Source organism: Neofelis nebulosa, chromosome 2 (assembly GCF_028018385.1).
Source record: "Neofelis nebulosa isolate mNeoNeb1 chromosome 2, mNeoNeb1.pri, whole genome shotgun sequence".
NCBI classification, from domain to species: Eukaryota; Metazoa; Chordata; class Mammalia; order Carnivora; family Felidae; genus Neofelis; species Neofelis nebulosa.
The window spans coordinates 149096473-149154264 of NC_080783.1; the positions used below are offsets into that span (position 1 = coordinate 149096473).

The 57792-nt window shown below is 36.8% G+C and overlaps 1 protein-coding gene across 1 annotated transcript; it reads right to left on the reverse strand.

Moving 5' to 3' along the window:
- Positions 1–21844: 21844 nt before the first annotated feature.
- Positions 21845–45677, reverse strand: LOC131504436 (calcium-activated chloride channel regulator 4-like). Its single transcript, XM_058716713.1, has 14 exons — positions 45459–45677; positions 41316–41456; positions 41028–41175; positions 38145–38253; positions 36422–36599; positions 35875–36093; positions 33594–33821; positions 31336–31513; positions 29923–30029; positions 27259–27474; positions 26398–26665; positions 24390–24560; positions 23211–23444; positions 21845–22859 (listed from the first exon to the last, which is right to left on the reverse strand). Exons 1-14 carry the CDS (start codon positions 45612–45614, stop codon positions 22417–22419), a joined length of 2796 nt encoding a protein of 931 aa, XP_058572696.1. The 5' UTR covers positions 45615–45677; the 3' UTR covers positions 21845–22416.
- Between the last annotated feature and the right edge of the window lie 12115 nt (positions 45678–57792).

The following is a 57792-nucleotide window of genomic DNA, read 5'->3' on the forward strand; positions in this document are numbered from 1 at the left end:
TGATATTAGCTGTGGGCTTTTCATAAATGGCTTTTATGATGTTTAAGTATGTTCCTTCTATCCCGACTTTCTCGAGGGTTTTTATTAAGAAAGGATGCTGAATTTTATCAAATGCTTTTTCTGCATCGATTGACAGGATCATATGGTTCTTATCTTTTCTTTTATTAATGTGATGTATCACATGGATTGATTTGCGAATGTTGAACCAGCCCTGCAGCCCAGGAATGAATCCCACTTGATCATGGTGTATAAATCTTTGTATGTGCTGTTGAATTCAATTTGCTAGAATCTTATTGAGAATTTTTGCCTCCATATTCATCAGGGATATTGGCCTGTAGTTCTCTTTTTTTACTGGGTCTCTGTCTGGTTTAGGAATCAAAGTAATACTGGCTTCATAGAATGAGTCTGGAAGTTTTCCTTCCCTTTCTATTTTTTGGAATAGCTTGAGAAGGATAGGTATTATTTCTGCTTTAATTGTCTGGTAGAATTCCCCTGGGAAGCCATCTGGTCCTGGACTCTTATTTGTTGGGAGATTTTTGATGACTGATTCAATTTCTTCGCTGGTTATGGGTCTGTTCAAGTTTTCTAGGTCTTCCTGTTTGAGTTTTGGAAGTGTGTGGGTGCTTAGGAATTTGTCCATTTCTTCCAGGTTGTCCAGTTTGTTGGCATATAATTTTTCATAGTGTTCCCTGGTAATTGCTTGTATTTCTGAGGGATTGGTTGTAATAATTCCATTTTCATTCATGATTTTATCTATTTGGGTCATCTCCCTTTTCTTTTTGAGAAGTCTGGCTAGAGGTTTATCAATTTTGTTTATTTTTTCAAAAAACCAACTGTTGGTTTCGTTGTTCTGCTCTACAGTTTTTTTAGATTCTATATTGTTTATTTCTGCTCTGATCTTTATGATTTCTCTTCTGCTGGGTTTGGGGTGTCTTTGCTGTTCTGCTTCTGTTTCCTTTAGGTGTGCTGTTAGATTTTGTATTTGGGATTTTTCTTGTTTCTGGAGATAGGCCTGGATTGCAGTGTATTTTCCTCTCAGGACTGCCTTCGCTGCATCCCTAAGCATTTGGATTGTAGTATTTTCATTTTCATTTGTTTCCATATATTTTTTAATTTCTTCTCAAATTGCCTGGTTGACGCATTCATTCTTTGGTAGGGTGTTCTTTAACCTCCATGCTTTTGGAGGTTTTCCAGACTTTTTCCTGTGGTTGATTTCAAGCTTCATAGCATTGTGGTCTGAAAGTATGCATGGTATGATTTTAATTCTTGTATACTTATGAAGGGCTGTTTTGTGACCCAGTATGTGATCTATCTTGGAGAATGTTCCATGTGCACTCGAGAAGAAAGTATATTCTGTTGCTTTGGGATGCAGAGTTCTAAATATATCTGTCAAGTCCATCTGATCCAATGTATCATTCAGGGCCCTTGTTTCTTTATTGATCCTGTGTCTAGATGATCTATCCATTGTTGTAAGTGGAGTATTAAAGTCCCCTGCAATTACCACATTCTTATCAATAAGGTTGCTTATGTTTGTGATTAATTGTTTTATATATTTGGGGGCTCCCGTGTTTGGCGTATAGACATTTATAATTGTTAGCTCTTCCTGATGGATAGACCCTGTAATTATTATATAATGCCCTTCTTCATCTCTTGTTACAGCTTTTAATTTAGAGTCTAGTTTATCTGATATAAGTATGGCTACTCCAGCTTTCTTTTGAGTTCCAGTGGCATGATACACAGTTCTCCATCCCCTCACTTTCAATCTGAAGGTGTCCTCAGGTCTAAAATGAGTCTCTTGTAGACAGCAAATAGATGGGTCTTGTTTTTTATCCATTCTGATGCCCTATGTCTTTTGGTTGGAGCATTTAGTCCATTTGCATTCAGTGTTATTATAGAAATATGGGTTTAGAGTCATTGTGATGTCTGTAGGTTTCATGCTTGTAGTGATGTCTCTGGTACTTTGTGGTCCTTGAAACATTTCACTCATAGAATCCCCCTTTGGATCTCTTTTAGGGCTGGTTTAGTGTGATGAATTCCTTCAGTTTTTGTTTGTTTGGGAAGACCTTTATCTCTCCTTCTATTCTAAACGACAGACTTGCTGGATAAAGGATTCTTGCCTGCATATTTTTTCTCTTCATCACATTGAAGATTTCCTGCCATTCCTTTCTGGACTGCCAAGTTTCAGTAGATAGATCCATCACTAGTCTTATTGGTCTCCCTTTACATGTTAGAGTGCGTTTATCCCTTGCTACTTTCAGAATTTTCTCTTTATCCTTGTATTTTGCCAGTTTCACTATGATATATCATGCAGAAGATCAATTCAAGGTACATCTGAAAGGAGTTCTCTGTGCCTCTTGGATTTCAATGCCTGTTTCCTTCCCCAGATCAGGGAAGTTCTCATCTATGATTTGTTCAAGTACATCTTCAGCACCTTTCTCTCTCTCTTCCTCCTCTGGAATCCCTATTATACGGATATTGTTCTGTTTGATTGCATCACTTAGTTCTCTAATTCTCCCCTCATACTCCTGGATTTTTTTCTCTCTCTTTTTCTCAGCTTCCTCTTTTTCCATAATTTTATCTTCTAATTCACCTATTCTCTTCTTTGCCTCTTCAATCCGAGCTGTGGTCACCTCTATTTTATTTTGCATCTCATTTATAACATTTTTTAGCTCCTCCTGACTGTTTCTTAGTCCCTTGATCTCTGTAGCAATAGATTCTCTGTTGTCCTCTATACTTTTTTTCAAGCCCAGCGATTAGTTTTATGACTATTATTTTAAATTCATGTTCTGTTATATTGCTTAAATAGTTTTTGATCAATTCGTTAGCTGTCGCTACTTCCTGGAGTTTCTTTTGAGGAGAATTCTTCCGTTTCATCATTTTGGATAGTCCTTGGAGTGGCGCGGAACTGCAGGGCACTTCCGCTGTGCTCTCTGGAGTAACTTGTGTTGGTGGGTGGGGCCACAGTCAGACCCGATGTCTGTCCCCAGCCCACTGCTGGGGCCACATTCAGACTGGTGTGTACCTTATCTTCCCCTTTCCCAGGCGGAGGACTCACTGTGGAGTGGTGTGGGCCCTGTCTGGGCTACTTGCACACTGCCAGGCTTGTGGTACTGCTTCTATGGGATCTGGTGTATTAGCTAGGGTGGATCTGCAAAGTGCACAGGGGCAGGAGGGGCAGTCTTAGCTCCCTTTGCCGTCGGTGGTCCCCTGTGGGAGGGGCCCTGCAGCACTGGGAGGGGGGCAGGCAGACCCATCTTATGAATGGATCCACAGAAGCACAGCGTTGGGTGTTTGCATGGTGCAAGCAAGTTTGGTGACAGAAACTGGTTCCCTTTGTGGTTTTGGCTGGGGGTTGGGTGAGGGAGATGGCGCTGGTCAGCGCCTTTGTTCCCTGTGGAGCTGAGCTCTGTCTTCCAGGGCTCAACACCTCTCCCTCCTGGTGTCCTCTTGCCCTCCTGCTCTCCAAGCAGAGCTGTTCACTTTTTCACATTCCAGATGTTAAGTCCCGCTGGCTGTCAGAACTCATGCAGTCTGGCCCCTCCGCTTTTGCAAGCCAGACTTGGGGGCTCTGCCTTGCCGGGCTGGCTGCCCCTCCACTGTCCTGGCTCCCTCCCACCAGTCAGTGTAGCACGCACTACCTCTCCACCCTTCCTACCCTCTTCCGTGGGCCTCTTGGCTCTGGAGAGTCCATCCTGCTAGTCTTCTGGTGGTTTTCTGGGTTGTTTAGGCAGGTGTGGGTGGAATCTAAGTGATCAGCCAGACCGGTGAGCCCAGCATCTTCCTACACCACCATCTTGTCTCAGAAAATATAACTTTCAGGAAACAATGGCTTTGAATGACACATTAGACTGGATGGACTTAACAGATATATACAGAACATTTAACTCAAAAGCAAGATAATGCACCTTCTTTTCAAGTGCACATGGAACATTCTCTAGGATATATCATTTGTTTTGGCCACAAAATTTAAGAAGATTGAATACCAAGCATCCTTTCCACCACAATGATATGAAACTAGAAATCAGCCACAAGAAAAAAAATTGAAAAGCAAACAACCCACAAGCAGGTGGAGGCTGAACAACATGCTATTAAACAACCAATGAGTGAATGAAGAAATAAAAGAGGAAATTTGAAAATACCTTTAGAGAAATGAAAATAGAAATGCAAAGTTTCAAAATCTTTGGGACTCCCAAAAAGCAGTTTTAAGAATGAAGTTTATAGCTGTACATGCCCATCTCAAGAAACAAGAAAAATCTCAATCTACCTTACACCTAAAGGAACTAGAAAAAGAAAAACACACAAAGCTCAATGTTATGGGAAGGAAGATAATAATAAAAATCAGAATGGAAATAAATGAAATAGAGACAAAAATAGAAAAAAAACAATGAATCTAAAAAGTATTTTTTGAAAATATTAAAAAAGATAACTTTTAGCCAAATTCATCAAGAAAAAAAATGGAGAACCCAAATAAATAAAATCAGAAATGCAAAAGAAGTAAGCAAACACCACAGACATCCAAAAGATTATAAGAAACTACTATTAAAAAGTATATACCAAAAAATTATATCCCCCCAAATTGGACAACCTAGAAGAAATAAATTCCTAAAAATGTGTAGTCTTCTAAGACTGAATCAGTAAGAAATAGAAAATTTGAACAGACCAATTGCTAGTAATGAAATTGAATCAGTAATCAAAACACTTTCAACAAAGATGCAGGACCAGATGGGTTCACAGGTGAATTCGACCAAACATTTAAAGAAGTGTTAATACCTATTCTTCTCAAACTATTTCAAAAAATAGGAGAGGAGTGGGTGCTTCCAAATTCATTCCATGAGGCCAACATAACCCCGATACCAAAACCAGTTGAAGACACTACCAAAAAATTATGTCAATATCCTTGATATACATAGATGTAAAAACTTTAACAAAATATTAGCAGCAAATTCAAAAATACATTAAAAATATCATTCATCATGATCAAGTGGGATTTATTCTAAGAATGCAAAGATGGTTCAATATTCACAAATCCTGGAAGATAGAGGGAGAAGTGCTAATACACAATTAAACCCTTCCAAAAGGAAGGTAGAGGGAGATGAAGCAGAAACAAATGGGAAAAAAAATAATAGATGCTAAATTTTAGAACTGATTAAATAATCAATCCAAATATTAATCCAACTCCAAAAATCCCAGGCAAGATAAATAAAAAAAGCCAAATCCTAATTACATCACAGTGAAAGTGGCAGAACACTGAAGGTATAATAGACAGAATGCTTTCAAAAATAACAATTAGAGTGACAGATGACTTCTCACTAGCAGCAATGGAAACCAGAATATAGCTGAACACTGTTTTAAATGTACCAAGAGATTTTAAGATATTTTTAAGAATGAGTAAAAAGGATATTTTGGGAGGTAAGACTTGAGAGAAAGATAATTATTAAGAATACAACTTGGGGCAAGGAAATAGCTATAGTTAGAATATCTGAGAGATAAAAAGGAATGAAGAGCAAAGTTATCCAAGAATGTGAGTAAATAAAAACAAACACTGATTATTTGTAAACAAAAATAAAGTCTTGTGGTTTTAAATATGTGGACTTAGGATATATGAAAATGGTAACATAAATTGGGAGCGTGATTGAAATTCAAGTTTTCTAGGGTCTTTGTTTAATTGGAACAAAAGATAATTTTATTAACTTTAGAGCTTGTTAAGACAAACATGCATGTTACAATTTCTAGAACAAATATAAATAGAGCATATAGCTTCCAAATTGCTAGAGGAGAAAAAATGGCAAGGGAACTGGCTGATGGTCTTGAGCCCAGCCAGTTAGCTTAACTGGTTAAGGCCCACCACAAGAAAGACTGCTTCTGTGAGTTTTATTGTATATAGAACAGTTGACTTACCGAGAGAACATTTTGTTTTATGGCTGGACAATATGGGCCCTAAACTAAGGTAAAATACCTGTTAAGCAGGTATAATTAAATTATTATTTGAGTAGATATAAAAAAAAATAATGTGTTACTTCCAGCACAAATGTATCACTACTACTTCAAAAAGTACTCAGACCACATGACCTTTTCAACAGTGAGGTCTCTTTACAGACCAAGAGCTATCCCTGATTCTTAGACCTATTGTATGGTATATACAATTCTTGGGACTCCCATTATCCTAAATAACCACACTTCCTATTTCAATGGCATTTTGTATACACAAATAGTACTTATGTGATCTCATTCAATTTCCATGGAAACTCTTAGAGGCAGATGTTAATTGATGTTATAAATGAGGAAATAGAGGCTATACAAGTTGAAATAATTTGTACAAAGTAAACTAGTAGTATATATAGACTTCAAACACTATTCTTCTGGCTGCCTATTAAACCCTCTAAAATATTCCCAAGTTGCCACTTGACTTAAATTTCCCCAAAAGAAGTTTAATCATAATGTCTTATAAAATATTTAATTTTCAAGATGCTTATTTTCCTATGCCATAAATTGTCTTTCTAACCCATCATGCCTATGATATATATAAACTGTATGTGTTTACATGTATATGTGTATACATTTCAAACTTCCAAACAGTTCATTTCAGGGAGGTAGCAAATATCGATTCTTGATAAATAACTATGAAGAAGTGATTCAATAGTTCAATACTGTATATCCTTCCCTTAGTTTTCTTCTTTCAAAATTTTTAAACTGCTCCTCATTTCATCTACAAACATGTTCATATATATAACAACAACAACAAAAAATTGTTTCCTGGCTGTTAAGGTATGAATTGTTAAAATTCAAGCCAAGTATGGCTTCTTAGAAACTGTTTACTGTTTATTAATAGTTTTTTGAGTATTTTAATGAAAAGATAGTACAAATAAAATATTTATTAATTGGTAATTAAATTTTAAGTGATACCAGTTTTGCTGAAATTTTAGAAATAAGTATTTTTAAACATCCACTGATTTACAAATCAGATCACAATTCAAATAAATGAAATTGATTCTCTGCTAAATAAATAGCAGTTGGTGTATCTTATATTTTGAATAGATCTTTTAGCCTTGCACAATTTGTTAATATCATGCATTGGTAATTTGGAAAATATTGGTTCACTAAGATATGTAGAACTTCCAATGTTGATATATTTTGCTATACAACATCAAAAACTCACAATAATTAATACCACCACCAACTTTATCAGATAAATCTTTAAGTATTAGAAAGTGGTCAAGAATGCAATAATGCAAGTTTTCCAAAATACTAATTTTTGAAAACTCAAATTTTATCATTGGCAACAAATACTGTTGGTTGTCTTCCTCCTCATTGAAATTTTTGAAAAAAAAATCTGCAAAATATCTAAGTCTGAAAAAACCGCAGTTTGTCAGTAGTTTTTTTCAAGTAAAAAGGTGCTTATGAAACTGCATTTACTTGTACATAAAACTCTTATGAAAAGTGACTTTGTCAGTTTTATCCTAAACAAAAATAACTTGAAGATTGTTTTTCACTTGAAAAATAAAAATTTGTACGTGAAATTCTCTTTTAAAAATGACTTCAGCTTCTTATTTTTTTCATTTTTTAATTATGAATTTTTAAAAATTTACATCCAAGTTAGTTAACATGTAGTGCAATAATGATTTCAGGAGTAGAATCCAGTGATTCATTACCTATATATAACACCCAATGCTCACCCAACAAGTGTCCTCCTTAATGCCCCTTGTCCAATTAGCCCATCCCCCACCCCAAACCCCTTAGCAACCCTCAGTTTTTTCTCTGTATTTAAGAATCTCTTATGGTTTGTCTCCCTCCCTGTTTTTATATTATTTTTGCTTCCCTTCCCTTATGTTCATCTGTTTTGTATCTTCAATTCCACATGAGTGAAGTCATATGATATTTGTGTTTCTATAATTTCACTTAGCATAATACCCTCTAGTTCCATCCATGTTGTTGCAAATGGTAAGATTTCATTCTTTTTGATTGCCAAGTAATATTTCATTGTATATATTTACTACATCTTTATCCGATCATCCATGGATGGACATTTGGGCTCTTTCCATATTTTGACTATTGTTGATAGTGCTGCTATAAACATTGGGGTGCATGTGCCCCTTCAAAACAGCACTCCTGTATCCTTTGGATAAATACCTAGTAGTGCAGTTGCTGGGTTGTAGGGTAGTTCATTTTTAATTTTTTGAGGAACCTCCATACTGTTTTCCAGAGTGGCTTCACCAGTTTGCATTCTCAGCAGCAGGGCAAAGGAGATCCTCTTTCTCCACATCCTTGTTAGCATGTGTTGTGCCTGAATTGTTAATTTTAGCCATTCTGACAGGTATGACTTGGTATCTTATTGTGGTTTTGATTTGTATTTCCCTGATGATGAGTGATGTTGAGCAGTTTTTCATGTCTGTTAGCCACCTGGATGTCTTCTTTTTTTTTTTTTTCAACGTTTTTTATTTATTTTTGGGACAGAGAGAGACAGAGCATGAACGGGGGAGGGGCAGAGAGAGAGGGAGACACAGAATCGGAAGCAGGCTCCAGGCTCCGAGCCATCGGCCCAGAGCCTGACGCGGGGCTCGAACTCACGGACCGCGAGATCGTGACCTGGCTGAAGTCGGACGCTTAACCGACTGCGCCACCCAGGCGCCCCAGCCACCTGGATGTCTTCTTTGGAAATGTGTCCATTCATGTCCTTTGCCCATTTCTTCACTGGATAATTTGTTTTTTGGGTATTGAGTTTGATAAGTTCTTTATAGATTTTGGATACTAATCCTTTATTTGATATGTCATTTGCAAATATCTTCTCCCATTCCATCAGTTGCCTTTTAGTTTTGCTGATTGTTTCCTTTGCTCTGCAGAAGCTTTTACTCTTGATGATGTCCCAATAGTTCATTTTTGCTTTTGTTTCCCTTGCCTCAGGGGATATGTTAAATAAGAAGTTGCTGTGGCCAATGTCAAAGAGGTTTTGTCTGTTTTCTCCTCTAGGATTTTGATGGCTTCTTGTTTTACATTTAGGTCTTTCATCCATTTTGAATTTATTTTTCTGTATCGTGTAAGAAAGTGGTCCAGTTTCATTCTTCTGCATGTCACTGTCCAGTTTTCCCCAAACCATTTGCTGAAGAGACTGTCTTTATTCCATTGGATATTCTTTCCTGCTTCATCGAAGATTAGTTGGCCATATGTTTGTGAGTCCATTTCTGGGTTCTGTATTCCGTTCCATTGATCTATGTGTCTGGCTTTGTGCCAGTACCATACTGTCTTGATGATTACAGCTTTGTAATACAGCTTGAAGTCTGGAATTGTGATGCCTCCAGCTTTAGTTTTCTTTTTCAGGATTGCTTAGGCTATTAGGGGTCTTTTCTGGTTCTATACAAATTTTAGGATTATTTGTTCTACTTCTGTGAAGAATGCTGGTGTTATTTGGACAGGGATTACATTGAATATGTAGATTGCTTTGGAAGGGACTTCAGCTTCTACGTAAACTTGTATAACATTTAAGTCACCTCTGACATAATTTTTCAATTGCAGCCCAAGAAAATTCTTCATAAGATATTAAAGTAATACATTTCAGAACTTAATAAGCCTCATTTTTGGTAAATATATTCTCACTGAAACCCACTTTCTCTCCTTTTTTAAATGTAAAATGTAATGATCATAGACATTAAAAACTTATCCTTTACTTTGCTGACTAGAATCCTGCCTCTATGTTCATTATTCTATAAATCTGGATTTTTAAAGACTAATTTAAAAAGGAAATAATACTATTTGTAACATTCTTTCTCTTTTCTTGGCCCTAGAAAATATTCTAATAATTTAAATCTCTGAAATTATACACCCTTCCATTTCCCAGACCTATGCTCTAAAGCCTTCCTCATTTTTTGTTTATCCTACCAGATAGCTTCCTTTACTGACATTACTGACACCTCATTTCTTTTCCTACCATAGTCCTCTATTAGATCTTATTTTTCAATGGAATTCAGTTTTGGAAATGGCCACAAAATGTTTGTTAGCATGGCCCTTTGGATGAGCTTGATTTAGGGCAATGAAAATAACACATTTTGAAACCAGAATGCTCTCTAATACATATTTGTTTTTCTACTTTCTGCATGAAAATTTGAAAGATAAAATCTGGTTATAGAATGTATTTCTTATATGTGCAAACAAAGCATTTATAATTATATAGATAAGATCTTAATAAATATCAGGAATTAATGTCAGATTCAGAGAAGAATTTGAAAATATTGCTGTTCCATTTTAAAATGTTAATGAATTAGTCATTAAGGGAGTGCAAATTAAAACCACAAGGTTCCACTAACCCATTAAAACCTCTCAATAAAATGGAAAATTTTACTAGATAAATAGAATCAGTCATAGGAAACTTGAAGAGACCAAGGATTAACTTTTGTTCAACTAATAAACAAGGAAAAGATACTACACTTGTAAAAATAAGTTAATGACATATATTTTTGTAACATTGACAAGAATTTTAAAAAGACAGTCTATCTATTTTTGGTGAGTGTTTAGAAGGCAAATAACTTCCATAGATAGTTGATACAAAAAAAAAAAAAAGGTCGCTAATATTTTCTTGTGAATAAATTGCCAGTGCCAATTAAAAACCTGAAAAAAGTTCTTGTCTCTGAAAATGCTCTTTTAGAAATTCTTCCTAACAAATTAGTTAAAGATATAAATTAAGATTTTGTTATTAGAATGTTCGAGGGGTGCCTGGGTGACTCAGTCAGCTGAGCGACCGACTTCAGCTTAGGTCATGATCTCAGTTTGTGGGTCTCAGCCCCGCTTGGGGCTCTGTGCTGACAGGTCAGAGCCTGGAGCCTGCTTCAGATTCTGTGTCTCCCTCTCTCTCTGCCCCTTCCCCGCTCATGCTCTGTCTCTCTCTGTCTCTCAAAAATAAATTTAAAAAAATGTTAAAAAAAAAAAGGATGTTTTAAAAGTGAAAAATAAGGGCGCTTGGGTGGCTTAGTTAACTGGTTAAGCATCCGACTTTGGCTCAGGTCATGGTCTCACGGTTTGTGGGTTTGAGCCCCGCATCAGGCTCTGTGCTGACATTCAGAGCCTGGAGCCTAGTTCAGATTTTGTGTCTTACTGTCTTTCTCTGCCCCTGCTCATGCTTGTCTGTCTCTCTCTCTCTTAAAAATAAACTTAAAAAAAATAAAAGAGTGAAAAATAGGAACGATTCTAGATTTCCTTGTATAAATTTTATTATATGTATATATGATCATTTAAAATTAATTTAAGATTCAATATGTTAATGATACAGTGTTGAATTTTAAAAGCTAGTATTATATTGCAATGGGATCGGCAAAACACAACTGTACACAGCAATATGGGTGAATCTCACACAAATGTTTCAATAAAAGAAGTCAGTCATAAAAAATACAACTCAGATATCAACTCACGCCAGTCAGAGTGGCCAAAATGAACAAATCAGGAGATTATAGATGCTGGAGAGGATGTGGAGAAACGGGAACCCTCTTGCACTGTTGGTGGGAATGCAAATTGGTGCAGCCACTCTGGAAAACAGTGTCGAGGTTCCTCAAAAAATTAAAAATAGATCTACCCTATGACCCAGCAATAGCACGGCTAGGAATTTACCCAAGGGATACAGGAGTACTGATGCATAGGGGCACTTGTACCCCAATGTTTATAGCAGCACTCTCAACAATAGCCAAATTATGGAAAGAGCCTAAATGTCCATCAACTGATGAATGGATAAAGAAACCGTGGTTTATATACACAATGGAGTACTAGGTGGCAATGAGAAAGAATGAAATATGGCCCTTTGTAGCAACGTGGATGGAACTGGAGAGTGTTATGCTAAGTGAAATAAGCCATACAGAGAAAGACAGATACCATATGTTTTCACTCTTATGTGGATCCTGAGAAACTTAACAAAAGACCATGGGGGAGAGGAAGGAAAAAAAAAAAGAGGTTAGAGTGGGAGAGAGCCAAAGCATAAGAGACTCTTAAAAACTGAGAACAAACTGAGGGTTGGTGGGGGGTGGGAGGGAGGGGAGGGTGGGTGATGGGTATTGAGGAGGGCACCTTTTGGGATGAGCACTGGGTGTTGTATGGAAACCAATTTGACAATAAATTTCATATATTGAAAAAAAATAAAAAATAAAAAAAATATTCTATTTACTTAAAGTGCGTATGTCAACTACACTTTGAAAAAACTGTAAACAGATAAAAACAATTTATGTGGTTAGAAGTTAAGATAATGTTTACCTTTTGGGGAGATAATGTAGGGAACAGGGGGCATCTGGTAAGGTCTTGATACTGATTTTGATTAATGGATATGTTTATGAAAATTCATCCTTCAAATAACAAAAGCCAAGGTTTGCTTGTACTATGCTCTAGAAAGGAGTGGGAAATGATATAGACAAGTTATTATATAACATAAATATTTACAATAAACCTCCTTGGCCTGATTTTGTGTCCTCATACAAGAGAAGATACCTACAATAACCAGGTTATTCTCCCCTTATCTCTTCATTCATTCAATGAAGTTAAATTTTGAGAATTTATTATGCACCAGGTCCAGTTGTAGTTCATGATGTGAACAAAACCAACAGGTCACTGCTCTAACGGAACTTTTATCCCAGTGGGGAATTTTAACGATAAACATTCTAACATTCCATTGAACATTAAAATATATCAGCCAGTGTTAAAAGCTATACAGAGAATTTTATAATGAAAGATAATGGTGATTATATTGCTGCTTAAGACTAAGTTGAAAGAGAAGGCCTAATTGTAAGAGATATTTAAACAGAGAAGTGAAAAGAAGGAATCAGCAATGAAAAATTGAGATTTTCAAAGAAAAAAATGACTTCTGGGTTTGAATTCAGGCAGCTGGGTGGATCAGTGTTACTGTGTATACAGAAGTAACAGGAAGAGCAACAGGCTGACACAGCAGGGTAAGGAAGGACTGCTTTTCTCAAGTGTGAAATAAGTCTTTAGCTGCTTTTGAATGAGTCTGGCCTTGATATCTTTAAAATGGATTTGAAGGATTGAAGTCCTGAAAAAGCTAAACACAGTTACAGAAGGGATTAGGATTAGAGAATTAGGCAGAAGCAAATTCATATAAAATTTGAATCAACCTAAATAAATAGAGACTGAAAGCTAGTTGGGAGATTACTTAAGAGGAAATGTTAAACCAAAATTTGTTATTTCAGTAGCAATGAAGATATAGTTCAAGATACTTTTTCCTCATTAGTTGGGTGATTCGACATTCCTGTCTAAAGGTATAATATTGTCTTTCTGTGGCTTAAGGCTATTCTGTAAGGTTGTTACTGGTCTCCTTTTGTGGTCCTTTTGTTAGCTCTGGGATTGATTTATTGCAACTGGTACTCTAGAGAAGACAAATTCTATGCCTTCATGTATTGAACATGGCAATAATCACTGGGGATATAATGGTGATAAGATTGTCTCCTTCCCTCAAGAATCCCACTTTCTGGAGTGAAATAGGGACAAGTAAATTGTCAATGAAAACACAAAGGGTTGGGGCACCTGGGTGGCTCAGTTGGTTAAGTCTCCAAGTCTTGATTTTGGCTTAGGTCATGATCTCACAGTTGTGGGATCAGCCCTGTGTTGGGCTCCTCCCTGAGCATGGAGCCTGCTTGGGATTTTGTCTCTCCCTCTTTCTCTGTCTCTTCCCTGGTCTTGCTCTCTCTGTCTCTCTCTGTCTCTGTCTCTGTCTGTCTGTCTCTCTCACACACACACACACACACACACACACACACACACACACACAATAAATAAACAAACAAACATTAAAAAAAGCCACAGGTGGTTAAGTGTTACCCTGAGGATGAGAATGAGGTAATGTGAGGGAACCGAACCCAATCAGAAGGGGGACTGGAGAAGTTAGGGACTGCCTCCAGGGGAGTGACACCAAGTCAAGACTAAAAGTATGAGCGTGAGTTATCCATGTGACTGCAGGATGTGGAAGTGGAGAGAGACTTTCCAGGAGAATGAAAAGCACTTCACAGGCCAAGAATGAGAGATCCTGCATATATTGAGATAGGGTGCATGGAACCAAGTATATACAATGTGAGAAGGTATGAGACTTGAGATGGGAGTGGTAAGCGGGAGGTGGAACATGAAATACATTCAGTCATATCATGGGGCTTGAACTTCACACCAAGTGCAAAGGAGAGTGACAAGATCAGATCTGTACTTTAGAAAGACTCTGGCCACAGGCTGAAACAGGTTGGAAACAGGGCCACATTGCTATCGTGTATATCTTGTATGATGTAGAAAACAACTTGTGTGAATTAGAAGAATGTGCTCCTTCAACCTGGATCTTGAGAGCTGAGTTTTGACTGTATTTTGTCCTTGTTCTCCTTACCATCAACATGACTAGATGTCTTTGGGCAGGGCATGATGGAAAAGGATTATGTAGGAATCCAGGTGAGAGATGCTGGGGGCATGAACTAGGGATAGAGGCAGGCTTTTTGAGGTGTTCAGAATTGACAGGATTTGATGACTGATTGGATGTGAAGGGTAAGAAAAGGGAATGGGAAAGTTTGTGTATTTTTATGTGCATTTGAATATTCACCACTTTATTCTTCCCTCTCTCTTCTTTTATTCTCTCTCCCCAGGACACAGTCCTGTTCTCCAGAGAGAGCTCAGGGAGCTAAAGGAAGATTTATGTCAGATATGTAAACAGGTAAATGCATTTGGGATTTAGAATACTATATGAAGAGTAGAGAGTAGGACACAAAAGAAGGGATGGTCCATTCTTCCTGAGAGTTGGGAAGGCAGCCAGGAGAGTCAGTAGGAGTAGAATTTTAAAAGAGGGGCATATGGTCAGAAGGCACACAAGGGAAACTGAAGATGCTGAAGTTAGAAGTGGAGAAGGATGAGGGGAGTGTTGTGCTCTTGACAAAGACCCAGAGATGTAAAACAGTGTGGACTTTTGGGAAAACTGAAAGTCTGACTGATTGAAGCTGTGAGACCAATGGATACGGTGTAATAAGAGATAGGGAAGTAGAGTTAAGGGCCAAATGACTGGGGCCTAATATTCATTTGGCAAATATTTTGGTGCTTTTGTGCTAGGCACCTGGTAAAAGTGATATATAAACAGGCATAGTCTTTGCTTTCATGGCATTTAGACTTTCTTGTGAAAGCAGTATGGGGCTAGTATAGTCTTTCTCTAGTTCCTTTGGGGGTCGTGTGGTAGATGTATTGGGGAAGGTAGACTGAAGACAGACAGATCAGGTAGGAATCATCTTTATCCAGGAGATGGTGATGGGCACTGAACTGAGGCAGCCTCACTGAAGGTGAAGCAGGGAGAGAGAAAGGTTAAGGAGATGTCACTGATAGGACTGGTTGACTAATTGGATAAAAAGTGTGTGGAAATTGAAGGGTCAGGGTTGTCCTCTTGGTCTCTGATTTAAATGACTGAGTGGCAAGATATTTTTCTCTCATTGAGATAAGGCATTTAGAAGGAGGTGTGGGTGAAGGAAATGAATTCAGTTTTATAGAATTATTTTGTTTCCTGACAAAAATTGATAAATTTATATCCAAATTGTTCTCTAAACTTCTAAACTACCCATCTTCCAGGTTGGCTCAAAATTGTGTGTGTGTGTGTGTGTGTGTGTGTGTGTGATATTCATGTTGATGGCACAGAGGGTGGAGGTGGAACAGGAAACTCAATAGGACTTTTCTTAATAGTACTATCCTCTGACATTAGACTCTCTCAAATCTGGAAAGCAATGATTTACTCTGTAAAGGAAACTAGCTGGTCAAGGTACTAAATACATTTGAGACATTGTATCTACTTGGAGAAAAGCAGAAGATATTCACAGTTGTTAGTTCCCAGCTTGGCCAGACCTTCAAGTTATGAAATAAGTGATGGCTCTATGTTTATACCACCGAATTCCTAGTTTCCAGTTTCTCACATGCCTCTAAAACAGTTTTATGTAAGAGCCACTCCCTTATTTCTTGGCAACCTTGTGACAACAAATGGCAGGACACACAATGTGAGGTACTCTGCTTACATTCCCTGTGGGGCCAACCCTTCAGGAACGAATGTATTGATCATCACATAAATTATTAAAGCATGGTAGTGGGATCGTATATCATGTAACTTATTTGTAACAAATATTATTTGAATAGGTATTTTATTAAAATGTTATTATAGGTGCTAAGGTTTTAAGACAACTTCCTGGTTCATGGAGCAATATAAAGTTATTTGCAAAGAATACTTATTTTTTCATATGTTGACTTGAAAGGTAGATCTACATGAGGATATAGAGACTGTATTTTGTGAACCTGCCATTCATGTAAGGTATGATTTGAATGGATCCCTTTAGAGTTGTGTATGTGGCGGTCCTAGATAATTTTTAGGATTCTATGGGGAGAAAGGATAGAAATTAGTGGAAATGGGACCAATACTAAACATAAACCATGCTGGGCACCAGAAGTAAAGGCTGATAGTAGGAGGGAGGGCTGACTGGAGATGAAGACAAGGACTTGCCAAGAAGGCCTGCATGGAAAATGACCGGGCCTTTGCCTGCAGAATGGAGAATTGATGGTGAGGAGGTAAACACAAGTGTTTTCTACGAGAGGGAAAAAAGTGGAAAGACACTAGGAGTTTAGTGGCTAGGGAATGGGTCTGTATATTATTAGTTGGATTGTCACCATAAATTTGTACAGTGATATTGTTGAATGTGATCAATCATTATAAAATCTATTTATTGAGCAGTATTAACTCACTGGGATATAAGCATAAAAAAAATGATGTTTTCCAGTAGCTATAATGAGCTGTGTTCTATTGAGGTCCCCTATCTCTTTGGGTAGCAAAATCTCTTACTGTCTTCATAGCCCAACTCCATGAGTATTGTCAATTTTGGCTATTCAAACAGCTTTGGTTTTACAGTTAAAACTCAAATCCTGTTCATTTTTAAACTTGTATCTTATTTGAGTTGAAGTTTTCCTCTTTCTCTTCCTCTAACGCAGATTTATCTTTGGTGACTTGAAATAGTGGTAGCAGAGGGTATAAAGGCTCAATCCCAATTAGTTGCCTCTCCCTTTTCCTAGGGATATTCTATTTAAATCTTGGGTAGGAGGAATAGGAGATGCCAGTGTCTTGAGCCTCTCCTGCTGTTGTGTGGTTTCAGATGTCACTCAGAGTGGCGTGTGTTCAAAGCTGGTCTCTAGCAGTTTCTTAGGTGGGTCCTGTAAGGCTCTTCTCTCTACACAATTTCTTGGCATAGGAGATCCAACTAAGTTATACTGTCGTCTTCTGGAATTCCCCTCAGTTAGTAAGAAACCGTATTTTTTAATGCATCAGACATGCATGAAATCCTTAGTGCATGCAGGTGATTCCACTGGCAGACCTCTCTTTTTCACCTTCTCTCTCTTGCCTGTTTCTTTAGTCTTGCAACATCTAGAACTCTGCCCATCTAGTGGCTCAACAACAATGTTGGTATAAATTACCATCTCTTAATTTATGTGGCTTCCTGAGATTTACTACCAACAGACCAACCCCCTTTTCTTTCTCCTAGTTCTCTTCTTATACTGGGGAATGTTTAGGGTACTGGGGTTGGTGATAGCGTAGCTTGGCTGACCCAGTACCTCTCCCTTACTGTAAGGAGATATGGCTGGCAATATCCTGAGCTTGAAATCTGGGATACATGAGGTGCCTGGGTGGCTCAGTTGGTTGAGCTTCCGACTCCGGCTCAGGTCATGATCTCACAGTCTGTGAGCTCACGTTGGGCTCTGTGCTGACAGCTCAGAGCCTGGAGCCTGCTTCAGATTCTGTGTCTCCCTCTATGACCCTCCCCTGTTCATGTTCTGTCTCTCTCTCAGAAATAAATAAACATTAAAAAAAATTAAAAAAAAAAAGAAATCTGGGATACATAGATCACTCCATTCTTGGAATCTGGAACACTTCTCGTTCTCAGATTTGGGCCTTCATAATTGATTTCAGAAAAGTGGAATCTGGGTGGGTATGAAATTTTATCCTGTTTCAATAGCAAAGGTCCCATAATGAGGACAAAACCAGTGTGTTCCTGGGAAATCTGACTATGAATGGAGGGTCAGATGTGTGAATGGTGAGGATTTTATTTGTGATGGGCTTGATAAATCTCTGTAACTTAATGATGCTTCAGACCACTTTGAAAACATGTAGTTATTTATATCTTGTGATTTGCTTAATGTTTGGCTTTCCTGCTAGGCTGTAATCTCCATGAGGACTGAGAGAGTATGTTTCATTCACCACTTTTCCACAGCACCTTGCTGCAGAATGATGGCAATTAGTAGGGGCTTCATAAACTGACTGACTGTTGGACAGGTGGTTCTCAGTGTTAAGACCTCTGAGTTTGGGACACAGTAGTACAAAGCTTCTTAACATAAAAGCTGCCATACACCTGGGTTGCTCAGCCAGTTAAGTGACCAACTTTGGCTCAGGTCATGATCTCATGGTTTGTGAGTTTGAGCCCTACGTTGGACTGTGTTGACAGCTCAGAGCCTGGAGCCTACTTTGGATTCTGTGTGTTTCCCTCTCTCTGCCCCTCCCCTGCTTGTGCTCTGTCTCTCTCTGTCTCTAAAAAATAAATACATGTTAAAAAACTAAAAAAAAAAGGTGCCATAAATTGAGCACTAGCTATGTTCAGGAATGGGGCTAATTACCTCTCATTTTCTAATGGGATTCACACAACACTTGGAGGTGGGTACTAGTATCTGATTTTTAAAAAAGACAAAACTAAGGCTGAACCATAGTTCAGTTCTATACCAAAGTCTGTCTCCAAATACTTAAAAATTAAAAAAAAATTAAATCAGTTTGTATATATGGAGCTTAAAATATCAAATATTTCTATAGTACTTATCATAAAACATAGCAGTTCCTTGTTCTACAGATCAAACCTCTCTTAACCACACATTACTTCTCCCAATTTCTGCTCCTTCTATATGCTCTATTTCACAGTCAAGATTCTTGAAAGGATTGTGTTTACATACCTTCTCTGTTTATTTACAGCCCATTTTTCCTTTACCATAATTGGTCTCATTAAGGTCATTTGTAACTTTGTGTTATGCTTAATGGCTACCCCTGAGCTTCCATGTTCTGTATTCAATGCCACCAATGTGGAGTGAGTAATCAACCAGGTCACAGAAGCTCATAACCTCCTGCCTGTTGTCTTTTAAAACTATTTATTTTAAAATGTAAGTCATTTTATTTATTCATATATTTATAATTACTTTGTAGTTATTTATATATTATTTATAAATGATTTATTTATTACTTTATTATTTATTTTATTATTAGTCTGGGGGAGGTTCACACACCTCCATGTAAGGGATTCCTTGCTATTCCACAGCTGTCATTGTTGCATTCTTCCATGTCTGATGTGGCCTTTCTGAGGCAAGTTGGAGAAACTAGGCTACATTTCCCAGAAACTGAAGGATTTTGGGTTAGAGTTGGTCAAAAGAGACATTTGCTTGAAATCTGAAAGTCTTCTGTGTCAGTCCCCTTCACAGTATTATTCTGTTTCTTGGTCTTGCTAAGCTTCCAACATCTAACACCAAAAACCAACTCCAGTGCTTCAGGGAGGCTTGGTAGTAACTTTTTTTCTGATCCTCCAACTCCTTCAGTTCTTTACTTACACAGCTTAAATCCTTCAATAAATTCCCTGCTCTGGAATATTCATAGTGATCCTGTTTCCCTGATGGAACTCTAATACCATTGTTGTTTCAGTTCTCTATTACTGTGCACCAAACTATCCCAAAGCTTAGTGGCTTGAAACAACCATTTTATTATTTTCATGATTCTCTGGGCTGACTGGACTAAGCTAGGTGGCTCTTCTGCTGGCCTTACTTGAAGTTTGGTGACTGACTATGGATGGAATCATCTAGAGGTTTGTTCATCTAGTGCTATGGACTGAACCGTTTGAAAACTTAGTGGCTTGAAACAATAGCCATTTTATTTTCTCCATATCTTTTGGTTGACAGGGTTTAAATGGGAGTTTCATTTCCTGGTCATGCTTAGAGTCTGGTAACTGCAATGGAATCACCTTATGGTTTGACTGGGAAGTAGAGATTTTGGCCTCTTTCTTTCTCCATACACTCTCAGAACCTCTTCAGTAGTCTCCCCATCACCATAGCTGAATTTTGTATATGGAAGCTCAGGGTTCCCAAGAACAACAAATAGAAGCTTTAATCATTTCTGCTATATTCTATTAGTTAAAGCAAGTCATTGAGATAGCCAAGATCTAATGTAGGAAGTGACTACACAAGACCATGTTGTGGTGTAATAATAATGATAATGATAATGATATTGATAATGATAATAGTTGTGGATCTTTAGAAATCATTTTGGAGACGAGCTACATAATTTTCCATTTGGCCTACAGTAGGCTTGGTTCATTTCCATGTTACTTTGAGCTGTGCTCTTCCTAGACCCATTTTATGCTATGCTAGTGTCATAGTGTGTGTTCATCAGGCACTATGTTTGGGTCCCACATTTATACATGCTCTGTTAGAATACTCTAGCCTGAAACACCAGCCACTACAAATAGCATGAATAGGAGCATCAGAGGGTACTTCCCTTCGTCCTGGTTGAGCAGCTATGATTGTGAATGTATACCATTACTCAGTATAACAACTTGGATAGACCCTAGCCTGCAGGCATTTAGCTTGTGACACTGCCCACTGCCTGCCTCTAGGGGCAGCAGCCAGTTGGATGGCTGCTGGTGTGAGCTTTTTTCTATTGACAAATCCTGAAGTCATTCGATTCTCTAAGGCTGGTACAGGGGTTGTCCTCCTCCACCTAGGGTTGCCACTTTTCCTTTACTGGGACAATTTAGGTTTATTTTTTGTACCTGGATTCCCTGTCAGAGGTGTTGGTCCTGAAGTTCCTTTTCTAACCCTGATACTTTTTTTGTGATTAACTAGATCAACTGTTAGATTATGAATGATGCCATGTGACCATAATAGAAAGCCCATGTCAGAGATCCCATATTGTATATGCTATCACTAGTTTATTCTAGACTACAGCTAGAGTTGGCTTCACCGGCATGAGATCTGTGCATTTGCACAAAGAACAGGTCTGGTTCAATGCTTTGGCATTGCTATCTTGATATTCTTGTTAATTTTTGAACAGGGGTCCCTCATTTTCTCTTTTGCTCTAGGCCCTGTAAACTATATAGCCTGTACTGACCATAACAATTGTATCCAGTTATTTTTCTGATTCTTACTAATTTACAATTAGCTACTGAGGTAGATCTGGAAATAAAACTAAACTAGGGTCTGACCTTGAAGGTGAGAGCCCACTACCAAGACCTATCTGAGCATAGCTATTGTACTGGTGCATCAGGGAGGGTAATAGCCAGGTTGGTGGGCTTTGCCTTGTAAGGAGTGGTGAGGTAGGTAGAAAGGACATAGGGAATGTCTGGCTGTCATGTATTATTTCTGTTGCCAACATAGAATTTCAGGCTTTTAGTCCCCTCTTGGCAAAAGACCAGGTGTCTTATACTTACTCCTTTCCTACATTTTCTCCATAAAGCATGTTAACTATGGCTTACCACTGTGCTGAAAGAATTTCTATTCAAGAGAATAGGTACTTTATGTCCCATTTTGTTTGCATCATTAGGGTCTCAGGCTGGCCTGGCCATGGCCTACCATGTGAACCTGCTCTTCTCAACCTACATTCTCTCTTTAATTGATTTAATTTAATTGATCTCATTTATTACTATGGTTGTGAATTTTAGGCTGTAACTTTGAGTAATAATTAAAACATTATGGTTTAAAATTTTTAATTTTCTTTCTGTATCTGAAAACAAGGGCAATTCAGTAATTCTTTCCTATAATAAAAGAAAATTACACAGTAGGTAGGCATGACTTTTTAAGTGAAAAGGGAGATGACATATAGTATATATACATGTTATTATATTGAGCTGAAATTAGGAAAAACTATGATTGACAGATGGTAACTGAGTTTTTTGCTATTATCTTCCATGTCAATGATCTTGTTCATGTTGTATATAGTAATATATAAGTGGAGACTTTAGATGAAAGTAATAACATCAATTTATACTTAAAAGTACCAAGACCAAATTCATTTTTTCTCAAATATTGTTTATTTGCTCTTATATTTGTATTTTGACTACTGAAATAGATAATCTTAACTTCTTGATGGAATTTGAATTATCATTCTAGAAAACTTTTGTATCAAATAATCAATATGAATATCAGGTATCAATATGAAAAAGGATCTTTATTCATTTTTTATGAAAAATAATTTGTAAATAAAAAGTTTAACCTTTAATATTGACCTATAATTTTCCAAGTACCCCTGCATGTTTATAGTTAATCCAGGTATCCCTTCTAGAACTCTTAAAATTATTTTCATGAATTCGTAGTCACACAAAATGAATTTAAAAATTCAGAAATATCCTTAAGTTTTGCTGTTGATGTTTTTTAAAATCCTATTCTGGGTCTTCTTGAATTTTTTTTCTTTTTTAATATATAAATGGTGGCACCTATAATAGTACTAACAATTGCCACAGATCCAACCACTAACAACACCAAAATAACAATGTTAACCCTGGAATTAGACTGATTTTCATCAGGACTAGGATTTGGAGGACTTTCATCAGGACCTGATTCTGCTTGAGGAATAAACAAAGCTACTTGTGCAATGTTGGATAGTTTTGATGTCAAATTGCTCTTATCCACACTTTGAATGGCAATAAAGATGTGAGTTGCATTTTCTTCTGAGATATTTCCCTGTTTAAATGCAAAGGTTTCTTTGGAGTTGGCTTCATTTGGTAACAGATCAGTAGTGTTTACTTGGAGAGCATTGTCAAAATTGTCTCTTAGATCCAGAATACTTCCACTTATTCTTATAATATACCGCTGAACTAAGAAAAAAAAAATTACATGTAGTTCAGAAACTAGAGCATATAATGTTAAATTCCTTTTTATCTATTCTCCTCAAAATGTTTAGTTATGCAAAGCTTATACGTATAGCCAAAACCTTACTAATTTTTCTATGAGAGCTTAATTCTGATATGCTAAATACTATCTTCATTGTTTGAAAAGCGGGACCAGGTTAAAATGTGTCATGTTTGATTGATTTGAAAATATCAGATTATAAAATTAATACTTCACTGAGTAATCAATTAAAAATTGTTCTCCTCCCACCCACCTTTATACCCTTGCTTTTGCAAAGAGCACCTTTCACTTAACACTACATGTCACTTCATCCTTACCTTTTCCAACATCAAAATTATCTCCTGGTGCTGTCCATGTTAAATTGATCTCATCTCCATTAAGTGTGGCCTCAAGATCTGTGATTTGACTTGGTGGGTACAGATCAGGCAAGGGAAGTTTTGAAATATTTGAAACTACAAATGCACCTCCAGATGCTGTTCTGGTGAAACTCTCCAAGGTTGTGTGAGTATCTTCATCAATTTCAACTCTTGGTGGATTCCCTTCAATTTTCCCTGCATTAAAATTTGCTATATTTAATGGCAAATCTCTACTAGTATTTTTAGAACTCAATGAATTGAATTCCTCATCCTACATCCCCCTGCTCCCTTTTCATACATATACACAATCACATTTTACTAAGTTTGGTGACAAAGTCATAGGCATCCAATTGGTGGCAGAATTTTTTTTCTTTAGCATTCCTGACTACGATATTGTAGGATAGAATTATATAACATATCGCTTGGAATTAAGGCTGCACTGAATGGGAATAATGTTATATAATTCAATATGTGCCCTTAAAAAAAAGAACTGCTTTATTTCTCAAATTATCTCCAAGCTAGGAATGAACCTGGGTAAATTTTTACTGTTTCCCTTTCAAATGCTTGAGGCAGGTTTTTCCCTTGCTCTCTGCTACAAGTGCTAAGGAATAATAGTTCAAGTTATATTCCAGTTGCCAACAGAGAACCCCTAAAAGTCACAAGGTAAGGAATGGACTGAAGGAAAGCTGACAAAGAATGCATACTTAATCCTTATCATCACCTTACTCTACACAGTTTCCCTTTTGACTTAACAAAACATCAAAATAAGTGTTTACTCATTTAGGTGTTTTTGTGAACTGAATCCAGTATCTATGTGAACTGAAGAATAAATTCTGCCACTAGTTTGTGCTTAGGTACATAACACATTAGCATGTTTTCTTTATCTGAGTTAGAAATTTGACATATTGTTGTTAATATAGGTAAGGTGCTCCAAACTAATATAATAATGGCTGACATTTGTTGAGTGCTTACTAGATGCCAGACACTGTAAAAAGCTTAGCATAATTTGGAGGCAAACACAGTATGACTGAGAACTTCATTTCAGAAATGGGAAAAGCTGTACTTGAGTTGTAAAGTGTTTGAAGCCTTAATCATGTTAACTACAATTATTCAAACCAGATATCAGATATCATTACTCACCATCCACTACCCATCCTGGTATATGTGCGGCTCTATTCAGTGGACGCCTTAAGTTTTGTGTGGTCACATTTGCTCCTCTATAAGCCCGTACTTTTAAGCTATATCTGCCATTTTCTGAATAAGCTATAAAATATCTGGAGTACACCCCATCATTCTTGAAAGAATCAGCACCTTATTATAAAAATGAAGGAATAAAATATTACTGTGAAGAAAAAGAAAAATGTATGCATTTTCTAAGCCAAGCATATGGACTTTATAAGCATATCCCCTTGATTAGGCTCTCTATTTTGTGATTGGCCCACTGGGGAATAGTTCTATTATGCTTTACAAACCAGTATCTTCTTTAATTGATATATCTTTTATATATATATATATATATATATATATATATATATATATATATATAATAAGTACCTTTACTTTATCAACTTCTATGCCGATTATTTTAGTACTCTTCTTACCATGTTTTAGCCAAATGGTTTTCTTGCGGTTCTTACTTTACCTAAACACATAATTATGTCATCTCCTGTTAAAAGCAAAAGGATTCACACTAAAAAAACGTATCTTGGCATAACAATTTAATTCTCAGTATGTTTACCTAAAAATTACTTATTTTGACTTCTCTTCAACCACTCTTTGTGTGTGTGTGTGTGTGTGTGTGTGTGTGTGTTGTATCCTCACCTCTTGTTCTATGATCCATTAACTCTCTGGTCTGATAGTGGAAAACCCCATCTATTATTATAATAAACATTTGGGGAGCTCAGGAATATTGCATCATAAGTTTATGTCTGATATCACCAGTACTAGAGTTATTCATTAAATTACAGACAAATTTCTCAGGGGGTTTAACACTCTAAGATAAAGGTTCTTCAATTGAGGTCCTTGGATGAGCACCATGTGCATGTCTCTTGATCATATTAGGAATGCCAATTACTTAGACCTTCTATGGAAGGGCCTAGCATTCTGTGTTATAACAAGCCCCTCAGGTGATTCCTTTGCATGCTAAAGTTTGAGAACCCCTGCTCCAAGTCATTGTGTATCACCAATACCTTCTTAGGTAAAGGCATTCCAAATTAGCTAAGTAGCCATCTGGTAAAACCTTTAGAAATGAAACAAGATGCTTTAACTTTTAATGTAGCTTGGGAGGGTTTAGGAAAAGGAAAAGTCAGGAAATAGTTGAGGAAAATATTATTATATCAGATGAAGGCACTGAGGCGCACCAAAGAACAATTTTACCTTATAAATTTTTACAGGGCAAACCCTGGTTGATTATATATTGACTGACATTGCAAGACACTGTTAGAAAATTCTGACAACTCAGGAAGTTATCGATATGGTAATTTCCTTGCTTATGGTCCTTTCAAAAGAAGGATCAGTTTCCAGGACAATCCAGAGTCTAGGAAAAAGGTACTATTCACCCATATAGACCACGGCATGGCCAACTCTGTATCTTGTTTCCTGCCATTCAGACCTGGCATCTGATCTCTGGTGATATCTCTTGTCTGTTTGGCTGTTCTACTTGCCCTTGGACCTTAGTTCCCAAGACTGTATATTGCATTTTTTCCAGCTGTTGGGAATTATTCTTGCCTGTTCTTCCGTCTCTGCCAGGGGCTCAAGTTCTACCATTTAATCCCATCTGGCTGCTTGTGCTTCACTCACTCTGGCTAGACTTTCTGATGATGTGCAACTAAGAAACTTGCTCAGAATTCTTGATGCTGTTCTCAGTCTCCTGAATGAGATGTTCTTGATGAGTAACAGATATTGGTTGTCCAGATGAAAAATAATAATGACAGTAAATAACATTTATTGAGTGCATACTATGTGCAGGACACTTGCTAAGTACTTTGTAGGTTTTATGTGGATAGAATTTCCTGCTGGTTCTGCTGTTCATCCATAATCTGCATCAGTTCTTCTGGAGTCTGTCCCACTGCCCCACAATATTATAGGGACCCATAACATATCCTGAGTTATAAAATTACAGGCTTATTCACAAAAACCTGTGAGTTACCTGCACCGTTATCCAAAAGTTCCAAAACTTCTATTTTTCCGTTACTTGATTCAATGAAAGCAGTCACATTGGCTCCAAGAATTGGTACATGCCCTTGTAGAACTTCTGCATAAACAATCATTGGGCTGGGAAAACTGTTTGTGTCTTTATTCATTTTAGCATTCACTGTGATTGGAGGCACAGAAGAATTTGCTGCCTGAGAATTTACTGTCATAGTCAATGTTTCTGGGTTTGCTTTGGCTTGAAGACTGTATGTCCAAACACCCACCTAAAAATTCAATGGAAATATATTAAATATCCAAGATCAAGCTTTTCTGTGTTTTCATTGTCCAACTCTTAAATACATTTTATAAATATGTTACAGAATAAACAAGTTTTGACAATTTTGAAGGTAAAAGGATGAGAATTGAGGCAGTTTAGATAGGGTATCCTGGCCGTTGTCATGCATGGTGTCTAAACTTTGGGAAATGTCAGCTAGGAAAAATAAGTTTGGGAAAGTTTGCTTTGGTCTTGGCCTTATTCTTTGACCTCAGAGTCCACAGATTCTAAGATCTGGTCGTGCTAATCAGGAATGACTGAATAGCTATCTACACACCAAATTGCACACATTCTCTCTACATTGCTTCTTCAAAGTTATTCTTAGCCTACCTCATTTTTTCTCTTCTCTTTCTCTTAATGCATATGTTCTTTCTTTTTCCTGCCTCCATAATTTTCAGGACCACACAGGCATAGAAAGTACATTTTATTTTATTGTAAATTTGAAGATGATACAAGTATTGACACCTATTGTTGTGATAGTAAACAATGTATTTTCAGCTACCAAAACAAATTTGCAAGGAAGTCTAAAAGCTGATTGCTTACCTTTGCAGTTCCTGGAATACTGAGATAGGCCATTTTGGAAACTGTGTCCACTGTGAAATTTCTCATTGGTGTTCCACTGGGGTCCCAGAGAGAAATAATGGGAGACTGTCTGGCCCATGTGATGAGAATGAATGTGTCCTTTCCCACAGTGCTATCAATTATTACAGTGCCGTTCATCCAGGGATTATTGTTGAGTGTTAATCCTTTACTTTCAAGCTGTTTAAATATATTTTAAAAATTAATTACTGGAGAAGAGAGTAATTTTTTCTGTTTTCATTTTTAATGTAGTTTTTAATTTCTGGCCTGAGAACAAGCTTATGTAGGGCATACTACCTTAGGCTTGTGATCTCTGAAAGCTGATTGGGATGTGACAGTTGTCATCAGAAAGTGTAGAAATATAGAGTCTGAGGGAAGGACAGGGTATAATAAAGTCATTAAAGCAGGAGAATGGGTTTTATAGTTGGAGATATGGCCCTGTTATTTTTTTCCCAATTGTCTTTGAGGACACAGAAGAGAAGAATTAGCTATAGGGTGTGCGTGTATCACCCTAAGTTTATCCATCTTCATGATGACCTAAAAAATACTTATTGGTTGTGGCTAGAGTATTTGAATAGAGATACAGTAAAAGGGGGCCTCAACGGAGAAAATCAAGATTAGCAAACTATGAGAGAAGCAAACAGGGCTATTTTCCTGATGTGAAATCTTGAAATAATTTTCACACATGATAGAGTGAGTAGCACTGGACAGTAAACATTCCAAGAGGAGTAGAAAGAGGGCAAACTGTTTACAAAGATTGGAATCCTGAGAAGAGATGTGAAAGATAGGACCTTTCTCTGAGAAGAGCTTCAAAGAAAGTTTTTCAAGTCTTTGTGGATAGTTCTCAGTCAAGGAAAGTCAAGTTTATCCACGGATCAAGAAAGTACTTTCTAAAATGTGTCATTTCAGGAATGATGGGAAATCTCATTTCTATTCTAAACCAGTCTTTTAAACCAAAAATCCTCTCACACCAGTGCTTATAGAGGGGAATGAATTCTACCACTGCAACATCATTGCAATCACAAAAATCTCAGTTCTGTGTTAAGTGGACATGGCTTTGAGTAGACCATGTATTATTATTAAGTTAAATCTGAATGAGAGAGACTTTCAGGAAAGTCTAAGAAAATTAGAAAGCTTTGGCTACAGAGTAGTACTAGGGGAAAATAACTGAGTAAAGAGTGAGATGCAGCCTTTTCTCTGTATTCTAACTGCCACCATCCAAATCCAAGTTCTCATCTACTCAGATTATCACAACATACCTCTAACTGTTCTCACGCTTCTCTCCCAAGACAAGTTGAGGTTAATCTTTCAAAAATGTGTTTTCTTTTTGTTATTTCTCTACTTAAACTATACACTTTTTGAGTGAGGGATGCAGATCTTTCTGCCCCTTCCACATTATTTATAAAACCATTCTCGAAACTTTAAGCATATCCTGCATGCAAATTTCTCTTTTCTGGATGATTTCCCACATTCTACTTTTATATTTTAAAATTCCTTTGGAACATTCCACTTTAATGTCCCACCAGCCCCTCAAAGTCTAAGGTTAAAACAGAGCAGAAAATAATATCCTCAAAATCAGTTCTCCCTTTTTACGTGTCAATTTTGTCATCATTTTCTCAGTCATACAGATGGAAACTTTCAGAAATGTACATTATTCTCCATCATTTTATTCTCCATACACCACCAAGCTAGATCTCAGATGAATTTTTAAACTGTTTTCAGGGCAAAGCTGCAAACCTAACCTCCAAACCAATCAGCACATATTATCTTAACTCTGAATCCTATACCTTCTTGCTCTTCATTGTTGAAGAGTAGAGGAAACTAGGTTTGTCTAGGTGATCATGGCAAGTTGATGGTGGGCAGTGACTTGATGAACTGTAAGATGGAATACAAGTGATACGCACTTGGTGGGAATGTATATTGATAGAAACAGAATTTTGTAAAAAATATTTTGAAAGAAACAGGCTATGCTGACATTTTACATGGTACAAGAATTAAGAATGAAGAAAGGTGTAAAAACTTTTCAATCTAAATACAGAAAATGGTAGTGTTATTGATACGCAAATGAGAAAAGAAGTGGCATTCAGAAGACAGATGAATAAAATAAAAAGCCAGTGAAAAAAGTGGTTGAAGAAGTAAGATAAGCCCTAAATTTGTAGATATGCAATAGTTATTCACTTTCTTTTTTCTGATAAATTATTTCCAAGATACATCGCTTCCATCTCCAAACCAGATTCTTGAGTGAATTCATCTAATTCAAATCTATTTTACAGCAGTGAAGGGTGGGGGAAATCTTGGAAGAATGGAATTTTTTAATGCATTTATAGCAAAATGGATGCTACATTATTGGACAAAATCTATTTTTGGCAGAAAAGTTAACAGTATTCAGTTTTGATGTTATCCCTTAACCAAGCTCTATAGGAAAAGAAAAAGAAAAAGTATATCTGCTACTTCATTACTTAATTTGGCCATATCTAAAGAATAACTTCTATTTCATACTGAGATTTTAATTTTAATTAAAAATTTACTTTGAGAAAAATATAGGACTCAAAACTTTTAACAACTGAATTATTTCTCTTTGTTATGGCTAAGTGTAAACACCAAAATCTGAGGGGTGGATTCTCTGACCTGAAGAGGCTGTTGGGAAAGATCAGTGTTTCCTGATGCAAGGGCCCCAAAAGCATCAATGAGGCCATTGTTCTGGGCTTCATCTGAAGCAAAAAAATGGTTTCCTCCTAAAATGTAAATACATTAAATAGGTTTCTTTCTAGAAATTACATACTTACCACATTAATAATGTAATAGGATAAACAAAATCATACTTTCAGTATGTATTATTAAAATAGAACAAAATCAGTCATGCGTAAAGATTAACAATGAAATATTAATTTAAAGCTGTCATAACTAGAAAATGTAAGCTGCCTTTATACGTCACTGATAGAAATATTCCTGGCTGGAATGCATGAAACATTCATAGAATATGAAAGAAGATGTTACAGTTCCATGTATTAAAGTTCATAGATCTCACAGCCCTTTAGCGTAATTATTCACTTTTATTTAAGATAGTTATAACAATTCTGGCTTTCAGATTTTTCAACCAAAGTGTGTCAGAATCAGTTTAGAAGGCTTAAAGAGCTGTCATATTGAGGTATCCTAACAATAACTGGCAATGGAGAGATAGAAAAATGGTAAGCAATAGAGAAAAGTTCAAAAAAAGCATTACTTTAGAGGGACACTTGGGACAGAAATAAATTTTACAATGGTCACGAAAGTACTTTGAAATAATGGGAATTTGTACAACTAAGCATTAAAAAGCAAGTATGTATTTGGTAGCATTAGAATTCAACCCAATATAATAATTGATATTCATAATGTTACAGGTTTTGTTTATTCTACTACATTTAAGAAGGCACTGAAACATCTGGTCTATTTTCATTATATGTCTCTATATCTAAGATAGCATCTTCCCTGTAGTTCATCTAGAAATTTTGTTGTTATTTAGATTTATTCAGCCTGAGCTTCTGTTAATCCCATCTGTTCCCCAACCCTACCCCAAAGCCTCTGCTCCGGTTTCATGGATTTCCCAGTATCTCTCCATGTGCCTTACACTGTCATTCCAATGTGATTTTTTTGCTCATGACCTGATCATCTTTTCTCACTCCTTTCTTCAGAAGAAGTAAACACCTTGTTCATGGCCCAGCTCAGAAGTCACCTCATCTCTCATGCCTTCTTTCTCTGACTCTGTACAACCCTGGGAGAATTAATGGCTTCCCCTGTTCACATTGTGCTTTATTTCTATATATTTCTCCTGTCATGGAGGGATGCTATCTGATTATGCTATCTGATTAGAAGTTTTATTTGTCTCTTCAGCCAGCTGGACTGTGAGCACCTTGAGAACAGAGAGCAGGTCTAGTTTGACTCTGGTTCCAAGGTCTTGGCATAGCACCCACAGGGCAAGAGCTTGAGAGAAATTGTTCAGTTGTTAGCCTTTACACTTACACACTGCTGTCAAAGGACAATAATATATAGATCATATTTCACCTGTTAAAGCGCTCATCTCTATGACTGCTTTATCAGCAGATGGTCCCAAAGCAATCAGATGAATGATAGCTCCACTTTGTTTCACTTCATCAATACAATTCTTTGCAGAGTTATCCTCCCCATCAGTCAGCAGGACAATTTCAGATCCATCTATTTGGGGGTGAATTTCTCTAACTACCTGCAAATATAATGACAGCATAATTATAAGTGTTCCAAGATCAAAAGACTTATGGGATATTAGAAAAAATGTGCAAAGAAATTAAACAAAAGTGTGCAGAAGAGATAGCTTCTCTTTTAAAATCAGATTCTGTAATCAACAATTTTTAGGCGAACATAAACATGATTTTATTTTCTGTCTATCTGCCTCGGGAATGCTTGCTCAAATGAAGTTATGTGGGTGCAGGGCTGTGGAAAATTCTATTTGGATTAAATAATAATGCCATCTCAGTCTGAGGACTCAGGTCAACCAGACATCAAAAATATAATTGCAGAATGTGGCATTAAATATGTCTCTGTTTTCTCTGACTGGACTGCCCTCTAACAAACCATTAGTGTATAAAGTCTGTTGCATATACAGCTAGATGCATTAAAACTCTACCTCAACATTTTAAAAAAGTTGATTCCAAATTAGGGAACCTTTAATATAAAGAAAAGATATAGAAAGTTCTAAGCAGGTCAAGGTTAGGGATCTTGTTATATAACTTTTGTTTTACTTCTAATAGTAAAGAGCACAAGACTAAGAGTATTGGTGGTGCTTAGAGAATACATGGATTATATTTATTTAAAGTGAGTTCTATTTGTGGTTTGAACCCATTTATTATGAAGCCAAACAGTTTGAAACTCACAGTTCTGAATCTAGGTGCCTATAAGAGAGGATAAAAAGAATTTATCCCAGGATAGCAACTATATTTCATCTCTGACAGCTTTAATTCGTAGTGGATTCTTGGTACACCATTTTGAGAAACTGAGTCCATACCAAAGGGAAACAAATGACAGATTATCAGTGGCTTTCGTGAATTCGGAGTGGAGGTGTGTGTAGATTTGTAGAAGAGGGTTTGGAATTTAGATACTTGTAATAAAGCTGGCGTCAGGGAACAAAGAGACCAGCTTCATTTCAATTTTTTGCATGTTTTTAGACAAATGATGGCTAATATATGTTGTAATATATGTGAAATATGCTTTGACATACATTAAAATCACATTAAAAATAGGAAATTCTTTAATACATTCATTGCATTTATACAGCATCCCCATCACATTCCCCCTGCATGTTTGGGTGAAGTATATAATATATTTGTGAATCTTATTTTTATCCAAATGTATATGACCCTTGTCATTATTATGGCATTTGTGATATATATAATTACTCTCTATAAAAGATATTGTTCTACATACATAAATGTAGTATTTCATTTAACCTTCATAATAGTCCTATGAGGTAGGCATTCTTGTTTTCCTATATTCCATAGATAAGGCACTGGGAATCCAAAGAGACTGAAAACTTTACCCAGGATCACTTAGTAAGTAGTAGAGCCAGTACTCTGATGTTACTTCCTGACCCTATGACTAACGGCCCCTGCTACATCTACTTTAATAAACATCAGTTTTCCCCAACTTAATGTCACAGAAACTGAAATGAACATTGGCCCAAAATGGAATCATACCATATAACTTGCTTCATTGTCTAAAAAAATTGAGTTTTGTTGACCAAGCACACGTATTTATTTAATACTTATTGAGCACTGACTACTGCATGGTGTACCAAGACAGAAAAAGTCCCTGACCTCATTGGGATTATACTCTAGTGGCATTTTAATAGTCTGTTATTCATCCATTTATTTATTGATTTACTGATCCATTAAAAATCATTAAATGAATTTTTTTCTATGGGCTTAGTTCATCCTGCACTTCTTAGGATTAGTCATGTTAATATTAGGCAGCAAGTATGTGTGGCAGCATTTGACATAAAAATGTCCTAATCATAAAAAAAGAAAGAAACTAGGTAAGGGGGATTAAAAGGTACCCAACTGCAGTTATAAAGTAAATAAGTGATGGAGATGTAATGTACAGCATAGGGAATATAGCTACCAATATTGTAATAACTTTGTATGATGTTAGGTAGTAACTAGACTTGTCATGGCGATCATTTCATAATGTATAAAAATATCAAATCACTCTGAAACTAATACGATATTGGATGTCAGTTATACTTTATTTTTTTAAAAAAGAACAAACTATATTTGCAATATGATTTTCACCTGAAATGCTGATTTAATTCCGGCACAGATGGAAGTTCCTCCATTAGCTGCTGTAGGTAACCTCTCCAAGAGCTTGTTTCTTTCTTTGCTGCTTATTATTTGGATTAGATTACTTTTCACATTGGCACTACTATCAAAGTGCACCATCCCCACCCAGGATCCATTTTCAATGGTCTGCAGCAGGAAGTGTTTTGCTGCTTGGTTCATTCGATTTAGGCGATTAAAACTCTGAATAAAAAAAAATCAAGAAAACAACCAAGGGGTTTTCAATTGGAAAATAATTGCAGATCACACAAAATGAGTAAATAAAATTTGTCATTGATTTTTTATCAATGGTAATTGGTATTATTAAAGAAGGCAATTTTCTTTTAATTGATAAAATTGAAAAATATAGTTGTATTATGGAACACATATGGTATAGTAAGGAACATAGGCTTTAGCTAGAGCTGATTCTTGGCTGCTAAGCACCCAAATTAGAGGTGGAGGGTAGGGTGGGGGTTGGATTGCAATTGTGAGGTGATGACTTACCACTTAGAGACTGCCTAATAACTCCTGAGATCCTCTGTTCCAGTTGTATCAAGATGAAACCACTCCCCAGGTCCCACAGTATCAAACCAGACTTATCATGGACTCCATCTAGAAATGGAAGTCTCCCTATCCACTTGGGGACATCCCAAAAGATGAAACTTACTCAAGCTGCAGCTATATTTTGAGAGGCCCAGTCCCTACCGCCCTCCCCCCCTTACCTCTTCTGCTTCTAACCTCTCCCCACCACTTCCCCACCAATGGATTAATTGGAATTGGTTCTTTGACAACTCATTAAAACTCACATCCCTCTTTCCTAGGTGAATGCTCAATGTAAGCCTCTTTGTACGTTTGTCTTTTCCAGTTCCTCAACACCAACTGATCTGTGAAACCCCCCCCCACACACACACACACATCCAAATTTCCCTCTGAACTCTCTAGAACCAACCCACAGTGAAAAACTTCTCTTACATTTCCATCTTTGAGGGCTCCCTCTCTACCACTTTGTTTTACCTTTAAACTTAGCTTTACCCGCATCTTGTCCAAAGGAGGCTGCTCATCTTTTCCTAATAAGGAACTCTATCTCTCCTCAGCAACACTTCCTAGAACACTTCTATGTATAGGTGTCTAGCATTCTGATGTTCTTTCTGAAACTTGCTATTGAGGATTATTTCATTCAGCTGCACCATCTTCTGTGCTTTTCAGTAACCACTCAACTGAGTGGTTTGTTGGAGACATTCACCTTGATCTTCAGCATGCTCTGTTCTGCTTCTAATGTGACATCCTTCTGGGTGCCTTATCACATTATGTTTGCTCATTTATAGTCCATTTCAACAATTATTTATTGAGTGCTTATACGAGATAAACACTATTTTAGGTAACAGGGATGCAAAGATGAGTAAGACACTGTTTTAAGTCCTAGAGGAGCTCCCAGTCTAGTGGGAGAGAAATGTGTAATTACAATATGATATATAGTAATAGTGGTTTGCATAGGTCATTGCGGGAAACCAGCAGAAGACCCATTAGTCCAGTCTAGAAGCCCAGCCCATCTTCTCCTGGAGGACATGGGTGCCTCTACCAAACTTGAACAGTATGTATGAGTTAGCCAGGTAATGGAAAGGGAGAGAACATTTTCTCTATTCAGCAGCGAATTCTTCAAGGATGTGAGTTTGTACTCCTAGACCCTGGCACAATGCCTTCCATTCCTTGAATGATAGTAGAGGGAATAAATGGCTGAATCTGACTGTATCTTTATTATGGTGGTACTTTTGGTCTGTGGCTTCGAGCATAAAGGGGTCATTTATATAGATGATGCAAACAAGGTAAAGGCATGTTAACAGTTCTCCTGGTTGATTTTGTTCCTTGACTTGGAATGGAGTTCAGAGGCCCCAATCTACTCTCTCCTTATGTCTGTTAAGGATTTCCAGTAGATAACAGAGACAAGGTTAGAAAGCATGTCCATATTAAAAATCTTTAGTACTGATCTTCTAACTAAGGCTTTGTTAAAGGATCTAAAAGTACTCCTCAATAAACTCTCCATTTTCTGGGGTTGGATATTGGGTTAGATCTTTTTAACTCCATTGCCACACTTTTTCATTACAATATTCACTGCCACTCTTGAGATCATGATCATAGGAGGTAACAGTATTTATGCCACCATGCAATTTAGAACAAGCAGGTAGTGTTTAGAGTATTCTCAGCTATTCAATCACTTTCATGTCCCTATATCCAGGAACAAATGGGCCCACAGACTTACATTCATGCTTCCAGACTTATCAAGAACTAAGCACACAATTCTTTCTCTGATCTTCAGCAATGAGAAGACAGGTGGAGGGGGTGGTGCCACCATAGATGTTGTGTTCTTAAAGTCCTCAGAATTGCTGATCACCTCCCATGTACTTCTGGAATTGCACATTTTGTTTTGTAGGCTTGGAGCTTCTTGGTTATGGGTTTTTTTATTACAGAATTCAACAACCTAAAAGATTAATAAAATGAAAAAAACCTTTACATACAATGTATTTAAAAATTCAACTACAAATGTGAAAAATAAAAAATGTTCTTGGCAAACATGTTGTTTATTTAATGAAAGAAGATTCACTGAGGAATCATATAATAGTAATATGGATTTTGAATAATTGTAATAACAGGTAACACTAGTTGAGTGCTTACTATGTGCCAGTTAATGTTTAAAGAACTCTATATTAATATATCTAATCTCTCAGGAAACCTGCACAGGTATTTTGTAAACTTGATAACATATCCTTTGAATATATATGCTCTGAACTCACAATTGGCATACTTACAGAATTAATACCTTGCATAAACATTATGGATGCCTTTTCAGTTTGATCTTTATCAGGGAAGAATTGACAATCTTTTTCATACAGTTTTGTCTTAGAATCAATTCTGCATCCTCTAGTTGTACAACTGTTCCCTTGACACTTATAAACTCTATTTATACCAGTAATACCTGTCGAACATCTGAAAATATATAATAGTTAGTCTTTGAGGCAACTTAACAATAAAAATTTTTGAAAATATTAAGTAATCTTTCCATCAAGGTTTTTGTTTGTTCTTATTTATGTACCGCACACATCTTGTTTTTGGCAGCAACATTTAAGTGTTCCTATCAGAGCAGTTACCTGTTTTTCAAGAAATTGCAGAAAGAAATTTTAAGTGGGATGTCTAGTATATGTAATGGCTGAGTTCCCTGTTGGGATTAAAGTTGCTGCCTGTTAATCCCAATGGCTGGGAAGTCCCCTTTTCCAAATCTCTCTTCTGGTGGCCTTGTGATGATAAATGCACTGCAGGCATCTGGACAAGGCAACTTGTAAAAACACTTACTCTTGGTGCCACCTTAGCTTGAAGTTCTTTGTAAGATTCTTCTCAAAGAAAATATCTCCAAAAGAATGGGATGTGGCATAGCTACAAATATTTTGTTTTTTCAAGGAGCATTTTTATCTAAAGCAAAATGTGGCTTGAAGGAAAGACTAAGGTACTGCCTAGGACAGTAGTCACTACTGGTGGAGTTATTTTAGACATATGTTTTATTGCATGGAATTGGCCACAGGTAGCAGTGATTACAATAAATATGCTGGAATGTGAATATTATCCCATCTTTTCAATGTGTTTCCATTTCAAATTTAAGAAGCAATTACTAGATTTCATTCAGTTATTTAGAGTCTCCTAAATATGTGTATGCCTCTTACTCCCCAGAACTCCATGAACATAATGTTATCTACATTAACAACCATGATGAATATTCTTTAGCAGAGACTAGACATTTAGGGGGAATATGGTGTAAACAAATGTAATCAATGTAATACTCCTTAAATATGTGTGCTGCAACTGGTGAAGCAAATGGGCAAAGGAAGGGACTTCAATGAAATCAAGTATCTTTCAATTTGTGCATTTTTGATAAGTCCACAGACCTTGCAGGGCATCTAAGATTGAGTAAGCTGATGGAATCTAATTTTAAACCAATTACCAACAACCATTTTGCTCTATTGATCTTAGAACTAACAGGATTGTCTATTATTAACTGTGATGTTAGATTGGTATTTTTAAATGAATTTTACAAAACCCAAGAAATCCTTGATTGGCCCTTTGAAAGTTGATTTCTTATTGAGCTTGCATTTACCACTATTTTTTAACCACTTTTTTCATTCTTGTGTAGTATAAATTATTTTGATTTGCCATATACTATACAACCCTTTACACAGAGTACAACTCCAGCACAAATGAGTTCTGGCAGCTATGGTAGAGAGGTATAAATAAAAATATGCCAAATCGCTACCAAATGCTGTTGAAGTTATGTGTATTTTGAATGGAAAATCAGCTACTTTAAGGTACATCTTCTAAAAACAAAACAAAAACAAAAACAAAGAAACAGACACACTGTTTTGTGATATAGCATCTATTATCTGCATCGGGATAAAAAAAAATTATTGGCATTTAAAAGAAATAAAACTAAGGAAAATAAGAAGATATAGCCTGGAGTAATTAAGAAAATTTCAATGTTCATACCTTGTTGCTTCAATTTTCTTTGACTTAGCACTGTAGAAAGGCTCATCTTCATTGTACTCATCAAACACTCCCCAGCGGAGATGGGCCCACTCATGGACAAGCAGTCTATCTGTAGGAAAATATTTCAAATATATGATCATAATTCAAGTGACAAAATTTGTCCCTCAGATATTTTAACAAACTGTTTCAGTCAAAAAGTTATATTTAGGTTTTAAATAACTGCTAACATTTGTATTTTTATTTATAAAAAAAACATGTTGCATTACATTATATAGTATATTATGTTTTTATTACACAACATGTTTACATCAAGAAAACATTTATGATATGTATGCTATGAGCAAAATAGTCTGAGCTTTGGCTTTCGGGGGACAAAAAGTCTTAGTTGTTACAATGGTTTTTAGCGCTACAAAGCTTGCTTTTACCAAACCATAAATGGATATATAACATATCTTTGGTATTAATATTTCACTAGGATGTGATTAGTTAAAAGATGTGAATGGCTCAGTCAGTTGAGTGTCCAACTCTTGATTTCAGCTCTGGTCTAATCTCACAGTTCGTGAGTTCAAGCTCTGGGTCCGGGTCTGTGCTGACTGCGTGGAACCTGCTTAGGATTTTCTCTTTCCCTTTCTCTCTGCCCCTCCCTCCCTCTCAAAATAAATAAATAAAGTTAAAAAAAGTCTATAAATTCTCTTGAGGGAGTGGATAATGAAAAAAAAAAGCATTGAAAAACACTGCTATAGACCATAGATAATTTGGGGGGATGTCCAAATAAAGTGATTAATTTATAGTACTTAACACATAAAACATTGATTATGTGAAAATAATTATTATTAATTATGCATATTTAGCATATGTTATTACTAGAAAATACAAAGTACTAGGCTCTAGGCACTAGATATGCAAAGTACTAGGTACTAGGACATACAAAGATGAATAAGATGTAGTCTTTGACTAGGAAAAGCTCAAAGAGAGGGATTTGGAATTAAAAAAAAATTTTTTTTCTGCTAAGGATTTTAGGGTAAATGGAAGAATAAAGGTAAATCCATAGCTTGAAATGCTGGAAGGAGAAACAAGTCGATTTCAGTTTTAGCAATATTAGGAAAAACTTCAGAGGAAATAGCAATGGAGAAGAGGAATTCAGAAATATGTTTGTTCTGCTACCATGTGTATTTCTCTAACTCAAATTAACTCAGGAGATCTAAACATAGAGGGGAAGTGTCAGAATTATGCAAAAGTCACATTTCTTCTTTAAGTCCTTACTACTCAAAATATGTTCATTGGACCAGAAGCATCAGCATCACCTGGCAGCTAACAAGAAATGTAGAATCTTAGACCAACTTTAGATCTACTGAATCAGAATCTGCATATTAACAAGATCCTTAAGTTACTACTCTATGCATTGAACTATAAAAACACTGGCTTAAGGTTTTCTAGGCAAATGGAAACATTAGAAGGAAAAAGCCTCTCTCTCATGCCCACTATAATTTGCTAAGAGAGTAGATTTCAGGTGCTATCACCACAAACATGAAATAAAAGGGAAGGGAAGGGTAGGGAACTATGTGAGGAGATGATATGTTAATTAGCTTGATTATAGGCCTCTATTTTCTCAATCAAGACATCTGTTGATGTGATTGAAAAGGGTTGTTAGAGATCTTGGGAAAAATGGTAGAAGTTTTAGAACAGCTGCTATGGGGAAGGAGAAAGGAAGCCAAGAAGAGACAAGTACAAATATTGTTGCATAACTTTGAGGGCTTCCCTGAGCTTGGGAAATCTGCTTATATAATGATATCATTAGTTTTATAATTTTCTTTAATAGTCTTGGAAGTACATTAACAGAAGCCAAAGAAAACTGGCTGGAAACTCAGTACACAGGATTTGGCAAGTTGAATGAAACATAGTATATGAATGGTGAGGGATTTGAGGTATTTATACTTATAGTTGAAAAAACTAATTTTGCTGGATATGCCAGCTAGGAAAGAGAGTATATCTTAGAAAGGTGCAAAGGATTAGAGGTGTCAAAGAGAACAGTCATGGTCAGGCTAAAGTTTGAGGGAGAGGTAAGATTAGGTTGGGATGGGATGGTATGGGATGATGGAACTTTCAATTGGGGTGGAGAATAGGTCTAGGTGACTGAGGACCAGGGCTAGCTGAATGTTTGACAGAAACAAGAGACTTAATGTGTGCTCATTGGAAGGGCTGTGGGAGAGATTGTGGGGTATGTGGATTTAGGTGGGTTTTCACTTAGTAGTGACATGTGAGTTTGATCTTCCTTTAACAATGATTTGCATTTTTTAAATGCAAAACAATATACTTTAGTTCATTTGAAACAATGATTTTTAACTTTTAGATAGAACTAGATGAAATTGTCCTTGATCTAGGTAAAAATAATCACTTATGGACATGTTCACCTGGTTTAGCCAAATAGGTTGCTTAATAATATCAGCAACTAACAGCCTATGAATGTTTTCTCTTGGCCAGAAACTGACATCCTGGCTCTTTTCAGCTTGCCATACATCAGTCTTCCACGGAGGCGGCTTATGATTGATTAATATCCAGCTGTGGAGAACTGAAAAAAATTAAATCTAAAAAGTACACCCTAAAAATTTTATTATTGCCCTGTGTTCAAATTTCTGTTGATGTTGTACTGAGTATCTAACTCAGTGTTCACAACAATTCTACAAGACAGGAAACTTTTATTTACTGTATTATAGGAAATAAGAACAGAGAAACTAGGTCATTTGTCCAAGGTCACACACAATTGGTAAGTCACTATTTGAATTTAGAGACTCTGGCTCCAAGGCTTGGACACATCCATAACCTGGATACAAAGATGCTTGTTAGAGTCATTTGCAACACATGTATTCTAACAAAAATTCCTACCTGATGGTCCATATTCATTTTGTTTTTTTCCAAGTACAAAGTCAGGGGTGAAATGAATGTATTCTCCTTTTTCTTCACAGGCTGTGAACTGCCTGGTATATGGTTCATCTCTACCTGGGAGGGCAGGTGGTGCAACTAAAACATCGGCCTGAGAATGTTTAAAAATATTTTTAAAACATCAGAAATAGAAATGATAACAGTCTTAAACACTCTAAGACAATCAATGTGCTGAAAAACTGGGGATCACCAGAAAATATAATTTTTTAAAAGAAGCTTTTTGACTCTTACATGTTTGTAGCTTTCATGTTTTGGCCTCTTGTATTGTGAGTTTTCCTTCCAGCTGTTAGGAATTAGTATTGATACATTTTTGAAAAAAAATCTTTTTTCTGTGGCTTCAAACAGGTAAGTAGAAGCTGTAGTCACCATACCCTATTGTTAAAGGGAAAAAAAAATGTGAGTATGGCCAAGTAGCAATGGACCAAATGGGCAGAGTTTCATCACAGGCATTTCCCAATTTAAGAGTGGACACACAAAGCAACTGACTAGGGAGCAGGTCTCTGCCTCAGAGTTCCAGTTCTGCCACCTGTCAGTCCAAAATTATATCTTAATCTTACACATCACAGGCTTTGAATTTTCTGTAATCCTTCATCAAAGGGCAATTGCTTCTCTTGAGTGTTAAAAGAAATTACATAAAATGACAAAGACACAGACTTCAGAGTCATCTACTGGGTTCCAATATTGGCATTAGTACCTTCTGGGTAATATAGGTTGGACAGCTTAACACTCCGAAGCTCAGTTTCTTCATCTCTTAAATGGACTATTACAACCTTTCTTTAGAATTAACATAAACATGAAATGAGTTATAAAGTGCTGTACACGTAGACGGTCATAAAACTGTCTGATATCATCACTGTTAATAAGTCTCATTACAGAGCAGCCTTAGCTGATGCAAGCTGAGGAGAACAGTCTGTAGCAATGGATCTTAGGGAGAGGTTTTTTATTATACTCCCAACCCCCAGGAGAGACAGTTGGATTGGGAACTGGGGAGTGGAGTGATAGCAAAATTCATAGGAGATGCAGAGCTTTGTAAATCATAGACAGAGCTTGATGCTCTGCCAACAAGATAAAAATAGTATCACTTTATACTGTTCAGTATCCTGAACCCAAAGGTATAATGATTAATAAGGGAGATAGTCCCTTTCTAGAACTCACTGTCTAATGGGGGAAGTGGATGAGTGCTTCTTAATGGAGATCTATTCTGCATAATCAAAACTACTGAATAATTGAAGGATATTGGGTGCTAGATGAAAATGTCAAACTCTTCATCTTGTCAGCAACATTCCAGTCTGCAGTGTTGTTTCCTTCATGGTGGGCTCTTTTCCTCCATGATGCTTCCTGACTTGACATAAGCCCACAATAGAATTTTTCTTCTTCAGGAATCCCAGGACTCTGTATCTTGTTCTCTTGAAGAGTCCAGTGTGCTTACTCAATACATTAAATAGATCAGCAAACCAATTGGGTTTAGAGCCATGGACCAGTTAGAAGCCAGAGTGCACAGAACTGAAGACCCAAAGAACTGGCTAGGAGTTAGTAAAAGGGCTTCAGAGGTCTCTTAAAGTAGATTGGAAATTACTGGCCTAAAGCAACTTTTCTCTAAGGATAGCTTTCCTCCTTTTTTTTTTTTTTTTTTTTTTTTTTTTTTTTTTATATTCAGATCTCACCAGTTGTCACATTTTGCTTCAAATGACGACTATCTATGTTTCTATGAGATAAAAATATATAGGGTGATTTGAATTGTGGTGCATATTTGAAAAGTAGGGTTGCTATGTTTGTGTAGGTTGTGCATTCTACAACTCCAAGGGATTCCATTTACTTTGTAGTTTCCATAGCTCTATGCATCTGCCTTGGGTAGTGGTATGTTCTGAGGTCATTGAGGGATTTCATAGATCCTATGTCAGATGACTATGATCCCCTAGGGCATACTAGGGTAGCTAATAATGATTCTCATAGGCTTTCCAAGGAAAATTTCTGTAACATTCCTTCTAAATTCCATCTCAGAATTCCTATAATATCCTAGTTGGATCAAAGATGATTAATATTATCAATATTTCAAAAAAATAAGTACTTTCAAACCAAAAAGACACATGAATAAAAGGAATAAGGAAAGGTGACAGTTAACATCTCAGGTTATGAATTGTGAGTTAATTCAGCATGAATGTTATGGTCAGATGGTATCCCCAGAGTAAGGTTATATCTACAAGTTGATTCACTAGTTACAAAAAAAAGAGTAATTTTTGTCATCTTGTACAAGCCAGAACTCAAACCCACATCTGTCAGCCTTCAAATCCCATGGGTTGGATCTCAGCTCTAATTGTGCTATTTAATGTGATCTCAGAAAAAAATATTTACTCTCCAAATACCAGTGTTTTCTTCTGTATAATGTGGATGAGAGAATTTTACAAGGTTGCCTGGTAATATAAATGCAAGGACTGTTCAGAGGGCTGGGAGAATGTCAGGAAACATTGTGTAATCTAGGTATATCTACTAATAGTTGAACTTTTACTTGTGGTGTTTGATAGAGGACAATTTAATATTTTTTTTGCCACTGCAAAGTAATTTTTCCAAATACTGACTTCTGATGGTCAGAAAAGTTTGAAACTGACTCTTCCTGAACACTAAGAAGCCATCATGCAGAATTAGCTGAGACACGGTCAACCCTATCTAGAATGAACTGCTATTGAAGCCTGTGTTCTTCAGTAAAAGAATTTTTATATCCCCCTGGAATTCAAAAGGTATCAACAAATGAACACTGCTTTTCTGCAAGAGTTTATTCAGAGTGAATGATAAATGGCAGCCACAGAATCACCATCTCACCACCCAGGTCCAGCCCATCAGTCTCTAATGGATAGCAACACACATGTAAAAGGCTAAATTAGTGAGCCTAAGGACACAGTACTAGAGGAACTGAATGTAAGGAATTAGTAAATGTTGATGTCAGGAGAGCTGATTTGCACGGCTGTTAACACCAATTTCTATTGCATGAAATGTTACAGTTGGTAGAAACTTGAGAAATCACATTTCTCCTTTTAGGCTTGGAGCCTTTCTCTTCTCCATCTGCACTTTATAGTGAACTCATTTATTACCATGGCTTTAAATCTTGTCTACATGATGATGAGTCCCCAATTTTTATCTCCAGCCGGTTTTTCCCCTTGAATTCAGATTCTTATCTATATCTATGTGTGTATCTAATAAGCATCTCAAATTCAAAATGCCTCAGACTAACTCCTGATCTCCCATCTGCCACATTATTTTCACTTATAGTCTACCTTTTCAACTGATGATAATTCCATCCTTCCAAGTGTTCAGGCCAAAAGCCTTGGAGTCTTCTTTGACTTCTCTTTTCCCTCCTCCTCTCCACCTCCCCCCCCCCATCTAAACCATTAGCAAATTTGTCTATAATACTCTCAGAATATGTTCATCATACCACTTTAATGATCTCTACCACAATATCCCTGTCCTTCATCATCATTACTTCTCACCTGCAACTGCTTCCTACCTGCACCACACCTCTGTGCTGCAATGGAACTTATGTAGAATGAGTGACAAGTGTAAGCCCTCTACAGAATTTCTTCAATACTGCAGTCAGAGTGATCCCAGAACATGCATGAGAGAGCACACTCCTCCTCTGCTCAGAATCCTTTTGTGGATTCCCATGGCACTCAGAAGTAAAAGCTCAAGTCTTTCCAGTGGTCTGGGTCCTCTATGTCTCCATGTTGGGCTCTCCCCACCCTTCTTCCTGTTCATCACCTCCTGATGGTCACTTCAAGCATGTTTGCTTTACCTACTGTTCCCTCCCCGAGGTTTTCAATGGGTTCTTCCCTCACTCATCTCAGGTCTCCGCTCAGATGTCTACATCAACAGTGAGGTCTTTCCTGACTGCCCTACATGAAATAGTAATGAACATTCTCCTCCCACCCAGCTCCAACACTGCCTATCCCAATATGTTGATTTTTTTTACTTCATGGAAACCTGTTACCATCTGACCTGCTATACTTTTACGTGTTTTTATTATCTATATCATCTAAAAAGAATGTGTACTGAACGAGGGTAAGGAATTGTTCACTGTTGTCACTCCCTGACATGTCATAAGTTTTCATTAAATAATTGTTTAAAGAACAGATGAGTCCAACTGTTCATTTACAGATGAAGAAACTGAGGATCAGGAAGGCCCTGTGCCCTGTCTTTGGTCTTATGGTGAGACAGGGTAGAACCTTATTAAAACTTTCCATTCCCTCTGCCACTCCGGTATTGTCTTCACTGTACCATGCTGCTTTTAAACTTCCTGTAGCATTCAGAAGTTTCCATAATAATTAACTACTAACTTTTTTCTTCTCCACAATTCAAACAGAAGAAATCCAATTTTTTTCTTACCTTTATCTCTTCAATTATTTTTCCATCTTCTGGCACATGAGGGTCTATAGCGATGATAATGCCTTCATAGCCATTGTTATTCAGCTGAACAAGGGAAGTATTGGACCCCTGCAGCAGGTATAGGACTAAGAGGAAGACAAAATCTAATAACCCCATTGTTCTTGTCAAAGCATTCCTGGCCCCAAAGTTGGTTTGTTCAAAAGGTTTTTCTTTTACTTTGTTTCTCTCTCCATATATATAGCCCTAAACCTTATCAATGTCAGCTGATAATGGGACGTTGCTTGTATAAAGGTCAATGTTACATATGTAAAATGTTTGATGTCAGTTTATGTAATCATTTTATTGTATGTTATTATAAAAGTGATCTAAAACATAGAAGAGATTGATTTTTTTATAAAAAAATTACACATATTCCTCTTGGAACTTTTTTTTATATTTTCTAATTCTGGTTTATTTCCTACATATAGACATATAACTTGTATTTTCTGTACAGTACAATGTAAAAATTAAAAAAAAATTTATAATGAAATGAGTGGAAAAAATAATGGTAAGATTGTTATTCAGTTTTACAGAGAGACTTAATAATTATTTAGATTATTTCCAAAGTATAAATAATTGAAGAGAATGTAAGATTATTAAATATAAATAACACCAAATTAGGTAAGATGGCCTTGAAACTTAATTTAAAAATTTAAAGACTTTGACAAATTAAGGAAAATTTGATAGTTATTATATTTAAAAATCCTGTTTAGTAAACAATGAATAGAATGTTTTTATATAAGTTTATCAAAAAAGTCTGGTATGTGCTAATTATTATTGAAGCAGAATGAATAATTTTGATAGTTAACATTTATTTAGTGCTTACTACGGCAGAGATTCTCTCTCTTAATTTTCACTGTAACTCTCTAAGGTAAGTATGAATATAATCTTCATTTTATGCATGGGGAAACTGAGGCACACAATTTCAGTAACTTGCCAAGATTACATACATAGCAAATGACAGAGTCAGGATCTGAACACTGTATTCTTACCCCAAAGCCCATGGATTTAATTACTTCACAATAAGGCAATATGATTTTATAAGGCAAACAATATAATAAGATTTTTTCTTTTAAAAAGGAGAAAGGGGTTAGTTTTGGAACTGTAAAGATGAATAAAAAATGTCTAATTCTAAAGCAAAAGGAAACAGAACTCATCAGAAACCAAAAAAGAACAAGAAATAGAAGACCAGAAAATACATTTTTTTTATGTTTATTTTTGAGAGGGAGAGAGACAGAGCATGAATGGTGGAGGGGCAGAGAGAGAGGGAGACACCGAATCTGAAGCAGGCTCCAGGCTCCGAGCTGTCAGCACAGCCCCTATGCGGGGCTCAAACTCACAAACTGCAAGATCATGACCTGAGCCGAAGTCAGACACTTAACCAACTGAGCCACCCAGGCTCCCTGAAAATATCTTTAAAAGAAGAGTTTCTGTAGGAGGAAATCATGTTGCATTCTCAAAAGACAGCATCTTTAAGAGAGGCATTTTATCACGTGCCCAGACTTTGACCTCTTAGGCAGCATTCTATACCATCCTTCCATTCCCTCATGAATATTATGGGGATAATTTTACATTTATGAAATTAATATGTTGTACAAGATACAGGATGGAGCTGTTACGCTGGCAACTCTAGGGAAATGTGATTACTTGGAGGTGGTAGGGGTTGAGCATCAAGAGATATATCTGAGGCAGTCTTTCCCTAGTTCCCTTGCTGACCTCTCTTCTATTGCCCCCTACCTCTCCCTGAATTCCAGCTTGGGGTCTTCAAACAAACCAAGCATGCACCCATCCCATGGAGTTGGTGCTCAGAAAATTGTTTTTGACTGATAGACTGACTGAATTAGTAAATGGTTATCATTTTAACCCCAAATAATGACATATCACAATACTTAAATAGAAGCTTGTTCAAAACCTTTGAAATGTTGGAGAAACCAGAAACACTCAGATCCCCTTTAACATTTGTGTGATATTTGAGGAGGTGCTATTACTCTCTCAATAAAATCAGGAAACTCCTGTTTATTAGGTTGGAAAGGAGCTGCTTCATCTTTGCCACAGGAATTAGGAAAATCTCCCTACAAGCACTGGGCACATACAGCTCCATGAAAATAGAAGAGTATTTGTAACAATCACCCTCTACTTATTCCTGGTGGCACAGAAAGGAGTGATGATTCAGGGATCCTGAAAAAGGACCCCCATGGAATTAGAGACAAATGTACACTCTTGACTTATTTTCCAACTATATCCCTTGCTGAATTTATAATACTCTTCATAAAAAGGAAAGTGGAAAGCTGCTCTAGTATCCCATAGCCATCTCTGTTCATTGCGAGTCTGCCTCTTAGAGATTTTTCAGTTGGCTGGTCCAGCCCCAAGGGCCACTGTCTCCATCAACCCAACCTGAACAGACATTCTGGGCAGAAGCTGGCTGGTCACAAATCAGAAAGGACTTTGCTAAATTCATCTGAATCAAATCCTGCTCAAGCAAACAGTCTCACTTAAGGCATTCTTAAGTGTTGGGTTTCCTTATCTATTACTGAGGGAAGGAACTTTGAAAAAATTTAGTTGTTATCCAACATACCAAACTGATGATTTCACAGATATTACCGTTATAATGATACCAAGTTATTTTTTCTTTTTTTCAAGTGAAAAATAATAATAATAAATAACAATAAAATAAAGAGAATGAGATAACCACCATACACTAGGTTTCCTAATCTCACCCATGCACATTCAGGATTGTTGTCATGTTCATATACCCATTCTACAATTTTCTTAATATATGTTTAAATTTTTTTAAACATATGTTTAAATCTTAATACATGTTTCACTTGAAAAAAAGAAAAAAACTTGGTATCATTATGACAGTAATGTCTGTGAAATCATCAGTTTGGTGTGTATAAAACATTTCATATATATAAAAACCTTCAACTTTTATTTATTTTTTTTAACGTTTTATTTAGTTTTGAGACAGGGAGAGACAGAGCATGAACGGGGGGGGGGGGGTCAGAGAGAGGGAGACACAGAATCTGAAACAGGCTCCAGGCTCCGAGCTGTCAGCACAGAGCCCGACGCGGGGCTCGAACCCACGGACCACGAGATCATGACCTGAGCCGAAGTTGGACGCTTAACCAACTGAGCCACCCAGGCGCCCCAAACCTTCAACTTTTAAATACAGTTTTTGTGAAGTTTAGTTTTCAGATCTTAACCCCAAAAGGAAAATGGTAAAATTTGAATAACGATTGATTCTAGATTTGAATACTGATTTTCTATTATGCAGTGTTAACAGTTTGGTTGTGCATTTAGGATCTTAGGAGAATTTATCTTTACTGTGTTAATAATTTCCTATCCTACTCTCATTCTATCTCTCACAGAAATTTTATTGGCTGTGATAAACCAAGGTGATTCACTTTTGAATGAGTAACACTGGTTCCCAAAAGCCATAAAAGAAACAGATTTGTGTCTTCCCATGTTAAATTTATCAATAAGAGAAGTTCCTTGCGTTCCTTACTAGGAGAATGTCAAGTTAAGAAAATGAGATACTAATTTTACGTTCTTTCATTCTTTTTAACATCCCGTTCCAGATTCTCCTCTTCTCTGGGAATTTAGCTGAATAATTCTAAAGTATCCAGAGAGGGACAGACTTCTGATTACCATGGTGGCAGAGGTCTCCTGTTAAGGAATTTTTAAATTTTGGGTCAGACACATGCTCAGAGAATAATAGCAAGTTTCTTTCCTTATGGAAAGAGGATTTGGATTGTTATATTGAGGCAGGTATATGGTGTATGATTTCATTTACGATTTCTTGGATGGAATGATATTTCCTCCTCCTGCTCCTTTGGATCTATCAGTCGACAGTGTGTGTATTCTATTCTAGATTTTTTTCCCTTCTAAGCACACATGGGTCAGGGTTCATTCCCACCTTCTAGAGCCACATCTGGAAACTATTCTCTTTCCCTACTACTAGTGTCCATTTTGTGTGAGGTTGTGATTCTCTCGACACCAAATCAGATAACTTTGCAGACTATGGTTTGGGTCTGGCAGAGGGAGTATCTGAGTTCTAGACTTGGAGAGAAGCATTAGAAATCCCAATTGTGGCTTTAGGTCAAGTCATATTTATTAGTCCAACTTCACCATTGATAATTTGGGTGAACTGACTCCTATGTTTATTTCCAAATCAGTTCCAAACCCTGAAAAGGAAATGGCTGGGTTTTGTTACTGTTTTTGTGGGTTTTGGAGCAATGTAGGGTGCCTGGGTGGCTCAGTTGGTTAAGTGGCTTTGGATCAGGTCATGGTCTTGCAGTTCGTGATTTCGAGCCCCACTTCAGGCTCTGTGCTGACAGCTAAGAGCCTGGAGCCTGCTTTGGATTCTGTGTCTCCCTCTCTCCAGCTTGCACTCTATCTCTCTCTTTCAAAAATAAATAAATGTTAGAAAATAAATAAATAGGGAACAATGTGAAACCACATGTTCTTTTATGTTCTTGGGACATCCCACCATTAAGGGGATCTTATGCCCTTCTTTCTACTTAGTGCCCAGCTTTCCCTTTACTTCTCTCACTCTCTGTTTCTCACTCTTTCCTTTCAGGATTATTAAATTCCTGGTACTCCAAATACTTTTTCTCTATTCCACAAAGTGGTACTTAAGCTCTTTCTTGCTCTTACTCTCAAACTTGTATATTCATACCCATTAAGGAGTTGTATCTATGGTTATAAAGATCTATATGGTCTTATATAATCAAAGGAAGTCTACCTTCCTACATGTTCTCTACATGGGGATGGAGGGGTGGAGATGATTCCATTTTCTCTCATTGTTAGAGGAATGCCCTGTTCATCTAATTGCTTTACAATATTAATCGAGTGGTTTAAACCCCTCAACTTTCAAGGATATTTCATCTCATAAACAGGCAATTTGGCAGCCTTCTTACAGATTTCTTTATTTTTTAATTTCTTATTTTTTAGATTGAGAGAGTATGCATGAGTAGGGGAGAGGGTCAAAGGGAGAGAGAATCTTAAGCAGGTTCCATGCCCAGCACAGAGCCCAATGTGGAGCTCGATCCCATGACCTGGGATCATGACCTGGATAATGGCCATCAGGCTACTGGAGTTGCTTTGTCCATTTATGCAGACAGCCAGAGGTAGCTTATATTCTCCCAGGTGGTCCTTAGCCAATGACTGAAAGGTGCAGAGATGAAATTTCAGTGCCTTTCTTCAGATTGAAACAAATTCCAAGGTGTAACATATACACTGAAGATCCCTGTGGGGTCAGCCTGATAACACTTCCATTGGACTTTGCCTGTAATCAACACATCTGCTTGATTTCTTCTTTTCCTGTCCTGCTTCTCCTCCTCTCTTACCATTTTTTCTTCACGAATTTCCTTAGTAAATTGCTTGTACACAAATCCTTGTCTTAGGATCTTCCTGGTGAACAGAGTCTACAATAGAATGTTATACCTTAACTTTTGAAATAATATTTATCAAGCATTTACTATGTGCCAAGCACTATATGACAGTCTTAGACTCTATCACTCATTTCATCCTCACAACAACCCTGCAAATAGATAAATTTTCTCATTTTGCAAATGACAAAGTTGAGCCTTAATACCTTGCTCAAAGTCACACAGCTAATAGGTGTCAGAACCAAGCTAAAGTCCTATTCTGATTCCTTAGCCATATTTACAACCCCTATGCTGTGCTCTTGAAGACACATCATTTCTCCTGGTAAGGAGCCCAATTCGTAGTCTGTCAAACCCCTCATCTATGGAAGACTATTAAAAACAAATGAAAACTCCAGTGCAAAAACCAAATTCTCACATATTAAAATTTTCTTTTCCTAATCTAAAAGACAAGATTTCTGCAACTGGGGAGAATAAGCCATCTTATCTGTGCAAAACATATCACAGCCATCCCTTGGAGATATTTCAGGTTCAGTTTCAGACCACTGCAATGAAGTGAATATCCCAATAAAGTGAGTCAAATGAATTTTTGCATTTACCAGTGCATATAAAAGTTATGTGTACACTATATTATAGTCTTTTAAGTGTGCAGTAGCATTATGTCTAAAAAATGTAACATACCTTAATTTAAAATATTGCTAGAAAATGCTAAGCATCATCTGAGCTTTCAGTGAGTCGTAAGATTTTTTTGTGGTAGAGGGTCTTGCCTTGATGTTGATGACTACTTACTGATCAGGGTGGTGATTTGGGGTGATTGTGGCAATTTCTTAAAATAAGACAACAATGAATTTTGCCTCATTGATTGAGTCTTCCTTTTACAAACGAGTTCTCTCTGGCATGTGATGCTGTTTGATAGCATTTTACCAACAATAAAATGTCTTTCACTGGAGACATTTTGGAGACTGGAGTCAGTTCTCTCAAACCCTGCCACTGTTTTATAAACTAAATTTATGTAATAGTCTAAATCATTTGTTGTCATTTCAACAGTCTTCACAACCTGTTTACAAGGAATAGTTACCATTTCAAGAAATCACTTTGCGTGCTCATCTGTAAGAAGCAATGCTTTATCCATGAGTCTGAAGCAATTCAGCCACATCTTTAGGCTCCACTTCTAATTCTAGTTCTCTTACTATTTCTACCATATCTGTAGTTACTTCCTCTACTGAAGTCATGAACCCCTCCGAGTCATCCATGAAGGTTGGAATCAACTTCTTCCAAACTCCTGTGAATGTTGATATTTTGACCACTTTTCATGAATCCCAAAGGTTTTTGTTGCTGTTGTTTGTTTGTTTGTTTGTTTGTTTTCAGCAATGTCTACACCCAATGTGTAGCTCGAGCTCATGACCCCAAGATCAAGAGTCACATGTTCTACCAACTGAGCCAGCCAGGTACGCTACAAACATTCTTAATTGAATCTAGATGGGTGAATCATTTCCAGAGGTTTTCAATCTCCTGCTTCATCAAAGACAGGTATAGCCTTAAGAAATATATTTTTAAAATAATAAGACTTGAAAGTCAAAATGATTTCTTGATCCATTGGCTACAGATATTATATTAGCAAGTATGAAAACAAGATTTATCTCATTGTACATCTCCATCAGAGCTATTGGGTACCAGGTGCATTGTCAGTAAGCAGTAATATTTTGAAAGGAACATTTTCTTTTGAGCAGTAGGTCTCAACAGTGGGCTTAAAACATTCAGTAAAACAAACCACGTTATAAACAAATGTGCCATGATCAGGCTGTTATTCCATTTATAAAGCACAGGCAGAGTAGATTTAGCATAATTCTTAAGGGCTTTAGGATTTTTGGCATGGTAAATGAGAATTGGCTTCAACTTGATGGTAAATGAGTCACTATCTGTGTTACCCCCTAAGCAAGAGAGTCAGCCTGTCCTTTGAAGCTAGGGATTGACTTTATCTGTCTAAAGGTGAAAGTGCTAGATGGTGTCTTTTTCACAATAGAAGGCTATTTCATCACACTGACAATCTGTTGTTTAGTGTAGCCACCTTCATTACTCTAGCTACATCTTCTGGATAACTTGCTGCAGCTTCTGTATCAGCATTTGCTGCTTCACCTTGCACGTTTATGTTATGGAGACAGCTTCTTTCCTTAAACCTTATGAAACTCTGCTAGCTTCCAACTTTTTTTTTTTTTTCTGTAGCATCCTCACCTCTCTCAGCCTTCACAGAATTGAAGAGAGTTAGGGTCTTGCTCTCTGGATTAGGCTTTGGCTGAAGGGAATATGGTGGCTGGTTTGATCTTCCATCCAGACCACTAAAACTTTCTCCTTTCAGTAATAAGTCTATTTTATTTTTTAACATTTCTGTGACCTCTGGAGTAGCACTTTTAATTTCTTTCAAGAACTTTTCCTTTGTATTCACAACTTGGCTAACTATTAAGCACAAGAGAGCTAGCTTTCAGTCTGTCTTGGCTTTTGACATGCCTTCCTCACTAAGCTTAATCATTTCTAGCTTTTGGTTTAAAATGAGAGACATGTGACTATTTTTTTCACTTGAACACTTAGAGGCCTTGTAGGGTTCTTAATTGGACTAACCCAATATTGTTGTATCTCAGGGAATAGGGAGGCCTGGGGAGAGGGAGAGAGATGCAAGAATGGCTAGGGCAGTCATGGGGCAGCAGAGCTCACAAAACATTTGAGCTCACCATCTTATATGGGCACAGTTCACGGTGCCCCAAAACAATTACAGTATTAACATAAAAGGTTACTGATCACAGATGATGGGAACAAATATAATAATGAAAAGTTTGAAATATTATAAGAATTACCAGAACATGACACAGAGACATGAAGTCAGCAAATGCTGTTGGAAAAGGGTGACAATAGGGTTGATCCATGGAGGGCTGCAACAGACCTTCCGTTTGTAGAAAATGCAATGTATCTGTGAAGTGCACTAAGATAAAGCACAGTAAATAGGTGATTACTGTATATAACACGTCATATATACTTTAACCTAGTTCCTAGAATACTTATGGAGTATTCGTTTTGTGATAAGCTCAGAAGATAAAAAAGTGCTTGCCCTTAAGTAATCTACAGTTTACTGAAGAAGACTGACCTATGAAGATCTCGAATACAAGGTGATAGATGCTATAATAAAAATATGTGATAACATGAAGGAAGGAGCAAGGAATTCTGAGTCAGGGCTAAAGATGGACTTAGGAAATCAATCAGAGTCTTACAGAATAGATAGGATTTTAATGTTTTATTTTATCTTATATATTTTTTTACCACTGCATAATAGTTTATTTAATCTCTACATCAACTCCAAAGTTAGGTACTATTATTATCATCTTCACATCATAGATGAGGAAACTGAGGCAAAGAGATAATAAGCAACTTGCTCAATGTTCAGTTTAATTCAAATTAATTGACTTGGTTTTCTTTCTAAAATGAAATTAGTCATATGTTTAGTATTTAGAGTTTTTTTTTGTTTTTAGGAGATTAGTTCAGAAAAATAGTATGGCCCTAGTTTTTGGATGAAAAAAAAGTACTTGTGGAGTTCCAGTGTGTTCAAGACTTTCAACCAGACCTTGTTGGGGGGCTAGCATGTAAGAAATCAATAGCTTATTATTTTACTATTCTAATTTTTTATTTTGTTTTATTTTGAAATGCTACTTATTCTATTCTTTTTTTCTAACGTTTATTCATTTTTGAGACAGAGAGAGAGCCCAAATGGGGAAGGGGAAGAGAGAGAGGGAGACACAGAATCCAAAGCAGGCTCCAGGCTCTGAGCTGTCAGCACAGAGCCTGACATGGGGCTCGAACCCACAAACCATCAGATCATGACCTGAGCGAAGTCAGGCACTCAACTGACTGAGCCACCCATGTGCCCTACAAGCACCTAGATCTTAATGTATTTGCTCTTGTGGTCCAAATAGCGGTGCTTCTTTCTCTGATTGACTGATAGAGTAGGCTGGGTCATTGCTGTCTTAGGATGACCCCAAATTACTTTATAATTAGAATTTTTGCCTCCAAACAGTAGCTGCTTATATTCCTAGCTATATTAAACATCTGATTCTAAAATTGAAGTTTTAAAGTTTCGAATGTTTCCAATATGGAAATGCCAACCTAGAGATGTTAATAGCAACACTGGATTGGGAGAGTAATTTCCCACCTGTGGACAAAGCCCCTTGGGGGACTAAAGTTTATTGAGATGAGTGTTCAAATCCATATGCATATCTGTATTCCTTTTTAAAGCCACAGATACCAGAGGTCTTATCTTATGTGGCAGCGATAAAACAAAGTGCCTGAGAATATGAGGTTTTGGTGTTGTGCTGCCTGAGTCCAAACCCCAACTTTATCATTAAGTAAGTGAGTGAACTTGGTTAAGCTACTTAACCTTTCCATGCTTCAATTTCCTTATTAGTAGAGTGAGGAGAATATTAAACTTGCCTCAAATAATGGTTTAAGACTTAAATGAATTAAACATACATACATATGGGACATTTAGAACACTGGCTGACACATGGTAATTGCTCAGTAACTCAGTTATTGTTATGTGTGTAAGTTGGGAAAGCATATCACTGACATTATTTTTGATGAGGTTTTGGCATGATGGGGGTTCGTGGAGTCCGGAGCCAATGGCCAAGAAAGAATTCTTGTGACGTCTTTCGTGCAAAAGGTGATTTTATTAAAGCACAGGGATGGGACCCATGGGCAGGAAGAGCTGCCCCGGGACCATGAGGACAGACTGGTTTGTTCTGCCTGCTTCAAGTATTTGCCAATGGGCTGCAGGTTATAAGGAAATTTAATTTTATCTGCCATTTCCTTCTGCCTTTTTTTCCCATATCATTCCCCACTGAACAGTTTTGACCCTTAAAATCTTTAAGGTTGCTAAGGGTGGATGGTCTTCTTTTCTGTAACTTCTTCCTGCTGGATAGGGGCGTAGAGATGTCCCTATCTATAGGTCAACATTGGTCAGTTAGAGAAGGTATAGGGTAGTTGCAAAAGGCAAAGATGACCAGTCCAGGGGAAACAGCATGTATGAGCTTCCTTGAGTAGAAAGAATCATCTGTCTTCTAGAAAGTATGGTGATGAAGGAGTCTTGGCACCAGGCAGGGAGACACCAGAAAAGACAACAAAATAAAGGTTAATATTATGAGAAAGAGAAGCCTAAATAAAAAAACCTTTGTTAGTTTTCCTCCAGTCCTTTATTGTAGTTTGAAGAGAAAATTGAGGTCTTCCACTGGTTCACAGGAATAAGAAGGTGTGTCAGCTTGCATGCTGGATTTCTGTGAGGAAGGGACAGGTTTAATTCTTGATTATGGCAGTCCATGAGGAATGGCCTTCTAATTTTATGGCAGTGGGAATACATACTAGGACCTGTCAGGGGCCCTGCCATTTTTGAGTTAAATCCCCTGCTGTATTAGACTTCCAATCCTTTAAATAGAGTGTATCTGCTGCGTTTATATGGGATAGGTTTCTAGTAACTGTCGGATAAGTTTTAGGAAGGCTATGACTTGTATATTTATTTAGAGATGTATGAATTAACCTGGCCTCAAATGAATAATTTAATAAGGCACTATAGTCTTTTCATACATTGTTGGGAAAATCTATCCCATTTTCCAGTTGTTTAAACAATCATATGCCCATGGGGTCCTGTTATCCCCACAGAATAACAAGCAAGAAGATTGTCCATACCTGTGCTATTGTGACAATTTTTTTCAAGTTCATCTCAAGTTGTCCAACTTAGACAAACAACATTTAAAGAGTATCAGAACTAGAATTTAACATCCACAAAGGTGCATTATTGAAACATAATTTTTCTCTCTAAAAACCCTCATTTCTAGAGATAGCCAAATAAAGACTAATTCATTTGTAAAACAAGTCCAGTTTTAACAAATTTGGCCTGATTATTTGCATAAGCCAGCAAAAGTAGCAATTGATCATATACATCTCTTAAAGTTTGCTTTACTGGAACTTTTCATAAGTAATCTAGATTGAACATTTAGTAGCCTCTCCAGGCAGAAGCCAAGCCAAATAATTATCAGACATGCCTGCAATACCTGTAGATTTGGGCGAATTCTTCTTCAGGTGGTCCCTGCACCTGCCGGGAAGTGACATTCTTTACTCACCTGATAAGGCTGCTGGGAACTCTGTAAGCAAGGTATCAGGCCAACATTAACAAGGGACTTTATTGGCATTATGCTTCATAAAGTCAACCTTAGTTCCTTAAAGCTGTATGGTCTTATAACCAGTATTTCCAATGGTGTCCTGTTATAAGATGAACAGATTCTTATTGAACTCATGCAAATAAGTACAATTGCCATGGAAGAAAGAATATTCACTGAGAGTTTTTGAATTTCAGAGGGTTTAGGTAGAAAAGTTAAATGATTTAGTTTGTTGACAAAGGAATACTTTATCACATTTCTGTATGTCATAGATATTTTAAGAAAGTTCCCTTAATCTGGAAGAGCAAACATTGGAGACCCAACCATACTTCCAACAAGAGCCACAAAACTACGACAGAAGAGTCAAAAATGGACATGATTAAAGATCTGATGAGAGTTCCTTATAACGCAATTGACAAGGACATTCAGTTATTTCTGTGGCACATAACACTTAAATAATCAGAATATCAAGTGAAGGCCTTTTACCAGGAAATATTACAACTTTAGGAATCACACACATGTTTGAGCAGTTATAGTATTTACCCAAGCAATACACCCTAAGGCTTATATCTGACAGTGCTTCCAGAGTAACTTAACATACCAAAGAAGGCTAATTGGTCAAAAAGACTTTATTTACAACTTAAGTCCTGGGAAGTTTGTTAAAAAAAAAAACAAACACAAGAAGTTATAAAGTACAAGGCTTGTTTACCATTAAAC

Coding starts and splice junctions, on each gene's coding strand:
- LOC131504436 (XM_058716713.1), bottom strand. CDS start 45,614: ATGGGGTTATTAGATTTTGTCTTCCTCTTAGTCCTATACCTGCTGCAG. Junction 41,457..45,458: donor AAATAATTGAAGAGATAAAG/GTAAGAAAAAAA, acceptor CTTTAACAATAG/GGTATGGTGACTACAGCTTC. Junction 23,445..24,389: donor ACCAGGATGGGTAGTGGATG/GTGAGTAATGAT, acceptor ATTTTAATGCAG/GGAAAATTGAAGGGAATCCA.